Source organism: Somniosus microcephalus, chromosome 19 (assembly GCF_052327205.1).
Source record: "Somniosus microcephalus isolate GS21.2 chromosome 19, FLI_Smic_1.0, whole genome shotgun sequence".
In the NCBI taxonomy this organism is placed as follows: Eukaryota; Metazoa; Chordata; class Chondrichthyes; order Squaliformes; family Somniosidae; genus Somniosus; species Somniosus microcephalus.
Window position 1 is genome coordinate 66,243,972 of NC_141005.1, and position 72,089 is coordinate 66,316,060.

Below are 72,089 nucleotides of genomic sequence, written 5' to 3' on the forward strand. Positions count from 1 at the left end.
AGGCCCTCTTTCATGCAGTGCCATTGCAAGGATGACCTGATGTGATTCGGGTGCTTCCTGAAGTACTATCCAGAGTTAATCAGTTTGAATGGCTGGCCATTGACAAGCATCCGTGGCTATCAGCAAAGGCGGTTTTCATTCAATGTCGTTAGACAGCTATTCTAGCCTAATTGAACAATAAAAGACACTAATACAATAGCAAAATACTGCGGATGCTGGAAGTCTGAAATAACAACAGAAAATGCTATAAATACCCAGCAGGCCAGGCAGCATCCGTGGAGAGAGAAACAGAGTTAACATTTCAGGTCTGGGACCCTTCATCAGAACTGGAAAAAGCTGGAGATGTAACAGATATTAAGCAGGTGCAGAGACAGGGGGGGGGGCGGGGGTTTAGGAGGGGAGGAAGGAATTGAATGAACATCCTGTGCTTATGTAAGAGGCAGGAAAGATAAAATGTTGCAAATGGGAATGGCAAAAGAATACAGCATGAAAAATGGGGGCAGGGATTATTATCTGAAATTGTTGAACTCGATGTTGAGTCCGGCAGGCTGTAAAGTGCCTAATCGAAAGATGAGGTGCTGTTCCTCGAGCTTACATTGAACTTCATTGTAACATTGTAATAGGCCAAGGACAGAGAGATCAGAGTGGGAGTGAAGCGGAGAATTAAAGTGACAGGCGACCGGAAGCTCAGGGCCACCCTTACGGACTGAACGGAGGTGTTCCACAAAGCGGTTACCCAATCTGCGTTTGGTCTTCCCAATGTAGAGGAGACCGCATCATGAGCAGTGAATACAGTATACTAAATTGCAAGAAGTACAAGTAAATCGCTGTTTCACCTGGAAGGGGTGTTTGGGGCCCCGGACAGTGGGAAGGGAGGAGGTAAAAGGACATGTGTTGCATCTCCTGCACTTGCACGGGAAGGTGCCAGGCGAAGGAGGAGGGCTGTTAGGGGTGATTGAGGAGTGGACCAGGGTGTCACGGAGGGAGCGGTCCCGTCGGAATGCTGAAAGGGGAGGTGAGGGGAAGCTGTGTTTGGTGGTGGGATCACGCTGGAGGTGGTGGAAATGGCGGAGGATGATCCGTTGAATGTGGAGGCTGGTGAAGTGAATGAACTTATCTAGTTCAGGGCGAGAGCAGGAAACGGCACCGATACAGTCATCAATGTATCAGAAAAAGAGGTGAGGGAGGGGTCCTGAGTAGGACTGGAACAAAGAATGTTCCACATATCCCATGAACAGGCAGGCATAGCTAGGACCCATGCGGGTTCCCATTGCAACACCTTTAATTTGGAGGAAGTGAGTGGAGTCAGAGGAGAAGTTGTTCAATGTGAGAACAAGTTCAGCCAGGCGGAGGAGGGTGGTGGTGGATGGGGACTGGTTGGGCCTCTGTTCAAGGAAGAAACGGAGTGCCCTCAGGCCATCCTGGTGGCGGATGGAGGTGTAGAAGGATTGGACATCCATAGTGAAAAGGAGGCGGTTGGGGCCAGGAAACTGGAAACTGTTAAAGTGACGGAGGGTGTCGGAAGAGTCGCGGATGTAGGTGGGAAGAGACTGGACAAGGGGAGAAAAAATAGAGTCGAGATAGGAAGAGATAAGTTCCGTGGGGCAAGAACAGGCTGAAATGATGGGTCTACCAGGGCAGTCCTGTTTGTAGATCTTGGGAAGGAGGTAGAAGCGGGCTGTGCGGGGTTCAGGGACTATGAGGTTGGCAGCCATGGAGGAAAGATCTCCAGAGGAGATGAGGTCAGTGACAGTCTTGGAAACAATGGCTTGATGTTTGCTAATGGGGTCATGGTCCAGGCAGAGGTAGGAGGAGGTGTTGGAGAGTTGGCGTTCAGCTTCCGCACGGTAGAGGTCGGTTCGCCAAACCACCCTTATCAGCAGGTTTAATAAAAATGTTAGGTTTGGATCGGAGAGAACGGAGTGCTGCAAGTTCAGAGGGAGGTAGGTTGGAGTGAGAGAGGGGAGCAGAGAAATTGAGACGGCCGATGTCACGTCAGCAGTTAGCAATGAAAAGATCTAGAGAGGGTAAGAGGCCAGAGGGAGGGTTCCAAGTAGAACGAGAATTCTGAAAGCGGGAGAAAGGGTCAGCTGTGCGGGGGGAAGACTCCTGGCCAAAGAAGTGGGCATGGAGATGAAGGCGATGGAAAAAGAGCTCAGCATCGTGCCGAGCTTGAAATTCACTGAGATGGGGGCGTAAGGGGATGAAGCTCAGGCCTTTGCTGAGGACTGATCGTTCGGGGTCAGAGAGGGGAAGGTCAGAGGGGATAGTGAAAACACGGCAGGGGGTGAGGTTGGAAGAAGGGATGGGATCAGAGGAAAGTGACGGGGTAGAAGGTTCCGGAGGGGCGTTGGTGTCCAAGAGTTGATGAAGCTGAGGCCTCTTACCCTCGCTAGATCTTTTCATTGCTAACTGCTGACGTGACATCGGCCGTCTCAATTTCTCTGCTCCCCTCTTTCACTCCAACCTACCTCCCTCTGAACTTGCAGCACTCCGTTCTCTCTGATCCAATCCTAACATTGTCATTAAACCTGCTGACAAGGGTGGTGGCTGTTGTTGTTTGGCGAACAGCCCTTCTCCTTCGCCCGGCACCTTCCCGTGCAAGTGCAGGAGATGCAACACATGCCCTTTTACCTCCTCCCTTCCCACTGTCCAGGGCCCCAAACACCCCTTCCAGGTGAAACAGCAATTTACTTGTACTTCTTGCAATTTAATATACTGTATTCGCTGCTCACGATGCGGTCTCCTCTACATTGGGGAGACCAAATGCAGATTGGGCGACCACTTTGCGGAACACCTCCGTTCAGTCCGTAAGGTGACCCTGAGCTTCCAGTCGCCTGTCACTTTAATTCTCCACTTCACTCCCACTCTGATCTCTCTGTCCTCGGCCTATTACATTGTTCCAATGAAGCTCAACGTAAGCTCGAGGAACAGCACCTCATCTTTCGATTAGGCACTTTACAGCCTTCCGGACTCAATATCGAGTTCAACAATTTCAGACAATAACCCCTGCCCCCATTTTTCATGCTGTATGATTTTTGCCACTCCCATTTGCAACATTTTATCTTTCCTGCCTCTTACATAAGCACAGTATGTTCTTTCAATTCCTTCCTCCCCTCCTAAACGGCCCCCCACCACCCCCCTGTCTCTGTACCTGCTTAATATCTGTTACATCTCCAGCTTTTTCCAGTTCTGATGAAGGGTCCCAGACCTGAAACGTTAGCCCTGTTCCTCTCTCCACGGATGCTGCCTGGCCTGCTGAGTATTTCCAGCATTTTCTGTGGTTATTTTTAATAAAAGACACTAGTTTGCTCACTGCTCTAAGAGAGCCCTTGATGATTGACTGCTCAGTGGGCCAAACTCCCCACCCTCAAATACTTAAGGGAGGGGTCAGAAGACCCTATCTCACCACCCCCCCTCCCCCTCCAGCTGTCAGACACAAATAGGTGCATGAACCCAAACATGCTGTATTTGAAAGAAAAGGCTTGTTAGCTTGAAAATGGGCATTCGCTCAGAGCATCGGTAGAGATACGTCAATGGTATTTTTTTCATAGTATGAGGAGCTTAAGCAAGTGACGTATCTCACTGTTAAAACTATATTAATTCATGTATATTATGTGAAATAAACCAGCCTTTTGGTTTACACTTGTGTCTCGTCTTGACATGACAGGGGAATGCACAGAGCAGCATGTGTAATGTCACACTAGTCGGTATATGCAGCAAGGTTGCTATTGTTATGATCCCTGGGTCACACTATCATTTAATAGATATCGGACAGTGAAAGATGCATTCTGGACGCACAAGGTCCATTTAAGTGAGTGACCAGTCACACTAAATCAGAGACTATCTCATGAAAAACCTGAACATTTTTTACATTCATGAAAGACTAAATGGCAGCTGAAGAAAACAAAACTAAAATTAAAAAATTAGTGCAGAAATGGAGTCAAAGTTGTTTGCTTAATCTTCTTACTTTGCCCTTGAAGTAAATTTTGTCTGCAGGTGATTCCCTGGCAACGTTGGATGCCCATTACATACAGGCATGATTTGGAAGTGGTGTAGCAGCAATGTAAGGAACAGAAAAAGATGCAGGAGATGTTGTTGTTTGAATGTTTTAATGAGGCTCCTGTCCTGCTTTAGGCAGGAGTTTCCTGCACCTGCCTCCAAACCAGGCGAAAGTCATGCACAAAGAGGGCGGAGGCCTGGTATATGAGTCTCTACCTTTTGTTCCCCTTCTTGTACTGTTCTGTCTCTCAACCTTGGCTGCTTTAGTTCAATCTTGCTCTCTTACACTTTGAGCCTCAGTCAACATCTCAGTGCAAGTCCAGGTTATGGTCTCACGATGTAGCTCCTCTCGTGATGATTCTTAGTGAGTGCCTCACACAAGCTTTCACCTTGCACTTGACCCTTGTGTCCTGCTCTCCCTGGTTCATACTCCTGTTGCACTTGGTTTCTATTTCCCACTTACTGTTCCTCTATATTTCTTAGTCCATTAATTACTCCTTTCTTTGAACTCACTCCTGCACTTCCTTATTAGTTACTACTTTTCTTGCACTCTCTCGCTCTAGAGTTATACAGAATCTACAGCACAGACACAGGCCATTCAATCCAACTGATCTATGCCAGTGTTTATAATCCACACGAGCTTCCTCCCACTCTAATTACCTCTTCCCACCCTGCTCCTGTGTCCCTCTACTGGCTCATGTGCCAGCTGATATCTATCCAAAATGATTGTGCATTCTCGTGAAGCATTGGCATGATTAAAATGGAAACATGACAACACTGTCTTTGACAGTGGGCTTAAGTCTCTGCTTTTTGCAATAGTCACTGATGGTTGATGTGCCTTGTTCAAGTTGTCCTCAATATTGCTGCCATGAAAACATTCAGTAGCATAACTTAACCTGCAAAGCAGATTTGCCAAAAGAAAGCAGGCAACTGTAATCAGACACCCAATAAAACCCTGTTCAAAAGCCAGATATCTGCAACCTAACTCATCATACAGCCACAGTTACTAAATTCTACAAATGTCAAATACACAAGTCATCTCCACATGTAGCCCACATCAAGAAAACAAAAAAAAAATAACACCAGTGATTGCATCTTAACCCATGAATGCAACAGGCATTCTCGCTCGCCGTTTTATATTGGGTCATGCCAAATGAAGCCTCATGACACAATAATGTTTGAATTGTTTGAGGACAAAGTCAGACTCGGCTTCAGTATCCCTCCCAGTCTGCTGACATTCACTGTTTAGGTTTACATTTGAGTGAGGTGCCAGAGGACAGGTTGTATGGGATCCATTCCATATGTCATCATGAGGTAATGCCTCCAGCACAGGAAGGGAGAAGGAGAAAGTCAAAGGAGGAACCCCTATTGCACCGAAGAAAGAAGTACTCACACCTGACCATCGATCACTGTACATGTGAAAGAAAGAATGAATTGCATTTATATAGTGCCTTTTACAACCTCAGGACATCCCAAAGCACTTAGCAGCCAATGAAGTACTTTTGAAGTGTAGTCACTGTTATAATGTATGAGATGTGGCAGCCAATTTGCACACAGCAAGGTCCCACAAACAGCAATGTGCTGATGACCAGATAATCTGCTTTAGTGATGTTGTCTAAGGGATAAATATTGGCCAGGAGCACTCCCCTCCTCCTCTTTGAAATAGCGCCATAGACTCTTTTACATCCACCCAAGAGGGCAGGCAGAGCCTTGGTTTAACGTCTCATCCAAAAGGCGACACCTCCGACAGTACAGCACTCCCTCAGTACTGCAATGGAGTGTCAGCCTAGATTCTGTGCTCATGTCTTTGGAATGGGACTTGAACCCACAACCTTCACTGAGCCAAGGTTGCCATGTGTTTTCATGGCAGTAGTTTAATTTTGGTTACAAGCAAGTTAGAAACTGGAACTAAAGGGCATCCTAATCAGACTGACACCACAGTGTCACAGGCAAAATCCAATAAACTCTATGATTCTAATGATTAGAAAGACAGTGCTGAGAGCCTGTGAATTCATGATTTCACTTGCTCTACACTGTTACACATTGTGTTGATCCAGAGTCCAGGACAATCTCCCTCTCAGGGGATAAACAGTCTCCTGTGACGTTCCTTCCTTCTTAGTAAATTTAATTCTAAACGGCTTCTAACTGACATCTTTGTATCAAACTTGTATCCGTAGTAACAGGATAACATTCTGTGATACAACAATCTGTGTTCGAAAAATGTTCTAAACAGTAACTTGCCATTGAGACATTTAAGTCTTGAAATGTTTACGCGATCAAATGCTAATACCGCCAGTGAATCATAGATCCATCCGCTTATTTGTAAATTATGTCCTGATTGCAACGGACCATTCAGATTGTGATGGCCTTTTAATGATCGCATCTGTTTCTCTTGTGATTGGATAGTTTTGATTTCAAACATTACCAAAATTCGGCGGGTTAACAACGTTGTTGCTGCTGGAGCGCTGTGAATGAACACACCGCGGGGGCATGGACACAACGCATGATGCTACCGGCGATGTAGTGGACAATCCGAAAGACTGGATTGATGTGCTAGGTAGGTGTAATAAATGGTGCCGTTACTAGTAATGTAACAGGTACAGAGATCTTAGCTGAGATAAACTGATGCGAATAATTCACTGTTGCAGGCAATGGGCTGCTGAAGAAGAAGATTCTAAAGTGTGGCAATGCTAAGCTCGAGAGGCCGGGAAATGGGCAGAATGTGAAAATCTGGGTGAAGATAATGCATGAAAATGGAGATGTCATCCTGGGCCGGCAGAGGCTCTCGTTCACCATAAATGGAAGGGATGTCATTAAGGTGGGTGACAGAACACCACTGGCACAAACCAGCATGCCACCTCACAAAAGCAATAACCCCTTTAGCATTAGAAGTCACCGCTGTGTATGTCACACCTGTGCATAATACAGCTCTGTATAATTACACCCATCACCCGTGTCACATCTGGGTAGGATACATGCAGGTGTGTAATTTGCATCTGTGTAGAGTTAGCACTTAGGCAGAATTCAAATCTGTGAAGTTTAAACCTGTGTCGAATTCACATCTGTGTAAATTTTACATTGATACATAATTCAGATCTCTAGAGTTTAAACCTGTACGTATTTCACAGCCATATTTCATCGTCATCTATAATTCACACTTTGGCTATTCAAATGTCTGCAACTCACAACTATGCATATTACACAGTGCTTTATAATTCGTATCTGCCTTTAATTGTATCCTTACACTCTGCTACAATTCACGTGCATATCTACTGCCTTTCTATGATACTACCTGTGTATTCTTACACTCAGCTATAATTCACCTATACGTAACTCTGCCTGTCTATAATTGACTTCTATGTATAATCCAAATCTGTCTATATTGCATGATTCACACATATATATAATTTAAATATGTGACTAATTCGCAATTGTATATAATTCACCGCCGTCTGCAATTCACACCTATGTCAGTAATGCACACCTGTCTATAATGTATAACCTGTGTACAGTATTAAGTCATCCTCGGTTCCGAGGGACTGCCTAAGAAGAGACTGCCTAAGAAGAAGATTACGTAGAATTGCATAGATTCACAGGTGTGTATAGTTCACATCTTGTGTACATTTTCAGTATTCCCATCCAATTCATTTAGTGTTTTTCACCCACTTTGATAGTCAGTTTAACTCAATCCCATCAACTCAAATATTTTCATGTTGATGCCTGGTCTTTAATTAAGGTTTGACCATCACCGTTCACTGTAATTAGTTTTCTGTATCAGGGTGTGAAATTACAATGGTTTTTTCCATTATCTCTTCTGGCTCGTGCTTCCATTACACTGCTATTCTTGCTTCATCGCTTCTTTCCTGTTGCCTCTCCTGGTCTATACTTCCCTTCACATTCTGCATGTTATTGTACTGGTGGATCTCCTGCAGAATTGCTCATAATAAGTTGGAGGATATTATCATTTATAAAGACAGGAGCATTACAGCATGTAATATTATACACAGTACATATTATACGACTTGCTAAGGGTCAGCTGTGTGGAAGCCTGTGTGTCTTTTTAAATCCTTAAGATTTCATTGCTGTAACATTCCAAGATCAACTGGAGGCTAATTGTTCTTGGCGGGGGGTGGGGGGGATGGAATCCTGAGGTAAATTATAAGATATTTTCTGTTGCTGAGGAGTTTTCCTTGTAGATTGGCTTTCTGTCCTTTTATTAATACTATTTTGAAAGAGTAACGGAGCAATTTGCACATATCACACACAATAATATCAACATTCTTAAACATAAGGCCCCTGAATTTCCTTAGGTAAAGAGGGAATTGTCAGCATTCAGCTGGGAGTGCAGTGTAAATTCAGGCATGACCCGGATAGGCCAGGTCCTCTCCCAGGCAGATAATTCCCAATGAGGCCGTGGATGAGTGCAACCTCTGTCTGCCCCAAACGTGGCCCATCATAGAATGAAACAGTACAGAAGGAGGCCATTTGGCCCATCGTGTCACAGGCAGTGTGGCCAAGGGGAGGGATTTCCCACGCTGGGAATTTCCTCAGCCTGCCTTCAGCCAAAATCTTGAACGCTGGGATGAACCCGCTGTACAAATTGCTGAACAAGTGGGAGTGGGGCCCACCAGGGTCTCCAGGCCAGGGTCATGACCCGGTCGACCCTGGAAATCTTGATTGCCAGTGGTTGGATTGACTCCCTAAGCAGCCTTCCGACAAAGTATTTCCCAACCCCTGCAATGGGTGTCAAAGATGCGCCTATGTTGGCACGGGCACCTGCCAACTTTATTATAGTTATATGACCCCAGATACTCCAGCGGGGTTAGAAGTATAGGTAAGTGGGGCTCTTTTACTACACTTATGTCAGCGGAGCAATGACAAGGACTTTCAAGCCCATGGTCTTGATGTATAACATAATTTGATTACATAGGGACATAGGAATTGCCTGACAAAAAAAGACCAAAGTCTATCTACTTCTCCATTCTGGTAGCCACATGATGCCAATGGAGTTGTTAACTAACCATAACCATCAATCTCTATCAATATGTCTACAACAGATCCAGACATGACTCAAGGAAAACCCCAATGGTGGAGAGCTTTGGAAACCATAGGTCCAAAGTCACCTGTTCCTCCCAAGCACGCTGCACTTACTGTCTCAAATTACTCATGGCTTATACCCCAAAATTTTATTTTCTGAAAGAAATCTATCGAATTCGCATATAAATTAATCAATACTAACTGCTTCCATCGTCTCCCTCGGGAGCCTGTTCCATAAATTGACCACTTATAAATTATCTGAAATTACAAAAGTTATAAATGTATCAGAAAAATATTACATGATTTGTTTAACACAATCACACTTACAATTTTCCTCCCCTCTCCAAGGCCCTGGAAATCTGTGTGCCCCTCATGTACATACACGAAACAGCACTAATTCTCACCGACTCCAAATTCTGTTCCGGAAGAGCATCCAGGTAAGACTTTACATGGATTTCTTTTATTAATTAATCAACTAATAATTGTTACAGAATAAAAATGACTGGTAGATTCAGATGAAATCACAAGCAAGAAAGTGAAACTCGACTGGTTTCTGGATGTAGCCTGAACACGGAGATGAAATTCCTTTGTACCTTCGCACTACTGTCTATGATTAGATTGAATGCTAGTAGATCTCCTGTGGCATTGCTTGGGTTAGAGAGCATGGTTGTGATGTTGAGCTCCTAACCTGGCGAGTGTCTTTACGACCAGTTTCTTTACGACCACTGCTCTTGTTAGGCAAATCCCAGAATTAGAGCTACTTTTAAACTGCTGAGATCAGAGGGCAGTTGTAACTGCTTTTAAGTGTCAGGCTCCAGATTGACTTGCTTTCTCCTTTTTTAAGATTGTTTTGCACCTGTAACTGAGCAGCAAGCATGTGACAACTGATGTGTGATATCTGGAGTGTGACAGATGCAAGATTTTTAAATTAATTGATCTCTTATGGCATGGCTTAAAGACAGAAGAGGATATTGTGTGTCCGTGTTCCCTTTAATTTTTTTTGGCTGCGCTGCCCATTCAAATTTCCACGCATGCACAGTTGTTCCATTAAAAAGTTGGTGGGCTGACTGCACGGGACCTCCAGACCGTAGCTGCACAACTTAAAGGGAACATTGTTGTGTGTGTCTCCCTCTTTTGTAACTCTATCTTTGATTGCCTCACACTCTAATTCTCTTTGCCTTCCTTTCTCTATCTTTCTGTTTGTCTGTCTGACGTCCTCTTTTCTCAAGAGAAAGAACAGAGAAGGGCAATCAAAATGATATATGGTTCTTAGTTATCAGGATAGGCTGATAGAGTTGAGGCTAATTTCACTAGAAAAATGTAGGCTTAGAGGAGATAGGACTGAAGGTTTTTATAAGTACGAAAGGATTACATCTGTCCAGTTAGATACATTATTTAAGATGCAAAAACTAGAGAAATAGGTAGGTTAGATGTTTCTTTTCACAGAGAGTCATAACACTCTGGAAAAGGCTATATTTCAGCCAGCAACAACCACTAATTCATCATTCACAAATCTTTGTATTTCACACAAACACACTTACATTCAACAAGAATCAATGTGATTGTCCAAGCAACAAGCATCGACCAAACTTCAACTCAATCTTCAAACTAAAGGGCTTTTGTTTTGCTTTACGGGATGTTTTCTCCAGAGGAAGTTAAGTTCCTCCTGAGTTAATGCTTCAGTCTTTCAGACCTGGATATGCGCTTCAGATCCTGAGAAATAGTCACGTTTATGAACAGATAGCGTGGCCTCTTGTAAAAATCAGAATATATCCCTGTTGCGTTCCTGTGATTTGCCACTATGCGTTGATGTGTAGAATATGTGAAATATGTAATAATACTAACCCAAGTGTTTAAATGTCAGGTGACCAATTTGATTTACTTGGAATTACAAATTGTCACCTATCTGGAGTCAACGGTTAACGCTGTGAAATAAATATAAATGATCAGTATGAATTTATTTTAGAAAGCAGTTTTAAATTAATAGATTAAAAAGAAACAAAGTTCAATTTGACATAATCAACTATGCTTTTGCATACTAATTTATGACTAGGAAGCTTGTTTAAATGAATTGCTCAAAATATTTTATTGTAAGTTAGATTTGCGAGACTCACCTCCACATAATATTATTTTAAATTCCCAACACTTCTGGGTTATTTTAGCCCACTTTAGTTTTCTCTGAATATCCTGCTCTGCTCACCTGCTGACCTCACTCCTACACACTTTACTTCCTGTGCTTTCAGGCTGAGTATGGTAGTGTAGTGGTTATGACTAATAATCCAGATAATATGAAGTCACATCCCACCATGGCAGTCTGAACATTTGAATTCAGTTTAAACAAAATCTGGAACAAAAAAAGCTGGCATCAGTAAAAGTGAAACTGTCAGAATGTTGTAAAAAAAAACGAGTTCACTTAATGACCATTTGGGAAGGAAATCTGCCTTCCTTACCTTTGTCTACCCTATACATGACTCCAGTCCCACACTAGCGTGGTTGACTTTTAACTGAAAAGTAGCCTAGCAAGCCTAGCAAACCTCTCAGTTGTATCAAACTAGGGATGTTATTATCCAGTACAATAGCAAAATACTGCGGACACTGGAATCCAAAACAAAAACAGAAAATGCTGGAAACACTCAGCAGGCCAGGCAGCATCCGTGGAGAGGGAAACAGAGTTAACGTTTACCAAACGACACAGACCTGAAATGTTAACTCTGTTTCTCTCTCCACGGACGCTGCCTGGCCTGCTGTTTCCAACATTTTCTGTTTATGTTATTATCCAGGTCTCAATGAGAGCAACTGTACATGTTTTGTGACGGCAGTCCCCTGCCCCTTTGCAAACTCTTACTGACAACCCAAAACAGGAGAGGATCCTTTATTCCCCCTTGAATAAGCTATCTAGTTTAGTTTGAATTCAGATAGTTCTGTGCTTTTAAATGCAAAATTTGCACGAATTATTTTCTCTGTATCCACCTTGCTTGCAGAGCTCTAACACTGAAAAATTTAGAAAGACTGGGAAATGGTGCTCGGTCCATCTAGCTCAACAACTGGGAAGTCTATATTCTGTGTTGTAGCCTTTCATTTTCCAACCATGCATTTCCACCTCCGCTATCTCTAGATTACTTACTATTACTTTGTTTTATGCTGTAAAACTGAAGGTTTAGACATATTTTGTATTGAACTCTCTTGTTGTGGCTCTGCTCCTGTGTATTTGGTGGCAGTATTGGCCTTTTTATGGCCACAATATGCAAACACAAGGTAAAATTCAACAGCCCAAACCAGCAGGTTACATGTTCACCACAGGGAAGCCATTTCCAGTCATGTCCTTAATTACTTTGCAGTGAAGCATCAGAAGTGAAACCAGGATCCAGACTCCTCCTGGAGGTTCACCTCCTGTCAGTCAGTGGAACTCGTCTGGAGGTGAAGCCCAAGGCTGAGCAGCTGAAAATTATCAGGAGTGAGCGGGAAAAAGGCAACCGCTATTTCCAGAGTAAGAATTATAAGCTGGCGATCCTTTGCTACACTTGTGCTTTGACACTCATAGATGCAAACACCAAAGGTATTGAATCATTTTTCTTGGAATACAGTAATTATATTTCCTGTTAGAACTGTATTCCTGAGCTGCAATGTTACGGGAAACCTTTTAAATTACTTATGTTAATGGGGTTAGCATTACCATCCTGAGTCCATGAACACAATCTAAACACCGATTCAATTACTTATATCCTTTACCTCCACCTTTCAGTCTTGGCTCAGTGGTAGCACTTGCGCCAGAAGGTTGTGGATTCAAGTGCCACTCCACAGACTTGAGCACAAAAATCTAGGCTGACACCTCAGTGTATTACTGAGGGTGGGCTGTACTGTTGGAGGTGCTGTCTTTCAGATATAAAAGATCCTGTGGCACTATTTCGAAGCAGGAGAGTGCTTCCTGGTGACCTGGCCAATATTCATCCCTCAACCATCACCTAAAAACACATTACCTGGTCAATATCAAATTACTGTTTGTGGGACCTTGCTGTATGCAAACTTGGCTGTCGTGTTTCCTATATTACAACAGTGACGACATTTCGAAAGTACTTACTTGGCTGTAAAGTGCTTTGTGATGTCCTGAGGTCATGAAAGGTGCTATATAAATGCAAGTTCTTTCTTTCACCTGCAACCACCTACAGGCCTACAACCCGAAAACCTCCACCCACAGCCCCCGCCTACTCACATGCACAAATAACTTTAGATGTATTGAGGCATCACTGAGCGATAACTGGGCAATGTTCAAAATACCACAGTGCATTGCAGTTGCCATTTCCATCAGCAATACCCCTTATTTCTATATCTGCAACATTGCCACCTCAGCTCCTCTGCTGCTGAAATCCTTCTAATCGCCTTTGTCACTTCCAGACTCAATGACTCTAATGCTCTCCGTGCTGAACTCCCTTCCTCCACCGTCAATAAACTCCAACTTGTCCAAAGCTTTGTTGCACATATCCTGTCCTGCACAACATCTTGTGGCTATTATCACCATTTTCGCTCGCCTATACTGGCTCTTCATTCACCATCATGTCAAATTCAAAAATCTTTGTCCTCATCTATAAATGCCTCCATGGTATTGCCCCACCCTATCTCTGCAGTCTCCGCCATCCCTATAAACCCATCCAAATCCTCCCTTCCTCTTTCTCATGTATATCCCCAGCCCCTTTCTTCAACCCATGACTGGTGGCATAGCCTTCAGCCACCTCGATGTTACACCTTTGAACTCCCTCCCTAAACTTCTCCACCACTGTACCTCTCTCTCAACCTTTGAAAACCCATTCAGAACCCATTTCTTCAACTTAGCTTTTGGTCACCCTTCCTATTCTCTTTCTTCCTGGCTTGGTGTTAGTTTTCATTATGCCTACTTGTGAAGTGCCTTGACGGTTTTATTATGTTAAAGGTACTTTATACTTGTGAATCATCATTGTTATTGCTCTACAGTCCACTGAGATGGAGGAGCAATCCCTCAATGCCTTTGAAGCCCAAACCTTGATGTGAAGTCCAACAGTATCTGCACCGAGACCCGAGAAGCCCAACATGAAGGAAATGCAATATTTCCGCAATGAAGCAATGTAGCATCATTGGAGTAAAATGGAGTAAAAAGAAATGTTGTAGTGGTAGGGGATAGTATCATTAGGGGGATAGATAGGGTTCTTTGCAGCCGAGAGCGAGAGTCCCGAAGGCTGTGTTGCCTGCCCGGTGCCAGGGTTAAGGACATCTCCTCTGGGCTGGAGAGAAACTTGGAGTGGGAGGGGGAGGATCCAGTTGTCGTGGTCCATGTTGGTACCAATGACATAGATAGGACAAGGAAAGAGGTTCTGCTGAGGGAGTATGAGCAGCTAGGGGCCAAATTAAAAAACAGAACCACTAGGGTAATAATCTCTGGATTACTACCTGAGCCACGAGCAAATTTGGCTAGGGTAAATAAAATCAGAGAGTTAAATGCGTGGCTCAAAGACTGGTGTGGGAGAAATGGGTTTTGCTTCTTGGGACACTGGCATCAGTACTGGGACAGGAGAGAGCTGTTCCGTTGGGACGGACTTCACTTGGCCAGTGCTGGGACTAGAATCCTGGCGAATCGAATAACTAGGGCTGTAGAGAGGGCTTTAAACTAATTAGTGGGGGGGGGGAGGTTTCAAGAGAGCAAAAAATAAAAATGTCAGCGGAGAAGGCAATAGAGCAAGGTAGCAGTGGGGGAATGTGGTAAACCACTGTTTGTATTCCACTGTGTACATGCCTGGACATGCCTCGGCTGACTCCTCCCACAAGTCCTAGTATAAAGGTGACTGCTCCCCAGCCCTTTGTATTTCTGGACCGGTCGACCACTCGAGGCAGACCTTCATTCTTTTGTTAATAAAAGCCTTTAGTTACTCTCTTAACTCTCAGTCTTTTATGAGTAATTGATAGCGCATCAATTTTATTAACAAAATTTTTATAATGGAGAAGATCCTCATACCAGCATGCCTGGACTTAGATCATCGGGAGGCGGACTCATCCACCAAGTTTACTCACTGGCTTAAGTGTTTCGAAAAATTCCTGACCGCCTCCGCAGCAATCAAATCGGACGAGGACAAACTGGATGTCCTGACCTCCAAAGTGAACCACCGAGTGTACTCGGTCATCCAAGACGCGACCTCGTACGCGGACGCTATCAAGCTCCTCAAGGACCAGTACACGCGCCCAGTGAACGAAGTGTACGCCAGGCACCTTCTGGGGAGTCGTAAACAACAACCTGGGGAATCGACCGTGGAATACCTTCAGGCACTGTCTGTGCTTGGCCGGGCCTGTGGTTGTAAGGATGTAAAGGCCGCCGTGTACACAGAGGAACTTATCCGGGACGCTTTTGTAGCAGGCCACAGATCCAATTACACCCGACAGCGACTGTTGGAGCAGAGTGACCTCGACCTCAACAAGGCCTCTGAACTCGCACTATCATTGGATGCAGCCTACCGGGGCATGGATGCCTACTCCTCTGCACCGTGGACGCCGCGGGGAATGACAGCCTGGGACACGGTAGGACCGCCTCATAGCGCCGTGCCACCCCAGCCACACCCCAGCAACGGCCCAACTACCGCAGCAGTGTCCCAAGGCCAGACAGCAGTGCCCCAAGGCCAGAAATGCTACTTCTGTGGCCAGGCAAAACACCCCAGAGCGCGCTGCCCGGCGAAAAACGCGATCTGCTCGGGCTGCGGGAAGAAGGGACACTACGCTAACGTCTGCAGGGCCAAAGCCACCCCGAACCCCAGCAGCGCCGCGTGTGGGCCATGCGGGCCGCCATCTTGGGCCTCCCCGGCCATGTGCGAACCACCGGTACAGCAGCCATTTTGGACGCCTCCAGCCACATGGGGATCATAGACGCCGCCATCTTGGACGACAGCCGGAACGCAGCAGGCCCCCAACACCGCCTCATCTGATACCCGCAGCGACACACCGACCCCTACGCTGGCATCCGTTACACTGGACCAAGCGAGACCGCACCAGCTGGCCAGTTCCACAATGGACATTAAGGTAAATGGCCACGATACAATCTGCCTTTTTGACTCTGGGAGCACGGAGAGCTTCATCCACCCCGACACGGTGCGGCGTTGCTCTCTTCCAGTCCTGCCTGCGCACCAGCGGATTTCTATGGCCTCCGAGTCCCAGTCGGCGGACATCGGCAGCTACTGCGTAGTGACACTCGTAGTAGACGGGACCGTGTATGATCATTTTAAACTTCTGGTCCTGCCCGACCTCTGCGCTGCCGTCCTGCTGGGGTTAGATTTTTAGTGCCACCTTAAAAGTGTTACAATGGCGTACGGTGGACCCCTACCCCCACTCACAGTCCGCAGCCAGCAGCTCCCAAATTGCCCGCCGCGCACCAGGTGCAACCTCTCCACACTCAGAGTCACCCCCCCCCCCACTGTTTGCTAACCTCACCCCCGACTGTAAGCCCATTGCCACAAAGAGCAGGCGATACAGTGCCGGGGACAGGGTTTTCATTAAAACCGAAGTGGAGCGGCTCCTGAAGGAAGGGATTATTGAGGGCAGCACCAGCCCCTGGCGAGCCCAGGTTGTGGTCGTTAAGACCGGCGAGAAGCAGCACCTGGTCATCGACTACAGCCAGACAATAAATCGCTACACCCTGCTGGACGCCTACCCACTCCCCCGCATAGCTGATATGGTCAACCAGATCGCGCAGTACTGCGTCTTCTCGACCATTGACCTGAAATCAGCGTACCACCAGCTCCCTATCCGCCCTGAGGACCGCCAGTATACTGCCTTTGAGGCAAACGGCCGCCTCTACCACTTCCTTAGGGTTCCCTTTGGCGTCACCAACGGGGTCTCCGTCTTCCAAAGGGAGATGGACCGGATGGTAGATCAAAATGCGTTGCAGGCCACTTTCCCATATCTGGACAATGTGACCATCTGCGGCCGTGACTTGCAGGACCATGACGCAAACCTCGAAAAATTCCTCCGCACCGCCCAACTCCTGAACCTGACATATAACAAGGAGAAGTGCATATTCCGCACAAACCGCCTCGCCATCCTTGGCTGTGTTGTGGAACACGGAGTCATCGGCCCCGACCCCGACCGGATGCGTCCCCTTATGGAACTCCCACTGCCCCACTGCCTCAAGGCCCTGAAGAGGTGCCTAGGGTTTTTCTCCTATTATGCCCAGTGGGTCCCCTACTATGCGGACAAGGCCCATCCGCTGATCAAGTCCACCTCTTTTCCCTTGACGGCAGAGGCCCGCTTAGCCTTCCACCGTATCAAGGAAGACATTGCCAAAGCCACCATGCACGCAGTGGACGAATCCATCCCCTTCCAGGTGGAAAGCGACGCGTCTGACTTTGCCCTGGCCGCTACCCTCAATCAGGCGGGGAGACCCGTGGCCTTCTTTTCACGAACCCTCCAAGGCCCGGAGACCAGACACTCCACTGTTGAGAAGGAGGCCCAGGCGATTGTGGAGGCTGTGCGTCATTGGAGGCACTACCTGGCTGGAAAACGATTTACCCTGCTCACTGACCAACGTTCAGTTGCTTTCATGTTTAACAACAAGCAGAGGGGCAAAATCAAAAATGACAAGATCTTGAGGTGGAGAATCGAACTTTCCACCTACAATTACGAGATCTTGTACCGGCCCGGGAAGCTCAATGAACCCCCGGATGCGCTATCGCGTGGCACCTGCGCCAGCGCGCAGATCGATAGACTGCGGGCCCTCCACAATGACCTCTGCCACCCGGGGGTCACCAGGTTCTTCCACTTCATCAAGGCCCGCAACCTGCCTTACTCTATTGAGGAGGTCAGGACCATGACCAGGAACTGCCAAGTCTGCGCTGAGTGCAAACCGCACTTTTATAGGCCAGACAGGGCCCACCTGATAAAAGCCACTCGCCCCTTCGAGCGCCTGAGCGTTGATTTTAAAGGGCCTCTCCCCTCCTCCGACCGCAATGTGTACTTCCTCAATATTATTGATGAGTACTCCCGTTTCTCGTTCGCCATCCCCTGCCCGGACATGACCAGTGCCACGGTCATTAAATGTCTGAACGACCTCTTCACCCTGTTCGGTTTCCCCAGCTATATCCATAGCGACCGGGGCTCATCGTTTATGAGCGACGAACTCCGTCAGTACCTGCTAACTAGGGACAAGCAGGACCACCAGTTACAACCCCCGGGGGAATGGACAGGTGGAAAGAGAAAATGCGACAGTTTGGAAGGCCGCCCTGCTAGCCTTAAAGCCTAGGGGCCTTCCAACCTCCCGCTGGCAGGATGTGCTCCCCGATGCGCTCCACTCTATTCGGTCACTGCTCTGCACTGCCACTAATGCCACCCCTCATGAGAAAATGTTTGTCTTCCCAAGGAAGTCCACATCGGGGACATCGCTACCGCCATGGCTGACGTCCCCAGGGCCGGTCCTACTGAGAAGGCACGTGAGGACCCATAAAACGGACCCCCTGGTCGAGAGGGTCGACCTCCTCCACGCCAACCCCCAGTATGCTTACATTGCATACCCGGACGGGCGGGAGGACACAGTCTCCATAAGAGACCTTGCACCCTCGGGGGCCGTAGTAACCCACTACTCACTACCACCCCCCCCCACGATCCGATATCCAGCCCCAGCAGACGGCAGGCCTGGGCCCCGCGACCCGCTCGACATCTACGAGGACGACACGCCTGTGCCACAGCCCACGCAGGACTCGACGCCGGAAGCTCCACTACCCCTGCCGTCGCCACACCGATCACAGCGGCAGACAAGACCTCCGGAGAGACTCCAATACACTAACTTTTAATACACTTCACCCCGCCGGACTCAATTTTAAACAAGGGGTGAATGTGGTAAACCACTGTTTGTATTCCACTGTGTACATGCCTGGACATGCCTCGGCTGACTCCTCCCACAAGTCCTAGTATAAAGGTGACTGCTCCCCAGCCCTTTGTATTTCTGGACCGGTCGACCACTCGAGGCAGACCTTCATTCTTTTGTTAATAAAAGCCTTTAGTTACTCTCTTAACTCTCAGTCTTTTATGAGTAATTGATAGCGCATCAGGGAATTAAAAACCAGAGCATGTCAGGAAGGGACAGAATGTATAAAGATAAAGGTAAAGTAGTAAAGGGGGTAAAAGCAGGAATAAATTGTCACAAAATGTATTTAAAAGTTCTTTATCTGAATGCACGCAGCATTCGTAACAAAATAGACGAGTTGACAGTACAAATAACTACACATGGGTATGATCTGGTGGCCATTACAGAAACATGGCTGCAAGGTGACCATGACTTGGAACTAAACATCCAGGGGTATTTGACAATTAGGAAGGACAGACAGGAAGGAAAGGGCGGTGGGGTGGCTATGTTAATAAAGGATGGAATCACTGCAATAGTGAGAAATTATATTGGGTCAAAGGATCAGGATAGTGAAACAGTTTGGGTGGAGTTAAGGAATAATAAGGGGAAAAAGTCACTCGTGGGCGTAGTCTATAGGCCTCCTAACAGTTGCAACTCTGTTGGTCGGAGTATAAATCAGGAAATAGTTGGGGCTTGTAATAAGGGAACAGCTATAATCATGGGGGATTTTAAGTTTCATATTGACTGGACAAATCAAATTGGGCAGGGCAGCCTTGAGGAAGAGTTCATAGAGTGCATTAGGGACGGGTTCCTTGAGCAGTATGTTACTGAACCAACCAGGGGGCAGGCAATTTTAGATCTGGTCCTGTGTAATGAGACAGGATTAATAAAAAATGTCCTAGTAAAGGATCCCCTTGGAACGAGTGACCATAACACGGTTGAATTCCAAATTCAGTTGGAGGGTGAGAGAGTTGAATCTCAAACCAGTGTACTAAGCTTAAATAAAGGAGACTATGAAGGTATGAGAGCAGAGTTGACTAAAGTGGACTGGAAAAATAGATTAAAGTGTAAGACGGTACATGAGCAGTGGTGTACATTCAAGGAGATATTTCACAACTTTCAAGAAAAATATATTCCACTGAGGAAAAAGGTGCGTAAAAGAAAAGACAGCCATCCGTGGCTAAGTAAAGTAATAAAGGATAGTATCTGACTGAAAACAAGGGCATATAAAGTAGCCAAATCTAGTGGGAGGATAGAAGATTGGGAAGCATTTAAAAGCCAGCAAAGAATAACTAAAAGATTAATTAAGAAAGGGAAGATAGATTATGAAAGTAAACTAGCAAAAAATATAAAAACAGATAGCAAGAGTTTCAACAGTTATATAAAAAGAAAAAGGGTGGCTAAAGTTGGTCTCTTAGAGAACGAGACTGGGAAATTAGTGGTGGGGAACATGGAGATGGCAAAAACGCTGAACAAATATTTTGTATCAGTCTTTACAGTAGAGGACACTAAAAATATCCCAACACTGGACAAACAGGGGGCTATGGGGGGGGGGGAGGAGCTAAACACGATTAAAATCACTAAGGAGGTGGTACTCGGTAAGATAATGGGACTAAAGGCGGATAAATCCCCTGGACCTGATGGCTTACATCCTAGGGTCTTGAGAGAAGTAGCGGTAGGAATTGTGGATGCATTAGTGGTAATTTTCCAAAACTCCCTGGATTCAGGAAAGGTCCCAGCAGATTGGAAAACTGCTAATGTAACGCCCTTATTTAAAAAGGGAAGTAGACAAAAGGCTGGAAACTATAGACCAGTTGGCCTAACATCTGTGGTTGGTAAAATGTTGGAGTCCATTATTAAGGAAGCAGGAGCAGGACATTTGGATAAGCATAATTTAATTGGACAGAGTCAGCATGGTTTTATGAAGGGGAAGTCATGTTTGACAAATTCGCTTGAATTCTTTGAGGACGTAACAAACAGGGTGGATAAAGGGGAACCAGTGGATGTGGTGTATTTGGACTTCCAAAAGGCATTTAACAAGGTGCCACACAAAAGATTACTGCACAAGATAAAACATCACGGGATTGGGGGTAATATACTGGCATGGGTGAAAGATTGGCTATCTAACAGAAAACAGAGTGTTGGGATAAATGGTTCATTCTTGGGTTGGCAATCAGTGACTAGTGGTGTTCCGCAGGGGTCAGTGCTGGGACCCCAACTCTTTACAATCTATATTAACAATTTGGAGGAAGGGACCGAGTGCAACGTATCCAAGTTTGCTGACGATACAAAGATGGGAGGGAAAGCAGTGAGTGAGGAGGACATAATAAACCTGCAAAAGGACATAGACAGGCTAAGTGAGTGGGCAGAAATTTGGCAGATGGAATATAATGTTGGAAAGTGTGAGGTTATGCACTTTGGCAGAAAAAAATCAAAGAGCAAGCTATTATCTAAATGGAGAGAAACTGCAAAGTGCTACAGTACAAAGGGATCTGGGGGTCCTGGTGCATGAAACACAGAAGGTTAGTATGCAGGTACAGCAGGTGATCAGGAAGGCCAATGGAATCTTGGCTTTTATTGAAAGGGGGATGGAGTATAAAAGCAGGGAAGTCTTGCTTCAGTTATACAGGGTACTGGTGAGGCCACACCTGGAATACTGCGTACAGTTTTGGTTTCCATATTTAAGAAAAGATATACTTGCTCTCGAGGCAGTTCAGAGAAGGTTCACTCGGTTGATTCCGGAGATGAGGGTGTTGACTTATGAGGAAAGGTTGAGTAGGTTGGGCCTCTACTCATTGGAGTTCAGAAGAATGAGAGGCGATCTTATCGAAACATATAAGACTGTGAGGGGGCTTGATCGGGTGGATGCGGTGAGGATGTTTCCACTGATGGGTGAGACTAGAACTAGGGGGCATAGTCTTAGAATAAGGGGCTGCCCTTTCAAAACTGAGATGAGGAGAAACTTCTTCACTCAGAGGGTGGTAAATCTATGGAATTTGCTACCTCAGAGAGCTGTGGAAGCTGCGACATTAAATAAATTTAAAACGGAGATAGACAGTTTCCTAGCTGATAAGGGAATTAGGGGTTACGGGGAGCAGGCAGGGAAGTGGACGTGAGTCTAGGTTCGGATCAGCCATGATCCTATTGAATGGTGGAGCAGGCCCGAGGGGCCGTATGGCCTACTCCTGCTCCTACTTCTTATGTTCTTATGTAGCACCTGCCTGTGGTACTTGCAAGGATGTTCCATTACCTTTTGTAGCTGGCCGACATTGAGGACTTCCAAAGCTAAAGGAGCAGATGAATGATGTAATTTGAGTAGCTGCCCAATATTAGCCTGTGTTCTCCAACCTTCAGGCCATCACGGGCAAGAGCCAAGAGGTTCACAAAGATGTTTAGACGATTGCCAAAGGTCCACCCTTCAGTTCTGGTTAATATAAGAGTTTTCAATCCCAGCTTATGTCATGGGATTTAGTCCAGGTTGGTGTGATTGCTGGCTACGTCCCAGCATGCTGTGCTGTCACAGTCATTTATTGCTACATTATTTTTCCAGATGTCCTCAATCATGAAGATGAGAAAAGTCTTCTTGATGAGAAAGTGAAATGTTACAGTAATATCGCAGCCTGCCACCTGAATACGGGAAACTTAGAGGAGGCGTTTTCCTGCTGCGATATTGTCTTGCAGCTTCAGCCTCAGCACTGCAAGGCCTTGTTCAGGAAGGGCAAGGTAGGCCTGTACTTGATATTAAATTAGTTATACAAATCTGATTGCTCATTGATTAAAAGTTTCTGTCTTTGACTTCTAATAGCCATGGTTGAAATGTACTCTTTGCGAAAGTATATTAAGGGGTAAGGGTTACAAATTGGGTGTAGCTACTGTTTGGTGCTAATAAACTAACCATATGTACCATTGATTGCAACAGTGTGATCTGTTGGCGACATGTAGGGAGATGTTGGAGCTAAAGCAGGGGAACGTGGCTGACAACGTTCACACAGGCGTGGTGGTTAGTTAGGTAGGTAGTTTTAGTTGGCAGCTCCGTGGCCAATTCTTCACACAAAAGCATCTTATGCGCAACAGCCAAATTACAATTACTGCCATACACCTATAACCAGACGTTTATTTTATTTCCAGTTTACTCGTCTTGCTACTCCTGTGCTAAAGGCAATCGTCTCGACTTCCTGCAGGGGTTCTCCTGCAGAGAGATCGGGGAACCACTGGAGAAACAGCATAACCTGCTAAAACATCCTCTTAGGCTGTTTTTCCGGGGAATCTGCCGAGATTGGAAGAAACCCGTTGAAATTCGGGGCCAATGATCCATGCTGGCCAGTTCTGTGGGGACCAGCTATGCCCCAGTACCTCACTCAAGCAGCCATTTTTCATGAGAGAGCCAAGTGATTGAATAACCTTCCAGTTCAGGCAGTGAGTGTTGATGCTATTGTTCAATTGAGAGGGCATCAATAAACCACATCCACAGCTCCTCATCATGAAATCCCAATCTATACTTAACCTCATTACTTTCTTTGTGTAAAATGCTGCTGGTATAATAATTGTGTAGAAATGTGCAGATTCTAAATATCTTGTTCCAATTGTTTCAGGTGCTTGAACTGCAAGAGAAGTATTTCCTCTCAATCAAATTTCTTAGAAAAGCTTCACAAGTGGAGCCTGCAAATCAGGTGACTGATCTCAGTGCTGCTCTAACTCTGCCCGAATGAGTGTGCTCTTCATGCAGCTACCAGACGGTAATTGGACTGTCTATGAATCTGCTGCTCTTAATTGTGTTGTCTCTGATTATCCCTGCTTTCTTTGAGTCTGCTCCTGCTCAGTATGGTCTGCTCTTGGTGAATGTTCTCTGACATTCTGCTGCTCATGAGTGTGCTCTCTATGATTCTGTCCCTTGTGTGTATGTTATGATTTTTTTCCTAGTGACTGTACTCTCTATCATTCTGCCTGTTGTGAATGTACTGGTCTATGATTTTGCGCCCACTGAGGGTAGTCTCAGTCACTCTGCCCCTGGTGAATGTGTTCTCTACAGCCGCTTTTATACTGGCACTCTTTTAGTTCAAATTCTGACTCACTACCAGCCTTCAGCCAGCTCCCAGCATTTACACTATTAAATATGGTTCTCTTATCCCAGTGGCAGAAGGTAGACCCAGTTTTTTGTGGGTCTAGGAGACTGCCTCGGGGATAATTGCCTGGAGCTGGCAATGGATGCTAGTACTTAGAATCCGGTATGTAATTGGCCAGAACTGGCAATGGATTGTAGTCTCCCGGAATCACAGAGTAGAATCATAGAAACTTACAGCACAGAAGGAGGCCACTCACCCTGTCGTGCCTGTGCCGGCTCTTTGAAAGAGCAGTCGTGCTTAGTCCCACATCGCTGCCTTTTGTACGTAACCCTGTAAGTTCCTCATCCTCAAGTACTTGTCCAACTCCATTTTAAGATTAATTATGGAATCAGTTTCCACCACTTTTTCAGATAGAGCGTTCCCAATCCCGACAACTCTCCGAGTGAAAACATTTCTCCTCATCTCCCCTCTAGATCTTTTTCCAATGATTTTCAATCTATGACCTCTAGTTATTGACCCACTCACCAGAGGCAATATTTTTTACCTATTTATTCTATCAAAACCTCTCATCATCTTGAAAACCTCTATTAGGTCACCTCTTAACCTTCTCTGTTGCAAGAACTGCCTTAACTTTTCCAACCTCCCCTCATAACTGAAGTCCCTCATCTCTGGTAACATCCTGGTAAACCCCCTCTGTAGCCTTTCTAAGGCCTTCACATCTTTCCTGAAGTGTGGTGCCCAGAATTGTCCACAATACTTATAAAGTTCTAGCATGATCTCTTACTTTTATATTCTATTCCTCTATTTATAAACCTAAGTAACCTGTATGCTTTGTTATCAACTTGCCCAACCACCCTTTACGGATTTGTGTATATGAACACCATAATTGTCAGGAGCTGACAATGGATCATAGTCTCCCAGAATCTGAACTAAAACAGCACCAATATAAAAGTGGCTTATGATTCTGCACCTGATGAGCATGTGCTTGATTGGCCATAATTTCTCCGTTGGGCTAAGGTTAACTGAAATGTAGGTGTGATTAAAACCATTAGAAAGCGATAAGGAACCATTCTTCCATAGCTCTCAGTTTTGCTCCCATGCTGAAATATACCCAAAAAGTTTTTCTGTTAAAGTCTTGCTGAAGTCTAATCTGCAAAAAATCTTATAGGGTTCGTCAGCTCAGGTTAACATAGTAAGTTTAACCTGGAGTGGCCCAAGGTCAGAGAATGGGGCCTGGTGTAGCCCGAAGTTGCAGATTTTGGTGAAGGTCACAGGTCAGGGCTGGCATTTAGAAGGAGATTGGAATAATCAACATGAAAGGCACCATGAAGCAATGAGGTCAGTGGTCACATGATTAGCAGGGACCAGACTCCAGAAAATGAGACTATATCGGCAGCAACTGAATCAACCAGTTCTCAGAAATTAGGGCTCAGCAACAGATGGATGGACTTGTTTTTTTATTAATGATATACATACATAAATGGAACTGCTGAATGCTTTACTTGCTTAATTGTGGCTAACACCTGTCTCGGGACACTTTAGGTGTATTTTGCAACAACAAACTGCACACTGAAAGAATGACGGACTACACATATAGTCTAATGGCTGTAAATTTATTTAGTGAATGAGTTTGTGATGCTTGAGTGCATATCACATTACAGTGCATGTAATTTGAGATGTTTAGTGTGTTTTTCTATGGTGCTTTTTGTGCTTTGTGATATTGCTTTTTCATATGGCCTATGCCAACGTACTGAGGGACTCGCAATGGGGTTGTTGGCTTAGCCAATGGGCAATAGCCTGGAATTCAGAAGGCCCACTCCTGCATGTCTGGCTGACTGTGATGTATCTGCCACAGGGCCAGAGATGACCTGTGCTGCAGTCGCTAGAGGCTCAATGCTTTCTGAGGCAGTGCCTGTGGCCACTTGTTCAGGGCAGCGTGGTGGCACAGAGCTACTGCTGGCATGACTACCAGTCAACCACTCCTGTTCTATTTCACACATGTTACTGCTGGAGGCCATTGCTTCAAAAAGCCCAAAGATCTGTTGGGAACATAATCAGTGTAGCTCTGAAATTCACTGAGGGCTCTCCCAATCGCTTGCAGTAATTCCAGCTGGAGATCAGTAGAACCGACAGAGAAATGGAGTAAACCATTTGTCTCATTTGTCTGGGGGCTCTGCCGATCTCCCACTGAAGATCTAGCGGGAGTACGGAAGAACTTCTGCAGAATTTCCAGATAATGGGCCAGTAATTCCTGTCCCAACGCGTGAGTACGGACGGGGTACTCACGCGTGGGCCCGGAGGAATTGCCGGTTTTCAGCATGCACAGCGCATGCGGGGAAAACCGGCATTTCCTCTCCTCTGACCCAAGGGGTTAAGAGGCGGAACGCGTGCGAGGTTTCAGGTAGCGCGTGCGCGCTGAACTTCCCTTTTTTTTGAAGAGTTGCCCGTGGGGAAAAGACTCCGGTTTTTACGCGTGAAAAAAGCAGCCGTAAGTACTTACTTTTAACAGGTAAGTGGTCTATTAAGTAAAATTAGAAAATTTTTCCACAGGTTCATTATTTTTGAAGACTTTACAGTAAGGTAAGTGTATTTTTAGCCCCGATTTTTTATATAATAATTTTTTTCAAAATTTAAAATTATTGTTTAAAATAGTTTTTTACAGTTATTTATAGTTCATTTAAGTAGTGCGATGTTTTTTTAAATTTTCTTTCAAGTTTAAGTCGTGTTTTGGGGCCAGGAGTTTTCATGAGTTTGACAGTTCTTACTATCAAACTCATGAATGAACTTTTGCAACCTCCCATTGGTTGCCCAGTGCTCACGTGATCCCAGCCGGCTCATCGCACTAAGTACGCCGCTGGGTCACGCACGCACAGGACCTGAAGCGGGCCAGTGACAGGAAATGTAATGCGGGCCAGGATTGAAATGTCAGCGCGCCGGGTAAGTGCACATCGGGGGCTTGCACACGCGGCAAGCCCCCGAACCTAATTTCTGGGCCAATGTCTCTAAAAGGACTTTGAACCTCTCCCTGCTCATTATCTTTAAGCTTTGTTAAAGTAAGTCAAAGCCAGTCAAAGGAACATTGGAAATGCTAAATGAAAAAAGACCATGGTCCATCTAGTTTGCCTTCTACCATCCTGGTAGTCACATGATACAATGATAATGGAATTGTTGACCAATCATAGCAATCAATCTCTATCAATTAGTCTACAACAGACCCAGACATGATGCAAGGAAAACCGCAGCGATGGAGAGCTTTGGGAACCATAGATCCAAAGTAACCTGTTCCTCCCAAACATGCTACACTTAGTTCATATGTCTCAAATTACTCATATACTGTATCCCAAAATGTTATTTTCTGAAAGAAATTATCAAATTTGCATTTGAATAAATCAATAGTAATTACTTCCACTGTCTCCCGAGGGAGCATGTTTCATAGATTGATCACTCTGTGTTTGAAAGGGAGAAACGTGAAACAGCTACTGAGGTTCTAGATTTAGGTAAGGCTGACTTCAACGGGATAAGACATAGAGGGCTAGATTTTCAGGGAGCCATCAGGCGGGGTTTCAGGCTTGTTGGGGGGGGGGGGAAAACCAGACTTTGGGGGTCCCGACACCATCCCGCCCAAAACCCTGCCCCACGTAAGTTTCAGGGGCGGCGGGTACCTGCCCCGCACTGGGACCCGCCGAAACCAGGCGGGAAGGGATTAGTGCCAATCAACTGCCTGTTAACAGGTAGTTAACAGGCAGTTTTTAGCCTAATCCCCTTTTTGAGGGGTTTCGTGTGGGTTTCCTGATGGCTCCAAACCACGCCAGGTTAGAGCAGCGGACCGTCAGGTTGAATGAGTTGGAGGGGTCGCGATGTCAGCGCTCAGGTGAGTGATGGGTGCATGAGTGTAAAGGTAAGTGTGTTTGGTGTGTCTAAAGTGTGTAAAGAACTTTTACTTACCTTTACTTACCTTAACAGCCTTTCTTCCTGTAGCCGTCGGGAGTGCAGCACTCAGCCGGAACTGAAAGCTGAACGGCTGCGATCTGTCAAAAGTGACAGCCTTCAGCTTTTAGTGCTGCTGAGATTTCTAACTGAGTCTGCGCAAGTGTTTGACAGCTTCAAACAGCTGTAAAACACTGATATTTCATCTGTCAGAAATCTTGACGGATGAAATTTCAATCTGTGACGTCACCTGTTGCCGGGTGGCCCTTAATTGGCCTGCTGAGCCCGCTGGGCGGGCTCAACAAGGTCAATCAAGGGAAAATCACGCAGATTGGCCGGACGTCGAAGTAGGCGGGTCAGAAACCCGAAAGGGGAAGTCCCGCCTTCTTCCCGACAGGTTCGACAAAATCGACCCCAGACTGTCCACATTGAACTGGGCAAATCTGTTAATGGGTAAAATGACAGAAAATCAGCAGGAGATGTTCAAAAAAGAATTTAATGTGATACAGAACCAGTTTATACCCCTGAGGGGCAAGAACTCGACTTGCCAAAAAAAACAGCCAGGACGACTAAAGAGGTAAGGGACAGTATAAAACTAAAAAAAAGCGTACAAAAATGGAAAAAATAGCACAGATCCTAGTGAAGGGGAAAGATACAAAGAACAGCAAAGGGTCACAAAACAGATAGTAAGAGCTACAAAAAGGGAGTATGAAAAGAAACTTGCAAGGGATATCAAAACCAATACAAAGAGTTTTTACAATTATATTAGGAAAAAGATGGTGGTCAGGAGCAACGCTGGCCTCTTGAAAACTCAAAGCGGTGATATTGTCAATGATAATAAGGAAATTGCGGACATGTTGAACTTTGCATCAGTATTTACAATAGCGGAAGAGGATAGCATACTGGAAATCCCAAGGAGACTAATACTGAATCAGGGACAGGGACTCAATAAAATTAACGTAAGTAAAATAACAGTAATGAAGAAAATAATGGCACTAAAGAGTGACAAATCCCCAGGACCAGATGGTTTTCATCCCAGGATTTTAAAAGAAGTAGGTGAGCACATTGCAGATGCCCTAACTATAATCTTCCAAAATTCTCAGGAACCATTCCTTTAGATTGGAAAATTGTGCACGTCACTCCGCTATTTAAGAATGGTGAGAGAGCATCTGTTGTCGGATAGGGTGACTGAACACCTCAAAAATTTTCAGTTGATCAGAGAGAGCCAGCAAGGATTTGTGAAAGGTCGGTCAAGCCTGACAAACCTGATTGAATTTTTTGAAGAGGTGACTAAAGTAGTGGATAGGGAAATGTCTATAGATGTTGGCCCAGTAATTCCGGGCACAACGCGTGAGTAAGGACGAGGTACTCAGGCGTGTGCCCGGAGGAATTGCCGGTTTTCAGCATGCACAGCGCATGCGCTGAAAACCGGCATTTCCTGTCCTCTGACCCAAGGGGTTAAGAGGCTGAATGCGTGCGCGGTATCGGGCAGCGCGTGCGACTTGGATTTCCTCTATTTTTAGAGAGTTGCGCGTGTGTAAAGGCCTTCGGTATTTACGCATTGAAAAACCACACGTAAGTACTTAGTTTTACAGGTAAGTGGTCTATTAATACAATTGAGAATTTTTTTTCCACAGGTTTGTTACTTTTAAAGAATTTACAGTAAGGTAAGTTTAGTTTTAGCCCCGATTTTTTATATAATTTTTTTTTTCAAATTTTAAAATTATTGTTTAAAATAGTTTTTCAGAGTTCTTTATGGTTCATTTAAGTAGTGCAATGCTTTTTTAAATTTTCTTTCAGGTTTAAGTAGTGTTTTGGGGCCAGGAGTTTTCATGAGTTTGACAGCTCTTACTGTCAAACTCATGAATGAACTTTTGCAACCTTCCATTGGTTGCCCTGTGCTCACGTGATCCCAGCCGGCTCATCGCACTAAGTACGCCGCTGGGTCATGCACACACAGCGCGGCAGGACCTCAAGCGGGCCAGTGAGAGGAAATGCAATGTGGGCCAGAATTAAAATGTCAGCGCGCCGGGTAAGTGAACATCGGGGGCTTGCACGCGCGGCAAGCTCCCGATCCTAATTTCAGGGCCGTTATTTATATAGAGTTCCAGAAGGCATTTAATGAAGTCCCACATAAGAGACTGCTAACTAAGGTAGAAACATGGAATTGAAGGCAAGTTACTAACCTGGATAGGAAATTGGCTGAGCGGCTGGAGACAGAAAATAGGGATAATGGGTGGGTACTCTAATTGGCAGTAAGTGACTAGTGGTGTCACGCAGGGATCTGTGTTGGGGCCTCAACTATTAATAATATTTATTAATGACTTAGATGATGGTATAGAAAGTCACATATCCAAATTTGCCAATGACACAAAGATAGGCGGCATTGTAGGCAGTGTGGATGAAAGCATAAAATTACAAGGGGATATCGATAGATTAGGTGAATGGGCAAAACTGTGCCAAATGGATTTCTGATGCGCTATCAATTACTCATAAAAGACTGAGAGTTAAGAGAGTAACTAAAGGCTTTTATTAGCAAAGAACAGAGCATGCCTCTTGTGGTTGACTGGGTTCCAAGAAGGCAGGGGGCTGCAGGTCAATCACCTTTATACCTGGGCCTGTGTGGGTGGAGCCAGCCGAGACATGCTGAGGCATGCATAGGTACAACAGTGTGTAACAACAACAACAACAACAACAGTGGTTTACCACATTCACCCCTTGTTTAAAATTGAGTCCGGCGGGGTGAAGTGTACTAAAGGTTCGTGTAAGTAAGTCTATCAGGTGGCCTTGTATGCCGTCCTGATCGTCGTGGTGGCGGCGGTGATGGTGCAGCATCCAACGTTGAGTCTGGCGTCTCATTGAGTGGTTGGGTGGCCAATGACGGGTCCTGGGGCTGCGGCATGCCGTCTAGCGGGGTTGGGTTGTGGGTAGTGGTGGATGGCAATGGTAGTGTTTCAGGGGCACCCAAAGGTGCGAGATCTCGTGTGTACGCTACGTAAGTGTACTGGGGGTAGGCGTGGGTAGTGGTGGATGGCGAGGGGGGTGTTTCGGGAGCACCCGAAGGTGCGAGGTCTCGTATGGAGACTGTGTCCTCCCGCCCGTCCGGGTACACCACATAAGCATACTGAGGGTTGGCATGGAGGAGGCTCACCCTCTCGACCAGGGGGTCCGTCTTATGGGACCTCACGTGCTTCCGCAGTAGGACGGGTCCTGGAGAAGTCAGCCATGTCGGTAACGAGGTCCCCGATGTGGACTTCCTGGGGAAGGAGAACATTCTCTCGTGAGGGGTAGCATTGGTGGCTGTACAGAGCAGTGACCGAATGGAATGGAGCGCCGCAGGGAGGACTTCCTGCCAGCGAGAGGTCGGGAGGCCCTTAGATTTCAAGTTTAAAAGGACTGCCTTCCAGACCGTCGCATTCTCCCTTTCCACCTGGCCATTCCCCCGGGGGTTGTAGCTGGTGGTCCTGCTTGTAGCGATACCTCTCGAGAGCAGGTACTGCCGGAGTTCGTCGCTCATAAAGGATGAGCCCCTGTCGCTATGAATATAGCTAGGGAAACCGAACAAGGTGAAGAGGTCATTCAGACATTTAATGACCGTGGTACTGGTCATGTCTGAGCAAGGGATGGCAAACGGGAAACGGGAGTACTCATCAATTATGTTGAGGAAGTACACATTGCGGTCGGAGGAGGGGAGGGGCCCTTTAAAATCGACGCTCAGCCGTTCAAAGGGGCGCGTGGCTTTGATCAGGCTTGCTCTGTCTGGCCTATAAAAATGCGGTTTGCACTCGGCACAGATTTGGCAGTTCCTGGTCATGGTCCTGACCTCCTCGATGGAGTAGGGCAGGTTACGGGATTTGATGAAGTGAAAAAACCTTGGGACCCCCGGGTGGCAGAGGTCATTGTGGAGGGTCTTCAGTCTATCGACCTGCGCGTTGGCGCATGTACCACGTGATAGGGCATCTGGGGGCTCATTGAGTTTCCCGGGCCGGTACAAGATATCGTAATTGTAGGTGGAGAGTTCGATTCTCCACCTCAAGATCTTGTCATTCTTGATTTTGCCCCTCTGCTTATTATTAAACATAAAAGCTACTGAACGCTGGTCAGTGAGCAGGGTAAATCGTTTTCCGGCCAGGTAATGCCTCCAATGTCGCACAGCTTCCACAATGGCCTGGGCCTCCTTTTCGACAGAGGAGTGTCGAATCTCGGGGCCCTGGAGGGTCCTTGAGAAAAAGGCCACGGGTCTCCCCGCCTGGTTAAGGGTTGCAGCTAGGGCAAAGTCGGAAGCGTCGCTCTCCACTTGGAAAGGGATGGACTCATCCACTGCGTGCATTGTGGCCTTCGCAATATCTCCTTTTATGAGAGTGAAGGCTGCACAGGCCTCTGCTGTCAGGGGGAAGGAGGTGGACTTGATGAGGGGTCTGGCTTTGTCCGCATAGTACGAGAAAAATCCTAGGCATCTCTTCAGTGCTTTTTGGCAGTGGGGGAGGGGGAGCTCCATAAGGGGGCGCATCCTGTCGGGGTCGGGGCCGATGACTCCGTTCTCCACTACACAGCCAAGAATGGCAAGGCGCTTGGTACGAAACATACATTTGTCCTTGTTGTATGTTAGGTTCAGCCGCTGGGCCGTACGGAGGAATTTCTCTAGATTAACATCATGGTCCTGCTGGTCGCGGCCGCAGATGGTGACGTTGCCTAGATAGGGGAAAGTGGCCTGGAGCGCGTTCTGGTCGACCATCCGGTCCATCTCCCGTTAGAAGACTGAAACCCCATTGGTGACGCCGAAGGGAACGCTGAGGAAGTGGTAGAGACGACCGTCAGCTTCAAAAGCTGTGTACTGGCGGTCCTCAGTCCTGATGGGGAGCTGGTGGTATGCCGACTTCAGATCAATCGTCGAGAACACCCGGTATTGTGCTATCTGATTGACCATGTCAGATATGCGGGGGAGTGGGTATGCATCTAGCTGGGTGTAGCGATTGATCGTCTGGCTGTAGTCAATAACTAGGCGCTGTTTTTCGCCAGTCTTCACTACCACCACTTGTGCTCGCCATGGGCTGGTGCTACTTTCAATAATCCCTTCCTTCAGGAGTCTCGCTACCTTGGATTTAAGGAAGCTCCTATCCCCGGCACTGTAACGCCTGCTTTTGGTAGCGATGGGCTTACAGTCGCGGGTGAGGTTAGCGAACAAGGAGGGGGGGGGGGACTTTAAGGGTGGAGAGGCTGCAAATGGTGCGCGGCGGGCGATTTAAAAGCTGCTGGCTGCAGACTGTGAGTGGGGGGAGGGGTCCATCGTACGCTAATGTGACACTCTTAAGGTTGCACTGAAAATCCAGCCCCAGTAGAACGGCAGCGCAAAGATGGGGCAGGACCAGGAGTTTAAAATTTTTGTATTCTGTGCCCCTTACTGAAAGGGTCACTACACAGTAGCCACCGACGTCCGCTGACTGGGCTTTGGAAGCCAAAGAGATCCGATGTCGCGTCGGCAGGACCGGGAGAGAGTAACTCCGCACCGTGTCGGGGTGGATAAAGCTTTCCGTGCTCCCGCTGTCAAAAAGGCAGGTAGTGGCGCGGCCGTTTACCTTAATGTCCATCATGGACCTGGACAGTTGATGAGGGAGAGATTGGTCCAGCGTCACGGAGGCCAGCGTATGGTCGAGCGAGTCGATGTGGTCGTCAGATGAGGCGGTGGTTGAGTCCGGGTCCCCCGTGGTTGAAGTTGGAGACGTCCGAGATGGCGGACAAAATGGCGGCGCCCATGGTCCCGATCCCCACGCGGCTGGGGGAGCCCAAGATGGCTGCCCCCACGGTTCGCACGCGGCGCTGCTGGCGTTAGCGGTTTTACCTTTGCAGGCGCTGACATAGTGTCCTTTCTTCCCGCAGCCGGAGCAGGTAGCGTTTCTCGCCGGGCAGCGTGCTCTGGGGTGTTTTGCCTGGCCACAAAAATAACATTTCTGTGCCTTGGACATCGCAGCAGCAGTTGAAGGTGGCGGTCCCATGACCCAAGGTTGTGGCGTCCACGTTGCGGAGCGGTTAGGGGAGAAGGCATCCATATTCCTGTGGGCAGCGTCGAGCGAGAGCGCGAGGGACACTGCCTTTCTCAGGTCCATTTCTCCCTTTTCCAACAGTCTGCCGGGAGTAGTCGGACCTTAGACCCGCAACGAAAGCATCTCGGATCAGTCCCTCCGTGTGTGCTGCGGCTGATGCTTCTTTGCAGTCGCAGTCTCGGCCGAGTATCCATAGTGCCCGTAGGAAGGCCTCCACTGATTCCCCGGGCTGCTGTCTGCGGGATCTTAAGAGGTGCCGGGCATAGACCGTATTTACCGGGCGTGCGTATTGCCCTTTTAGCGGACCGATAGCCACCGCATAGGTCGTCGCGTCCTGGATTATTGTATAAACTTGGTGGCTCACCTTTGAGGCCAGGATTTCCAACTTGTTTTCGTCCAGGGTCACAGTTGAGGCTTGCAGGTAGGCCTCGAAGCAACGCAGCCAATGCGCGAATTTGGTAGCCGAACCCGCCTCTTGGGGGTCTAGGTCCAGGCATGTTGGTCTGAGGGCTCGCAGCAGCTCCTGTTGCTCAGCGTTTGGTGCAGCAGTCTGCTGTTCAGCGTTTGGTGCAGCAGTCTGCTGTTCAGCGTTTGGTGAAGCAGCCTGCTGTTCAGCGTTTGGTGCAGCAGCCTGCTGTTCAGCAAATGTCGACATTTTGTTTTTGCTAATAAAATTGATGCGCTATCAATTACTCATAAAAGACTGAGAGTTAAGAGAGTAACTAAAGGCTTTTATTAGCAAAGAACAGAGCATGCCTCTTGTGGTTGACTGGGTTCCAAGAAGGCAGGGGGCTGCAGGTCAATCACCTTTATACCTGGGCCTGTGTGGGTGGAGCCAGCCGAAACATGTTGAGGCATGCATAGGTACAACAGTGTGTAACAACAACAACAACAACAGTGGTTTACCACAATTTCAATGTAGGCAAATGTGAGGTCATCCACTTTGGACCTAAAAAGGATAGAACAGGGTAATTTCTAAATGGCGAAAAGCTAAAAACAGTGGCGGTCCAAAGAGACTTGGGGGGTCCCGGTACATAGATCATTAAAATGTCATGAACAGGTACAGAAAATAATCAAAAAGGCTAATGGGATGCTGACCTTTATATCTAGAGGACTAGAATACAAGGGGGTAGAAGTTATGCTGCAGCTATACAAAACCCTGGTTAGACCACACCTGAAGTACTGTGAGCAGTTCTGGGCACCACACCTTAGGAAGGATAGATTGGCCTTGGAGGGATTGCAGCGTGGGTTTACCAGAATGATACCCAGAGATCAAGGGTTAAATTACGAGGAGAGCTTACACAAATTAGGGTTGTATTCCTTAGAATTTAGAAGGTTAAGGGGTGATCTGATCGAAGTTTTCAAGATGACACCAAATTGGGGGAGATAGTCAATACTGAGGAGGACTGCAACAAGTTACAGGAGGACATTAATAAACTTGCAGAATGGGCATATAATTGGCAAATGGAGTTCAACACAGATAAATGTAAGGTATTACATTTTGGTAGGAAGAATAGGGAGGTCACATCACTTGGAGGGTGTGAGTCTAGGTAGGGTAGAGGAACAAAGGGATCTCGGAGTACAAACACACAAATCACTAAAAGTTGCAACACAGGTTAGCAAGGCCATTAAAAAAAAGCAAATCAAGCACTAGGGTTTATTTCTAGAGGGATAGAATTGAAAAGTAGGGAAGTTATGCTAAACATGTATCGAACCTTGGTTAGACCACACTTGGAGTAATGCGTACAGTTCTGGCCACCATATTATAGAAAGGATATAGAGGCACTGGAGAGGGTGCAGAGAAGATTTACAAGGATGATACCAGAAATGTGAGGGTATACATATCAGGAAAGGATGAAAAGGCTGGGTCTCTTTTCTCTTGAAAAAAGAAGGCTGAGGGGTGACCTAATAGATGTCTTTAAAATTATGACAAATTTTGATAGAGTGGATACAGAGAAAATGTTTCCACTTGTGGGGAAGAGCATAACTAGAGGCCATCAATATAAGATAGTCACCAAGAAATCCAATAGGGAATTCAGAAGAAATGCTTTTATCCAAAGAGTGGTGAGAATGTGGAACTCGCTACCACAGGGAGTGGTTGAAGCAAATAGTATGGTTGCATTTAAGGGGAGGCTAGACCAACATATGAGGGAGAAGGGAATAGAGGGTTATGCTGATAGATTTAGATGAGGAAAGACGAGAGAAGGCTCATGTGGAGCATAAATGCCGGCATGGACTGATTGGGCCGAATGGCCTGTTTCTCTGCCATACATCCTATGTAAACCCATGTAAGATATTAAGGGGAACAGATAGGGTAGATAGAGATAAACTATTCCCGCTGGTTGGGGAGTCTAGGACTAGGGGGCATAGTCTAAAAATTAGAGCCAGACTTTTCAGGCATGAAATTAGGAAACACTTCTACACACAAAGTGTGGTAGAAGTTTGGAACTCTCTTCCAAAAATGGCAATTGGTGCTAGATCAGTTGTTAATTTTAAATCTGAGATTGATAGATTTTTGTTAACCATAGGCATTAAGGGATATGGGGCAAAGGCGGGTATATGGAATTAGGTCGCAGATCAGCCATAATCTCATTGAATGGCGGAACAGGCTCGAGGGGCTCAATGGCCTACTCCTGTTCCTATGTTCCTATGGTCACTGAAACAGATTAGGTTTGAATTTACCCCCCTTAGAGCGCAGGCCGGGTCCTCTGGTTCTACTGTTCTGAAGAAAGTGAAATAGCTTGTCATGGTCTACATTATCTACTCCTGTCAGTATCCTATAGCAGTCTTGACTACTTCTTGGACCCTGGACCTCAAAGCATCCATACCTGCCAGTCTTAGCATTCATGAGAGATGGTTCTGATTTGTCTACGGCTTCCATTACTGACATCACCATTGTCGTTGCTAGTGGCGTTACTCCCTGCTCAAAGCAAAACTGCAGTGCAGAATCATGGACATCACACTAACTAGGGCCAGAACCACACTCAGCAGGGGCAGAATTTTAAACCCCACACTCACTAGAGAGCATATTCACTAGGGCCAGAATCAGAGAACTCACTCACTGCAACCAGAATCACAGAAACATACTCAGCAGAATCATAGACAGCATAGTTGTCAGGTGCAGAATCACGGATTGCACACTCACCAGAGGTAATATTACAGACACCACACTCACCTGGGGCACCTATGGTTAAAAGGCAACTTATTTGCTCAACAATTTTAAGAATAATATTATTACAAGTGGACCCTCCCTTCAGCCACAGCAATGGCAATAAAAATCGGGCGGTTTCCATAGCGGGCGGCTGTTCCACTCTGCCAGTTTTACGCCTGGGCGGCAAGTGGAAAATCCACCCCCATATGTTTACTTCAAGCTGTCTGCTCTTGTTAAGAAGAGTAAATAATTACAGTAGCACTGGACTTGCCCAATCCCACTAAGTACTGATCTGTACATAAACAGCATTCTGCCTCCAGTAAGTTCACTGACATTGACGTTGCATCTGTTTCACACTCTGATAATCAATTTGAAATCCTCGGTTGCCCTTGTATGGTAACACAATAGGGGTGATTTTCTGACTGAGCCCTACTGCCAGGCAGCCTTGCTCACCGGCAGTACATATCGGAAATTTAGGTGCACACTGCGCACAATTTACTAACCATTAATTTGTACACACCACATGCCCAAATTTCTGATACGTGCTGCCAGTGGGCGACTCTCCCTGCCAGGGGCTTGTAGTCGGAAAATGACCCCTAATATCTGTAAATTACAGCAATAAAAAGCATTGCTAAACTGTACATCACCAAGGGCAATATAACGTGTGCTATTGCTGTTTGCTCCTGCAGGAAATTGAGAGGGAAATGAAGCTTGTTTTTGACAAGTGGGCAGAAAAATCAGAAGGTACCAACAATGCTAAAACAGAGAATGCATGTCCACTGTTCTTGGTAGGTTCAAAGTTACTCACTGATGGTGTTTGCTTTGCTATATAATGTGAATGACATGAGCTAGTCACATACGGTACATCTTCTATCTGTTTTGATATTCTCATATCTATAGCAGGTCAACCAATCAACACACAACAGCAAACCTTACAACAACCTCAGACAACTTAAGTAATGATGTGTTACTTACAATAAGTAAATGACGCAAGGTACTTTGTTGGAACACCGTTACTCTGCAGCGCGCTGTGCTGTCACTGGCTTGGGAGTGTTTCAGGCTGAACTAGGTACCTGAAATGGCAAAGGGTTCAATTCCCCAGCACTTAACATCACTCCTCCTGCTCAGCACAACAAGGTTGAATATCCCATAAGACGAGGGGGGGTGGGGGGGAGGGGGGGTGGTAGTGTCTTCCGTCAATCATCCTCCGTAACTTTGCGTAAGCCGTTTCGCCCAGGTTTCTGTGGATCTTCTGCCAAAGTCATGGTGAACGATCAGGAGACCGCTACAGAAACTCAACCCCAAAAATTTACCAGAAACAGGCTTGCGTGTAGACCCTCGACTTGGATGATTTATTTAGTCACCATCTAATTTTCTCCTGATATCAGGAATCATAGAATCATAGTGAGTGAGGAGGACATAAAAAATCTGCAAGGGGACATAGACAGGCTAAGTAAGTGGGCAGAGATTTGGCAGATGGAATACAATACTGGAAAATGTGAGGTTATGCACTTTGGCAGGAAAAATCGTAGAGCAAGTTATTATCTTAATGGTAAGAAACTGGAAAGTACTGAAGTACAAAGGAATTTGGGGATCCTGGTGCACGAAACTCAAAAGGTTAGTATGCAGGTGCAGCAAGTGATTAAGAAGGCCAATGGAATGTTGGCTTTCATTGCTAGGGGGATAGAATATAAAAATAGGGAGGTATTGCTTCAGTTGTACAAGGTATTGGTGAGACCGCACCTGGAATACTGCATACAGTTTTGGTGTCCATACTTAAGAAAAGACATACTTGCTCTCGAGTCAGTACAAATAAGGTTCACTCGGTTAATCCCGGGGATGGACATATGAGGAGAGGTTGAGTAGATTGGGACTCTACTCATTGGAGTTCAGAAGAATGAGAGGCGATCTTATTGAAACATATAAGATTGTGAAGGGGCTGGATCGGGTGGATGCGGGGAGGATGTTCCCGATGATGGGTGAAACTAGAACTAGGGGGCATAGTCTTAGAATAAGGGGCTGCTCTTTCAAAACTGAGATGAGGAGGAACTACTTCACTCAGAGGGTGGTAGGTCCATGGAATATGCTGCCCCAAAAAGCTGTAGAAGCTACATCATTACATAAATTTAAAACAGAAATAGACAGTTTCCTAGAAGTAAAGGGAATAAAGGGTTATGGGGAGCAGGCAGGAATTTGGACATGAGTCTAGGTTCGGATCGGTCATGGCCCTGTGGGTAGCGGAGCGGGCCCAGGGGCCGTGTAGCCTGATCCTGCTCCTATTTCGTGTGTCTAATTCTGTTAGATTCAGGAGATGGTTCTGTGATAGTAGATTGGCAGTTAGGATCAGATCAGCCATGATCTTATTGAATGGTGGAGCAGGCTCGAGGGGCCGATTGGCCTACTCCTGCTCCTATTTCTTATGTTCTTAATGTTACAGCACAGAAACAGGCCATTTGTCGCATCAAGACCACATCAGTGTTTTTCTCCACACATGCCACCTAGTCTAATCTCTGCTCACTCCCCATACCTTTTATATTCTTCTTTTTCCAGTAACTAATTGCCCTGGTAGTTCTATAATCTCAATATCCATCTCCTCTGTGAAAAGTGAGGCAAAGTCATAGGCCCAGATTTTGCTGTATTAATAACGGCGAGGCTATCAGCGCGCGCTGTTATTACAGGGTAAATGTGACAGCAACTTCTGCCGTCCGCACATGGGCAGTTCAATGTGGAAATCATGACGTTGCTGTCAGACATACCCTGCTCCCCTACAGGGTGCGCTGTTGCAGTCCTCACCAATACACTTGGCACTAAAAATCACTGTAATGGCGTGAACTTAGGGTACTTACCCACTAATTCCGCACTAAAGTTGGCTTAAAAAGTTAGGGTTAGTGCAATCAACAACAACAACAACTTGTATTGATGTAGCACCTTTAACGTAGTAAAACATCCCAAGGCGCTGCACAGGAGTATTTTAAGACAAAAAATTTGACACCGAGCCACGTAAGGATAAATTAGGGCAGGTGACCAAAAACTTGGTCAAAGAGGTAGGTTTTAAGGAGCGTCTTAAAGGAGGAAAAAGAGGTAGCGAGGCGGACAGATTTAGGCAGGGAATTCCAGAGCTTAGGGCCTAGGCAACAGAAGGCATGGCCACCAAAGGTTGAGCGATTATAATCAGGGATCCTCAAGAGGGCAGAATTAGAGGAGCGCAGATATCTCGGCGGTGGGGGGGGGGGGAGCGGGGTCGGGGGGGTAGTTGTGGGGCTGAAGGAGATTACAGAGATAGGGAGGGGCGAGGCCATGGAGGGATTTGAAATCATGGATGAGAATTTTTAAATCGAGGCACTGCTTAACCGAGAACCAAACAAGGGGTGATGGGCGAACTGGACTTGGTGCGAGTTAGGACATGGGCAGCCGACTTTTGGATGACCTCAAGTTTACGTAGGGTGGAATGTGGGAGGCCAGCCAGGAGTGCATTGGAATAGTCAAGTCTAAAGGTAACAAAAGCATGGAGGAGGGTTTCAGCAGCAGATGAGCTGAGGCAAGGGTGGAGATGGGCGATGTTACGGAGGTGGAAATAGGCAGTCTTTGTTATGCTGCGGATATGTGGTCGGAAGCTCATTTCAGGGTCAAATATGACACCAAGGTTGCGAACAGTGTGGTTCAGCCTCAGACAGATGTTAGGGAGAGGGATGGAGTCAGTGGCTAGGGAACTAAGTTTGTGACGGGGACCGAAAACAATGGCTTCGGTCTTCCCAATATTTAATTGGAGAAAATCTTTGCTCATCCAGAACTGTATGTCTAAATTGTCAGACTGCTTGTCCGACAATCAGGAGTAAGTGAATTTTGAATGGTGTAATAAGTGATAATTACTGCTGAACAACCTCTCTGGCCCTGAAAAATTAATTTTATAAGCATGGAGTCTCATTCCCTCAGAAGAAAATTACTGTTGCAGAATTTTAAAAAATTAAATTAAAAATATATTTTTTAACTTTTTCTTTCTGTCTTTTACCACTCTCCCTTAATCCCATCTGTATTTCCCAATCATTATTTCACTTCCTGTATATGATTTAAATGTAATTCTTGTTTTTCACTTCCTGGTTTGCACTCTGCGTGTCTCAGTGAGGATACTTCAATCTGATTGGTTGAAGAGCTGAAGAGATAATTACTAGTCCTAGCCCCTTTCGGGCTACCCTGGATCAGGCGTATTCCCCAGACGTTCACCTTCAACTAAAGTTATAGATAGCCGAATCCTATAAGATGCTTAATTGGGTCTAAAGGTCCAGACTATCTCTCCCTAAAGGAAAGAAACAACTTGAAGATGTTACCGTCCTCCAGATAGCACTTTTAATAAGTTTAACTAGGCTGTAACCTTCCGGATATTATGAGGGTCCGGAATACTCCCCCAGAATTCTGAAACTCCTCACCACAGTGTGTACAGAGATTGAGTTCACGAGTTTGATACAGAAGTACTCTGTGAGACAATTAAAAAAAAAAAAAAGATTTATTAAAGAACCAACATGTAGTTAACAGCTGGTGAATTCAGTCACAACATTAACAGTTCCAAAAACAATTAGCTTACAATTCTTATTCTCAGAGATCCTTATTCTCAAATCTTAACTTCATTAGATTTTTACATTTCTACTTCTTTCTTAATCCAGGATAACCATCAAAATCAAATAAAAGTACCCTTTGATCCCCGAGACTCAAAGAGTTAAAAACTTACAGAGCCTGCCTCTGAAGAGTGAGAGAATCGCTTTGCCCCTTTCAGCGACTTCTGACTTTTTATTTGAAAGTTCTATTTTTTATACCCTTTTTGCAGTGGTATATCCTTTGAAGTTTTCTGCAGATATAAGCTAATTATCTCTAGTCATCTCTCTGTTGACTTCTTTTTATTCTTACTGTCAATTCAGCTGTTAGCTTGCAGAATTCTGTCTGCTATATAGGTGTTCAAAGCTTATCATAAAAAACGGTTATAACAGATGTATTTATTTGATGCCATTCTTACGAAGTGCTTCCATTCAATTCTTAGATCACCTAGCTGGTTGTAAGCAGATGTCGTGTCTCCTAGTTATTCCAAGTTCAATACAAAAACCATGTGATTGCTTGGTGCATCTATTGATATCATATCTACAAAGTCTTCTGTTTATACCTTTTACAACATGTAAATTAAAAACACTTCAACTAGGATGTTCTATGCATTTCTTAGCTACTTCAATTGGTTGTATTAAGAATTATGTCTCCTGTCTTTCATTTGATGTGATATTTATGAAGGCATATGGTTCTTTAATGTTCTGAGTTTCTGTTTGAAGTGTTAGTTTTTAACACTTTAAACTGGGTAATTGTATTGTTTCTCCCAAACTGCAGACTCCTTGGAAGCTGCAACTTGCTGCTTCAATAGGGCCATTGTTTTAGTTTTAACAACCAATTACCATTTCAAAAGCTTGTATGGTGTTTACAGCTTTGTGTTAACAACCCATCTTATCTCAAAAGCCTGTATTCTGTTTACAGCCTGTGTCATTGAGGCTTTTAGATTTTTAAACCCAGTTTTCATGTTTAATAAAGTCAGAATTCCATTCATAGGATGGTGTATCTCTTGGAATATGGCTATTTCCTTTATAGAGCCTCGCTGTTGCTTGCCCTGTTTATAGACACCACAGATCCCCTGGAGATAATGCTGCACTGAAACATATGCTGGATTAGTGGAAATTCCTGCTGACAAGCCCATGAAAAGTCTCCGGGCAACTGTATGCAAGATTAACGGCGAAAGTCATTCCTTCGCCGCTGAGAGCAAAATCTGGGCCATTATTTAATATCTCTCCCATTTCCTCATTGCCTGCTGCAGACTTGCTTCCTTCATCTCATAGTTGCTCTAACCCTACTTTGACTATCCTCTTATTACTAAAGTGTTTATAAAGAGCCTTTTATTGCTTTATATATTTTATATGCTATTTTTTTCCTCATACTATCTCTTAGCTTTTCTAATCACCATTTTTGTCTCTTTCCTACATTCTTCATATTTAGCTTGGCTTTCATTTTTACTATCTGCCCTGTAGGTGCTACTTTTAGACATCACACCAGTAGAAGTCGTGAATGTACGAAACTAGGGGAGATTTAATAGAGGTGTTCAAAATTATGAAGGGTTTTGATAGAGTAACTAACGAGAAACTGTTTCCACTGGCAGGAGGGTTGGTAACCAGAGGACACAGATTTAAGATAATTGACAAAAGAACTAGAGGGGAGATAAGGAGATTTTTTTTTACACAGCTTAGTGTTATGATCTGGAATGCACTGCCTGGAAGAGTAGTGAAAGCTGATTCAATAGTAACTTTCAAAAGGGAATTGGATATATACTTAAAAAGGAAAAAAAAATGCAGTGCTATGAGCAAAGTGCAGGGAAGTGGGGCTAATTGAACAGCTCTTTCAAAGAGCCGGCATAGGCACGATGGGCCGAATGACCTCCTTCTGTGCAGTATCATTCTATGATTGGCAAAATTCAATTCGCAAAATGGAATGCATAACACTGGTGTTTAAGCACCTCAGCGCATTTTTCTACATTAAAGGTGATAAATAAATGCAAGTTGTTGTTATCTCACATCTCACCCATGGAAATAAAGATTACATTACAGAAATCTGATATTGCAGTTGACACAGTGTACTTCCCATTTCCCATTCTGTATAGTCCTATGGGTGACGGCTGCCCTCTGCACCCTTATCCTTTCATTATGTGTGAGGATCGGCGGTGAGTGTGTTGGTAGGTTATTTGATCAAGAAAGGCATCGAAACAGAGTCCTATCCTGTTCGCATCTGACAATCCACATGTACACAATTTATGAAGCATATCACACATGCACTTTACAAATAGAATGTTTTATTGAGATCGCTACAGTTTGGTTACTTTATGCTCAGAAGGCTGATCATCTCAGTTACAACTCTGTTCTCATGAGTTGCTTGGTTACTTTAACTGGGGAAATTATAATCCTCATCACATAGACCGCCATACTTTATATATTAAATAGAGAAGCTCCACTTTGTGTGTTACATGCTGCAGCAAAATATCAAGATGCAGTGATGTGATAAACAAGTCAAATTTTACCCTAGTGGTTTTGATGTCATCAGGCTAGATTGTATTGTAGCCTGTAAGACACCTCAGACAGTTGGCCTATATATTTAGTAGGAGCACTCAATGAATAATTATCAAGAATGCCATACTCAACCTTTTTGTGGTGCGCAATATTTAAATCTTTTGGTTGGAGAAAAAAAAGTCAAACCACCAACACCAATATTCCAAAGGGACAGTATTGGAAACCTTCACTATAATCTTCCGTGGAGCCTTCTTCATGCTCAGACACTAGTTACTCAGAAATGAAAAGCCAGCCTTCCCTGATATCCAACCGGGTAAACAGTGTGATGAATTGCACTGAGCCTTGCTTATCAGAAAGTTCCAAGTTTGATTTTTGGCCTCTGCTGAATTAGCTGATCCCAGCCAGGGCAGTAGGTGGGGCACTACAACTGGCTGAGGTAACCTGAGCTACAGAGTGGGGGGTGGGGAAATTAGCTGATGTTCCTGCTCCTGATTGCTATCCCGGGAAAGTGTGTGTGTAAGTCAAGTGAGGACAAGATCGAGCTTGGCTGTAATACCATAAACAGTCAGTAGCTTGCCAATGCTCATTGTTTAAACGGGCACATGAAGAATGGGCACTTGGACAAGGTACTGAGGGGAGCATGGTATCAGTGGAACTGTACCCCAGTGAGAGTCATCACTCTCAAGAGACAGGTGAAAATTTCTAAGATATGGAAAGTCAAGCATCTACCTATCTGTCTCATGAACCACTAATGAACCAGTTTCCCATTATTGACTTGTTACATCTCCCAGAGGATTATAAGGTAACGCTCTTTAATGGCTTGCGAAAGGAAAGCATGTTGATGATGCGAAGCACACATCCAGTGAATCCATTTTGAACAATTGCATAGTGTTGGATTTTTCATGGTAACACAACAGAACTGTTCTATGTGCATGACAATGTCAGATTTCAGTAACTGTCGGTAGAATTAGGCGATCATGAATTAGTGCTTAACAGGGACTGACCTAAGAAGTTTGTTTCTCACTGCCATAGGCTGAAGATAGTAAGGTTAAAAATACGAAGAATCATTCAGAAATGCAGGAACAGCCAGAAGAATGCCAAAAGATTTAAAGAGCTGCTGAAGCTTTCAGAGACTGATTTAGGTATGTTTGATTGATTAATCTTTCAAATAGCAAATGCTGGGGTGATTGTTAGAGTGACCATAAAGGGCAAGTGCTGTTTGAATAATGGGTTCAATTTTGCAGGAATGTTTAATGTGTGTTCTCAGACCTGAGCCCCAGTTGAGATATAAAATTATAATTTGGGGACCCGAGCGCACATTAAGATAAGGATGATTAACTGGCAAGTTCTCAAGTCACAATTCCCACAGCTGATGACGGAAATGTATTGGACTTTCCTTTGACACGTCTAGAGTTTAATTCTAGGATGCCGGATTTGGCTTATTTGGGATGTCCTACATTAAACCAACATGAATAATAATATTAACTGAAATGATATTCCACCAACAGCTCAACAACACGCTGATTATAGTGTCATATTGGTCAAAAGTTATTTAACCTTTGACTGGCAGGACAAAGTTGCTCTCTAAGGGTGATTCCACCATCCCACACTCCCAGTAGGAGTTGTACTCAAAGGAGGCAGAGATAGGGCTACAGCACTATAGCCCCAATACCATAGGCATAAATTCAGAGCACACGGGTGATATCAGTTATGCCGCTATACAACTGCATAGCCCCAGTTCTCCAACCTGTGCTCCCATTATGCGTATCTCCCTGCTGGGAATTTGGAATCATCCTTTCTAGCTCTATTATTTGCCTAACTTTATAAATGTATGTAGTGTGGTTATCAGAGAAATCATCACAAACAGTAGAATCACAGGAGGGAATTTTTCGGGGGTCAGCGGGCACGTTTGGCGGCAGGTCGGGTGGATAATTTTTTTTTGACAGCGGGTAGGGAACCCGCTGTCAACTCACCTCCATGCTAGTTTCCCAGATGTAGGGTCTGTCATCGCTGAACAGACCCAACACCAAGTGGCAGGGGTGCCAATTTAGATTAGTAAGAGCTTATTAACAGGCACTTAAAAAGGATTTTAAGCTCACCTTTAGATTTTAAGAGTTCATCCACGGCTGCCCCGCTGCTCGGGGTTCACGTCAGGTAAGCAAGTCGGGAGTTGTGCCAACATGGGGTGATTTCTTAACTTGACAGCTACAAATGTTGTATAAAAGCTCCCATTTTATAGCTGTTCACTTTCCAAGGTCAGAAGCTGTTGCTCACTGCATTTGGAAGACAGATTGAGCTTTATGCAGGTTGCAAGTGTTTGGAGCAAACTCTGTATCCAGTGTCACCTCATTGGAACAACCTCTCTCAGCATTGACAGATCGCTTCTGTCATCTCAACTTCACCTACCATCTATTCCATCTGCATCGGAGCCCTTGAAACTATCTCTACTTGGTCCTCAGAATCCCACCACGATCAGCCCCAATACCAGCAGCACCAGGCACACCAGCAGCACCAACAACACCACCAACCTTCTCCGCAATCAACTGATGCTGCACAAGACAGAGGGCATCAGCACCCGACCACATTGCTGACCGGGACGCCAGGGATGGCCTCACCATGGCCAGATTTACTTCACTTGACGCTGTACACCCTGGCTGTCACATGATGCGCCAGGTTGGCACCACCCCACACCAACACCATAAAGCATCCCTACAATGCCTAAGCCATTCCTTTCACACTTATCGCCATTGCAGGGGGTACTGTTATGTCTCACTATTCACTGCAACTTATTAAGCCGCTTCCAAAGGTGCACACAAATCTGTCCAAGAATGCAAAGTGTTGAAAATAAAGATTTCAATGTTTGACAGCACATTAACAGAAATTTCACATGAACATTGGCTAAAACACCCAAGTGCCTACTCTTGTGTGCTGTTACTTGGTATGATTGGACTAGGATGAGGGTGAGGGTGAGTGTAAGGGTGGCTAGTGAGATGGGGAAGTGATAATGTAGATCGAGAGAGATGGGTGGAGGTGCGGTGAGGATGTTCCCAATGAAGGGTGAAACTAGAACTGGGGGGCATAATCTTACAATAAGGGGCTGCTCTTTCAAAACTGAGATGAGGAGAAACTTCTTCACTCAGAGGGTGGTAGGTTTGTGGAATGCTGCCCCAGAAAGCTGTGGAAGCTACATCATTAAATAAATTTAAAACAGAAATAGATAGTTTCCTAGAAGTAAAGGGAATTAAGGGTTACGGGGAGCGGGCAGGAAATTGGACATGAGTCTAGGTTCGGAATGGTCATGGCCCTGTGGATAGTGGAGTGGGCCCAGGGGCCGTGTAGCCTGGTTCTGCTCCTACTGTGTTCTAATTCTGTGTTAGATTTCAGGAGATGGTTTTATTCCTGTTCCTGGCTGGGGTGGAGATCGCCTTTACAGAAGGTAAGTACTGTAGAAAATATAGGGACAGAGTGATCTCCTGGAAGAATTTCGATCGCCTAGATGGGTCGGAGAGGAATTTCCCAGATTTTTTTCTCCCAAATTGGCCATTGGGTCTTTATCTGGTTTTTCGCCTCTCCCGGGAGATCACATGGGTTCGGGTGGATGCAGAGTGATAGAAGATTTGAGGTTAGGATCAGATCAGCCATGATCTTATTGAATGGTGGAGCAGGCTCGAGGGGCTGATTGGCCTACTCCTGCTCCTATTTCTTATGTTCTTCTGTAAGGTAAATTGGTGTGAGTAAGGATGTGCAGGAGTAGGATAGGGAAGGCAGAGTAATGGGGATGTGATGAGTGGCACAGCAGGATGAGGTTGAGTGTGGCTTTGCAGTAACGTTTCATGATCTACTGAGATCATTGAAAGCTTTGCGCCACTGCAGCCTGGTCCTCCTAACGACATCCCTGCTTGTGTCCTCCTGTGCATTGTGCAACCAGGCTGTGTTGATCTCCTGGGGAGGTCTCTTCTGCCCCATGGAAGGGAAGAGGACTTCCCTGTGTGATGTGCACCTCTGTGCAGTGCTTGTCAGTGTTTGCAGCACCTCAATGCTATAGAACACTGACAGCACAACTATCAAAATCAATTTGCGCATGATCCCTTTAAGGAAACCGTCTGATGACGTGTCAAGTGACGTCATCAGACCCGCTTCCTTCAACTGGCCGGGAAACGTGCTGGGCGGGCTTAACAAGCCCAATCAGCATACGATCACCTTGGACAGCGGGCTGGAGCCAGCAGTGGGTTCGCAACCCGCCACCGACCCCGACCGCACCGGACCCGGACTAGAGAGGAGGTCTATGAGTCTCTGACATCTATTCTCCATAGATAGCATGTGCTCATGTGAGTGGCACATCAGCTGCTCCATGCAGGTGGCCATCCTTTCCATGGAAGAGCCTACAGTTACCATCGCCTGCGACACGGTGGTGCTCATGTTGGAGATAGATTCCTCCATTCTCTGAACATTTGCAGACATCGCAGTCACAAAACTTGTCACAGCCTCCTGCACTTCTTCCTGCACCTTCTAGGATCACCCTCTTTCTGGATGGCCCCCGAGGCTCAGCGTCTGCATGCAGCTGAGCAGAGCTGGGAGCGTCCTGCGCCCTCCAGCGAGGAGTCTCCACCATCTGCTCTTGTGAGTTGTGAGACACCAGGTGACAACACTACTCTATCTCGCATTGGACCCACTGAGGTGTGCGAATCTGCGCTGGTGCTGTGTGTGCTTATGTCTGATGACGGTGCACTCTCAAAGGCTGGCGGCTCCACTGAGGACTTCTCTTCCTCTTTCTCCTGTACAGTTCGGGGGGTGGGGGCTCTTGTTGGACCTGTGGGAGAGTAAAGCGATGAGTTAGTTATGTCATATGAAGAATGGGTACAGATACCATTATGCACATGATGACCATTCAGTGCCTGATGACATCAGTCACCTGATGACATCAGTCCTCATTTGAGTGACTGTTTTACGCCATGTAGCTGTTTAATATGTAATTCTGTCACCAGGTTGCTGAGATGTCCCCCTCTCTCCGTCTCCCACCTTGAGCTGCTTGGTAACTTCCGATACTTCTAATGCAGCCTCCTCTGCTGTTGAGAGGGTGGCAAATGATGGCATTCCACCTCCAGTTCTCTCCTGTTCCCTCTTACTGTGGGCTCTCTTTTCCTGCAAGGAGGGAAAGAGAAGGTTGAGTGAGACTGATGGATTGATTGTAACGAATGGATGGGTTAGATCTTTAAAGGGAGACTGTGATGGAGTGGGGTGGCAATGCCAAATGGCCTCCTTGTGTGTTGTTAGTTGGTATGATTGTGTTAGGATGAGGGTGAGTGTGAGGGGTGGCTAGTGAGATGGGGATGTGATAATGTAGATAGAGAGAGAGGGATGGGTGGACGTGGAAGATATGTTCGTGTGAGTAATGATGCGCAGGAGTAGGAGGAGTAGGGTTGGGAAGGCAGAGTGATGGGGATGCGATGAGAAGCACAGCAGAATAAAGTTGAGTGTGGCTTTGTACTCATCTTTCCTGATCTAATGAGATCATTAAAATATTTCCGGCACTGCAGCCTGGTCCTGACCACATCCCTGCTGTTGACCTCCTCTGCAATTTGAAGCCAGGCTCTTTTTGTCTCCTGGGAAGGTCTCTTCTGCCCATCAGAAAGGAAGAGGACCTCCCTGCGTGCTCTGCCTCACTCCACAAGCATATGGAGGGAGTCATTGGAGAACCTGGGTGCAGCCCTCTGCCTCTGTGTATTCATGTTTCCAAGTGTTTGGAATCACTCAAAAGCTCCAGTGCAGTGACTGCACACTCCTAGATGAACCTTCAAATGCAATGTGGCCATGGTTCCTTTAAATTTACCGCTGAAAACGCGTCATGGATGACATCATCAGATCCGCACCATTTAATTGGGCTGGGTAACACGTTGGGCAGGCTTAATAGGCCCCATTAGTGCAAAGTCGATTTCTGGAGCGGGATGGAAGCAGAGACGGGATCGTGACCTGCCATGCTGACCGCCCGCACCCAACCCGCCTAGGTAAAGAAAATTCCGGCCTACATTTCAAAAGTAATTCTTGGCGTGAAGTGCTTTGGAACACCCTGCGATCATTGCCGGCTGTTTCCAGAGAGCCCGGCACTTCTCCTTGGTGCCGGGCTCATTTGCCGGCACTCGCGAGCGGGGATCGCGCTGTTGCAGGCACCTCCCCCTTAAGACTGAGAGGAAGGCCTGCAGTACCGCAGGCTGCCGTGCCGCAGCGGGTGGCGCTGCGGCACTTAACACGCCGATATTCAGTTTCAGCGCCCCAAGCGGGGCGCCGAAACCCTTGTTTAGCGGCCGGCTTCCACTTGGGGCGCTGAAAGTGAATTTCCCGCTGGCGCAAGTGGCTCCGCGCGCAGCGGTAATTCCGGCGCCCAGGCGAGCTGGGCGCCCCTGACTGAATTTTTAGCCCCTTATGCCTTCAGGATTTACTATCTCTGTATTGCATGAGTGTAAACATGAATACAGAGTCATTTTATGGCTTTCTTTACTATTTGTCTCTTTATTGCGCTGGCCTGCTTTGGCTTTCAGTAATTCAAAAACTGAAAGTCCTTTTTTTAAAGTAATTAACAAGTAAATAAAAAGAACATTTTAACTCCACCATATCTTGTTGGATTCACTCCAATTTTCCGACAGGTGCCATAATCCATGATCAATAGCAGGATGCAGTTCAATTGAAAATGAATCAATGAAATTATAAAACTGCAGTTGATACAGTTTACAATACTTTGAATCTGTCCACAGTTTAAATGTGATCTTATGAAGATTTAACAAATACAGTTTTTGGATGAAAGGAATAATTAGATGTATTTTTCTAGAGAGAAAGGATTAAGGGATAATGGGGTGAAGGTGGGTTTGATCAATCATCATTTAAACCTACTTTTAAAGTTACTCAAACTCATTCTTTCCCAAAATCTCAAAGCTAGAATTCATAGCCTCCACCATTCTTTCCTGCGTCCTACAATCTTTAGGCTTTTAAAACCCAACCTTAGCATTCCCTAATCATATGTCCCGATTTACATAAGCTTCTCTGATACACATGATTCTCTTCCTACTAAAGTGGATGGGCAGGAAATATTGGACTAGTGTCCACAGAAGTGGAAAATCCCAGCACTGTGTAACTGTTTAGTTCAGTCTATAACGTATACCTATACTGCCCCTGTCCAATCAATTTAGTAACTGTAGCAAAAAATAAAAACAGGAAATGCTGGAAATACTCAGCAGGTCAGGCAGCATCTGTGGAGAGAGTTAACATTCCAGGTCGATGACCCTTCGTCAGAACTGGAAAAAGCTGGAGATGGAACAGGTTTTCAAGCAAGTGCAGGGGCAGGGAAAGGGGGGAGGGGAGGAAAGAACAAAAGGGAAGGCCTGTGATAGGATGGAAGGCAGGAGAGATTAAGAGACATTAAGAGAGATTAAGAGATGGTGCAAGGCAAAAGGAGATGGTAATAGGACAAGTTAAGAAACAAAAGATGGCTCTAGATGAAGTGTAAATGGCACTGGCAGAATGAAAGACAGCTGCCATGTGGGAGAGAGAAAAAAATAAAAATAAATGGGGAAAAAAGGATAGGGCAGAGGCTATGGTCTGAAATTGTTGAACTCTGTGTTGAGTCCAGAAGGCTGTAAAGTGCCTAATCGAAAGATGAGGTGCTGTTCCTCGAGCTTACGTTGATCTTCATTGGAACAGTGTAAGAGGCCGAGGATGGTGAGGTCTGAGTGGGAGTGGAGCGGAGAGTTAAAGTGACAGGCGACCGGAAGCTCAGGGTCACCCTTACGGACTGAACGGAGATGTTCCGCAAAACGGTCACCCAATCTGCGTTTGGCCTCCCCAATGTAGAGGAGACTGCATCGTGAGCAGCGAATACAGTATACTAAATTGCAAGAAGTACAAGTAAATCGCTGTTTCACTTGGAAGGAGTGTTTGGGGCCCTGGACAGTGGGAAGGGTGGAGGTAAAAGGGCATGTGTTGCATCTCCTGCGCTTGCATGGGAAGGTGCCGGGCGAAGGGGAAGGGGCATTGGGGGTGATAGAGGAGTGGACCAGGGTGTCATGGACGGAGCGGTTCCTTCGGAATGCTGAAAGGGGAGGTGAGGGGAAATGTGTTTGGTGGTGGGATCACGCTGGAGGTGGCGGAAATGGTGGAGGATGATCCGTTGAATGTGGAGGCTGGTGGGGTGAAAGGTGAGGACAAGGGGAACCCTATCGTTGTTCCGGGAGGGAGGGGAAGGGGTGAGAGCAGAAGTGCGGGAGATAGAATGGAATCGGTCGAAGGCCATGTCAACCACAGTAGAGGGGAATCCTCGGTTGAGGAAAAAGGAAGACATGTCGGAAGCACTTGTATGGAAGGTGGCATTGTCAGAGCAGATGCGGCGGAGACGGAGAAACTGGGAGAATGGAATACAGTCCTTACAGAAAGCGGGGTGGGAGGAAGTGTAGTCCAGGTAGCTGTGGGAGTCAGTGGGCTTGTAGTGAATATTTGTCAATAGCCTATCCCCAGAGATGGAGATAGAGAAGTCAAGGAAGGGAAGGGAAGAGTTGGAGATGGACCATGTGAAGGTGAGGGAAGGGTGGAAATTGGAAGCAAAGTGAATGAAATTTTCTAGTTCAGGGCGAGAGCAGGAAACAGCACCAATACAGTCATCAATGTACTGGAAAAAGAGGTGAGGGAGGGGACCTGAGTAGGACTGGAACAAAGAATGTTCCACATATCCCACGAAAAGGCAGGCATAGCTGGGACCCATGCGGGTTCCCATAGCAACACCTTTAATTTGGAGGAAGTGAGTGGAGTCAAAGGAGAAGTTGTTCAATGTGAGAACAAGTTCAGCCAGGCGGAGGAGGGTGGTGGTGGGTGGGGACTGGTTGGGCCTCTGTTCAAGGAAGAAGTGGAGCGCCCTCAGGTCATCCTGGTGGTGGATGGAGGTGTAGAGGGATTGGATGTCCATAGTGAAAAGGGGACGGTTGGGGCCAGGAAACTGGAAACTGTTAAAGTGGCAGAGGGTGTCGGAAGAGTCGCAGATGTAGGTGGGAAGAGACTGGACAAAGGGAGAAAAAATAGAGTCGAGATAGGAAGAGTTACATTCCATGGGGCAAGAACAGGCTGAAACGATGGGTCTACCAGGGCAGTCCTGTTTGTGGATCTTGGGAAGGAGGTAGAAGAGAGCTGTGTGGGGTTAGGGAGCTATGAAGTTGGTGGCCATGGAGGGAAGATCTCCAGACGAGATGAGGTCAGTAACGGCCTTGGAAATGGTGGCTTGAAGTTCGGGTAGTGGGGTCATGGTCCAGGGGGAGGTAGGAGGAGATGTCAGAGAGTTGGTGTTCAGCCTCCGCTAGGCAGAGGTCAGTTCGCCAAACAAAAAGAGCACCAGCCTTGTCAGCAGGTTTAATGATAATGTTGGGGTTGGATCTGAGAGAATGGAGTGCTGCAAGTTCAGAGGGAGGTAGGTTGGAGTCAGTGAGGGGAGCTGAGAAATTGAGATGGCCGATGTCACGCCGGCAGTTTGCACAGTTGCACCTCTTTTTCCCAGCACATTTTGTAATGGTTAAACGTATGTTGTACCTGCCCAGTCCAGACAGTAACTGTAAATACATATTAGATATGTCTGGTTCAGTTCAGCCCCAAGTTTAACTGCTGACATTTGGTCCTATTCAGCCTGTGTCTGCTAAACCTATGTTGGTCCTCTCCTGTCCATACAGTAACTGCTAAACTATGTTGGACTTACCCTGTCTAGTCTCTACAAAGGAATAGATAGAATCAAAATGATGCACTTGAGTAATTTATGTTTAAAAGTTATTCTTTAAAAGAAGTTAGATTGTGATTTATCATGTTGACATTGTATGTGACTTGATGCCACAGACTGACTCCAGACTGCATAACTGGGGTAGCTAATGCTGCAGGCACGATACTCAAACTCTCTCCCTTGACATCTACAAGTTTGAGGTATTGCTCTGGTGTTACCAATAATGTCTCATTCTGTATTTAATAGGAACTGAGGGATTTCGAGCCAGATCAGACCTGTGTGGACACAAATTAGGTGTTATTTATATCAGTGTCTGCACAGAAAATCATATATCTTTAAAACAGAGTGCATTTGGAAAAGAATGACTTTGAAGTGTGTTCGCTGTCATTGACACATACTGTAGAAACAGTTTGTAGGGGCCAAGGGGCTAAAAATTCGGTATCGCCGCGCCAGGTCTTTAGTGCCCGAAATTTTGCGCTCGCCCGGATTCCCGTAGCGCCCGCCTGAAATTCAGTTGCGCCGCCCCAAGACGGAGGCGGGCGCTATTGCAGGGTTTGGCCGCCTCGTTTGGGGCGATGAAAGTCAGTTTCAGGCGTCCAGCTGCCGCTGCGGCACCCGATGCGGTGCGGAAGGCTGGGGTACTGCAGGCCTCCTCCTTCTCTTAAGGAGGAGCTGCCTGCAGCCGTGAGATCGCCGCTGGATTCCCCCGGCAAATGAGCCCGGCACCACGGAGAAGTGCCGGGCTCGCGGGAGTCAGACACCAATGCCGCGGGGGGGTGGTGCAGGAGTCCGGGGAGGGAGGTGCGGCCAGGCGGCCGCCGGGAAAGCGGCCGGCCGCCCCTCCACCTTTATGCACCGGCCTCTCAGAGCTGCAAGGCACCGTTTTTCAAACGCTGTTTGCGGCCGCTACGGGCGAGGCGGCCGCAACTGAATTTGGCCATCGGCACGGAATAGCATTGGAACCGGGGCACTGCGCACACTGATGATGTCATCGGTGCTGGCGCAGCGCTACCGGCTAACGCCGATGTTAGGGACCAACTGAATTTCGGGCGCTAAAAAACTTCCGGCGCAAACCACTCTATAGCCAATAAGTGGGCGCAAACGCGACTGAATTTCTAGGCCAATATATCTTGTGAACTGTATTTTTCTTTTTCTGATTAATCATTGCGCAACTTTTTTTCTCAGATTCTCAGAGTATTTTCTGGATGCACGCATTAGGAGATACATCTATTACCTTCAAAGGTATTACTGTGTCCAGACGGTTTGAGAAAATATCTATGGCTAGAAATTCCTGTTGCCACTATTAGTGGATGAATGCTTAACATGTTTGTGTGATATGCCTCTGTCCACTCTATCAATTCGATTTTAACTTGTTTAAAATAAACGGGTTAATGCCCCGATTAAAACAATGGACAAAGGAATGTCATGCGAATGCCCAGTTTTTCCGCTAGCATGGCCATCAGCAATATCTAGTCCATAATCTACAAAGAAGAGCAATGATTAAGCTATTATGTAAATCCACTGACCTGACTACCTGGAGTTAGTTGCTAGACTAAACAACTATACCTGTACCTGGATTTGAACATCTTATCTTGTGGACCAGACACCCTGCTTCTGCACTGAATACCTTATCGAAGGAGAGAGACAAAGAGAGAAGCAGCACAGGCCAGAATGAAAATTCATGTTTGTACTGAGCAGATTATCAATTCAATGAAGTGGAAATTTATCTATTCCTGGTTAGAGTTTATCTGCAGCAGCACAGCTGGTTCAGCTATGCAGCATTCTCTATGTAATGTCTTCCCATCCACTATTCTCGATGTAACTCCATGTAATTTATTCAGTCACCCCTATGTAACTCCCTGTAAGTTATCCAGTCACCTCTATGTAACTGTGCCAGGTATCCAGTATTCTCTGTGCAGCATTTAGGCAGAATCCTTGAACAGAGGTTGGGCTGATGTTTTAAAAAGTAAGTGCTTCTCTTTTTTCCTGAGGTCCATCCCCACACCAATCTTTTTTTTAGAAACATTTTATGTTTGTCTGCCCAACAGACATATCTTACCAAAGCCATGATTTATTTTATACATTAATTAGGTTCATTGAATGATCCTTAGGACACTATCAACGTGTGCATTTTACTTTAAAATGATGCAGTTCCTTTCTGTAAAGACCGTCTCCATGACTAGTGTAAATATTTAAATATACCACAATGTTGAATTCAATAAAATATTTTTGGAGCGTTAATCTTTAGGGATTTCTCTAAAAAATTATCTCAACATATGTTTAAGGGTATCTGTGAATAAGGAATTACCATCGCCGAATTCCCCCACCATCTACATCCTGGGGGTCACCATTGACCAGAACCTTAACTAGACCAGCCACATAAATACTGTGGCTGTAAGTGTAGGTCAGAGGCTGGGTATTCTGAGGCGAGTGACTTACCTCCTGACTCCCCAAAGCCTTTCCACCATCTACAAGGCACAAGTAAGGAGTGTGATGGAATACTCTCCACTTGCCTGGATGAGTGCAGCTCCAACAACACTCAAGAAGCTCGACACCATCCCGGACAAAGCAGCTCGCTTGATTGGCACCCCATCCGCCACCTTAAACATTCACTCCCTCCACCTTCAGCGCACCATGGCTGCAGTGTGTTCTATCTACAAGATGCACTGCAGCAACTTGCCAAGACTTCTTCAACAGCACTTCCCAAACCCGCTACCTCTACCATCTAGAAGACAAGAGCAGCAGGTGCATGGGAACACCGCCACCTCCAAGTTCCCCTCCAAGTCACACACCATCCTGGCTTGGAAAGATATCACCGTCCCTCATCGTCGCTGGGTCAAAATCCTGGAACTCCTTCCCTAATAGCACTGTGGGAGTACCTTCACCACACAGACTGCAGCGGTTCAAGAAGGTGGCTCACCTTTTCAAGAGCAATTTGGGATGGGCAATAAATCAGCGCTGCCCACATCCCATGAATGAATAAAAAAAATTGCATGATGTTAGTCCAGAGCTGCCTGAATAGGGAAATGCTTTGCATCATCTCCATGATACACTGCAGCTACTCACCAAGCTTACTTAGATAGTACCTCCGAGCCCTGCGACCTCCACCACTGAGAAGACAAAAGCAACAATGTCATGGGAATACCAACTCTGCCATCTTCCCCTCTTGGGTTTTATAATTAGGAGCATAAAGTACAAGAGCAAAAATGGTAGATGCGTACAAGACAATGATTAGGTCACAGATGGAGTGCGATGTGTGCTCCATTATAAAAAGGACATTAATGCCATACACAGTGTGCAGGAAAGATTTATGAGAAGTTCCCCTCCAAATCACACAGAATCCTGACTTAACCATATGTGGCATTCCTTCATTATCGCGGGGTCAAAATCCTGGTATTTCCGACTGAACACCATTGTGGAAGCACCACTAGCACAAGAACTGCAAGGAGAAGGCCCACTAGCACCTTCTCAGGGCAACAAGGGATGAGCGTTAAATGCAGCCTTGCTAGTGTCAGCAGCATCCTGAGAACAAATTAAAATAAGATCCGAATTCCTGCATGGAGAAATGCAGGCTGCTGGTGCTGTGCTCTCTATACAAGGAAAACTACAGGTGTGTTTACACTGTAGCTCAGTGCAGTCCAGGTCTCGGAAAGGCAATAACAAAATGACCTTGTGTCACACTCTCCTGTTCACATTTGAGCTCTGCTGCCAGTCTCCAGCAGACCGGCTGGATCCACAGAGCAAGTCATGCTGAAGGCAGATCCAGGTACCCACAAAGAGTGAGGGGGTGAAATTCAACTTCGGCAGGCCAACAAAATGGGCAGTACACCTTTCCATTGACTTCAAATCAGGCGGGGTGTATAACGGGCGGCCGAGCCGCTACTGCCCACTTTGCACGCCCCTGCCAAAGCTGAACTTCACCCCTTATGTGTCTACTCCTGCTGATGAAAGGTAGGCTGGGTGGTTTACACTGGGGAGTCCTGCTGACAGCGCAAGAACACACAGTATCATTTGTAGGGGTTCGCAAAAAATCCCCTCAGCCCCAAAGATACTGGAGGTATTAATCTACATCGTGGACGGAGACTGTGCATGACTTTAAATTGCCTCTGGGTTGGACAATGTTTTAAAACATGCCCAGAACCACAAAAGGCTGCGTTGCGGCGCATGGACAACACCGGAATCGAGGAACTTCATGGAAAAATTCGCACACTTTAAGACAGTACATTTTATTAATAAAATTGTTCCCTGGAGTTTGGTAATTTCAAAGGGGTTTAAAAATGGCCGTCAGAAAAGCATGGCCAGGACAATGGGGCTTGGAAAAGCAGCTCGCAGCTCGTGGATGTCTGTGAAAAGTGGGAGGGTCAAGCAGTGGCAGCCAGATTCTGTCAATCAAAAACGGGAGTTTCCCTTCCCTGCTGACAATCGATGTTTATTTACTGAGACTGCAGGATGTTGACATAAGGGATTAAACCACTTGAGACTGACCACAGGACAAAAGGCTTCTGTTTACCTAGTAATCCAACCCATTCAAAGCCCCTTACATACAATGAGACACACCGAAACTACGGAAAGGACTTTGATAGGGAACAGTTTAGAATGAATGGTTTTTTGAATCACCCATTACTCCCTTTTGTTAGCCCAGAAACTCCGGATGTGGGCGGGAACATTTCGGCCCCAGAACGAAGACACATTAAAACCACTCCAAGCCCATTTGAGTCAGCCAATCATGACCTTTCTCTTGTGTATTCAAACTTTTCGGCGTGAATTTGCACACAGACCCTTTCAGCGCCAAACAGTAGGAGCTCGCAGGATATAAAGATAGCTCCTGAGAAGCTATCTCTCTCTTATTTTCCTTGGACCACAGGTGAGCAGGTTTCTGACTCCTCAGCAAGGCAATCTAGTAAGGAGTTAAAGGGGGGTGGTAATTTAAGGGAAATTGCTAAGATTGTTTAATTAACATTGTAGCCATTTATCCCTCATTTTGCCATCTGTCTTCCCCCCATTTAAGCAATTGTACAGTGATTACTAAAAATCGTGTGGTGTAGTTTTCTTTAGTTTAGTAAAAGTTGATTTTCTCACATCCAGACCAGTTGTCCATTTTAATATATCATTAATTATAAGTCCTCCAGTTAGAACTGGAAGGGTGGGTTTAGCGATTCGAAACTGCTGTTTAGGATTGGTCAGAGTGTAGTAGCAAAAGGCTGCCTGACCAGGTGAATTACCGTAAACCAGGTAAAGGAAGGTAAATTATCGCAAACCCCGAAAAAGATGCCCCTCTGCAAATTGGCGACCGTGGCTGGACTGGAGGCAGTTCTTGATATGATGAGTGGTCTGGATCTGGAGAAAGCATCGGCTCTTGTTTCTCTTATGTTCAGTCTGTGGGTAGCCCTGCAGATGTTAGTGGCAGCGTGTAAGCTGACCTATTATAGCATAGGCGGCTGGGTTAAGAAGGGTGAGATGAGGAAGCAGGAGCAGGTGACAGAGGCCAAGAATCGGGAGTCAGAGTTGGAAAAATGCCAGGCAGAGATAGAGCGCCTTGTGCAGGAAGCCACTGAGGCCAGAGATAGCGAGATGAGACTGCGGGAAGAGAATGTCCGCCTCATCTCAGAAGTTACAGCAGCTTATAAGCTGGCCTGTGACCAAAGGTTTAGTGAAGCAGATCATGGCCCCTGTAGGGCAGAGATAGAAAGCCTTAACATGGCTTTAAAAGGAGCAAGGGGGATGATTTGTCTGATCGGCCCGAAGGCAGGTCAGCCGGATTTTACCAGCAGCCCAAATCAAACTGCCCCACAGGCAACACCCAGGGAAAGGCTGGCTAGGGGATTAGAGATCCCAAGACAGCAGCCCACAGCTCTGGGTTTTGAGGAGCTCTGGCAGAAAGAAGGGGTGGACAATGGGGTGGTAGGAGAATGCCAGCAGGTCCCGCTAGGCAGGCGGGGACCAGGACCAGTGTACCCCCTCCGACAACGGAGGTATGGTCCGCCCGTGAGCGATAATAACCCAGGGGCTGTTCAGCATACCTATCTGGTACCCTATGATACCCAACAGCTCAGAGGCCTGGTGAAACATATTCCCATGCTCTCTGAAAAGGGAGACCCCTCAATGCAATAATACAATACAATACAAATCGCTTTATTGGCATGATAAGGTACATCTTATGTTGCCAAAGCATCAAAATACATTTATGGTTGAACACATAAACGCGGTTCCATTCATACAGTGTATAAACAGGTATATCCCTGAGTTTATAAATATACATTCGCCTTGTTTATATATACTCTTGTCTTAGTTTACTGGTTGTCCCAATGCACTTCCAACAAGTAGAACAGGCAGCCGGTGTTAACGGCTGTGATGATGAAGAGAAAGCCAAAATGTTGCTTTTCTCTGTGGATAGCAAGCTCTATCAGACCCTTTCAGATGAGGCTAAGAGAGGGCAGAAGGGTTTTGAGGACCTGAAGGAGGAAATACTGGAAGCCATGGGTGCGAACGACAGCAATCCATTCAATCGTGTAGGGAAAACCCTGCAGAAGGAAGGGGAGACCCCACAGGCATTTGCAGACAGGCTGTGGCCAGTCTACAACAGTGCGTGTACGGGGGGCCAAAATAGGGCACACCTGAACGAGAGGCAGCGGACCCAATGGCTTCGTTGCCTGGTGTCCAATTGCCTACCCCAGATAAAAGTAAAAGCTGATACTTGGTTTGACCACCGAGACCCCCTAGTAACCGAAGAGACTGTAATCCGGCAGCTCACGGTAGCATATAGGAACGGGAGGGATAGTGAGACCCCCCAGCAAAAGGGTAAAGTCCACGAGGTTAAACCTGGGGCTCAATATAAGAAAGAGTGGCGCCAGGAGGGGAGCCATCCCTCCCAGAACAAGGTCACTTGTTACAAGTGCGGGGAGGATGGCCACTGGCACAGGGATTGTAAAAAGCCTGGGAGAGACGATAAAGCCAGGACCCTCGCAGCCCCAACTCAGAAGGCAGAGACAGAAACTCCTCCCGATACAGTCGAGTCTATCCTGGAGTCGATAAAATCTTTCCTCAGGGCCAATCAGGGAAAGGTAGCAGCCATCAGTGGTGCTGCAGCCCCCTCGCCCACCTCTGCCTCCCCACAATGACTGGCCGATAGGCTGGCCAAGGAGGGTGCATGTGCAGACACTTTCTGGGACCCATATGGGTCCGGGCCAGTGGCAGCGATTACAGGCAGGGATGGGACACAGGGAAAATCAGGAAAATTGTATAAATCTGACCACACAAGTTCAAGTTCACAGCCTGTAAAGACAGGCGCTGTGGCTTGTTTCCAGGGAAAAGTTGTCCAGCCCACAAATTGGGACACTTCCCTGCCCCAGTGGGACCTAAGTTTTGGTCAAAGTTTAAATTTGAACAACTTATGTGGCTCAGAAACAGAGGAACAGCAACCTGAGATTAGAAATCAGCAGGCTGCTGCATGTCCATTCACAGAGACTGCTCACACAGGCGCAACCGCGCCCATACCCCCAGTGGCTCCTTTTCAGTTTTCCCGCGCAGGCGCAGTCGCGCGCCTGAGGGGAGAGGTTTCCCAACACCGGGTTCGCGCAGGCGCAGTCATGAATTTGGAACCCCCAGCAGCTTCTGTTCACTGTGAGGCCACGCGCACAGGCACAGTTGGCCGTTTAAAGGCCCTCACTTCCCAATCTATACGCGCAGGTGCAGTAGCCTGCTTGGAAGACCCAGCGGTTCTTCCTATCTTTTTCAAGGAAACCGAACGCGCAGGCACGGTTGCCTGTGCTAATGTAACGGTTCCCCAGCCCTGTGAAGAGATTGTTCATGCAGGCGCAGTTGCCTGCGGGACCACAGCGGCTCTTTCTCAGTTTTCTCACGCAGGCGCAGCCGCCTGTTTGGATACAGAGGTTTCACAGCCTCTGCCGCGGGACTCCGAGGAGGAGGTTTGCGCAGGTGCAGCCGCCTGTTTGAAGACAGAGGCTTCACAACCTCTGCCGGGGGACTCCGGGGAGGAGATTCGCGCAGGCGCAGTCGCCTGTTTAAAGGAACAAGCTTCCCAGCCCGCTTCTAGAGTGCTCCCCCCCATGATGTGGGACCCTGGGGAGGCAGGGATAGCAATCCCTCTTGCAGGGGACATAGGGAAGGAGCTGGCACCAGGTTTTGGACTTGGAGAGGAAGATTTTCAGCCATCAGCAGCGGGTGGTGAGGGAATACCTGCCCCCAGTACAGGAGTGGGTAGGGAAAAGGAGACAAACCCGGAGTACTGGCAGGCTGCCAGGTATATTAAACAGTCCGGGCTGTTTGCATCAGGGGGAGAAGGGTCCCAGCCAGCTAGGGCTGTGACCCAAGCTCAGGGTCCGCCAGCCAAAGTTTCCCCCACAGAGACGCCCCTCAGAAGGTCTCAGCGGCTCCACAAGCCCAAGAAAAGATTGCCACCAGAGTACCTGCCACAGAGAACAATCTCCTGAGCCCAGGAGGAAACAGAACACAGGGGTCCCCAATCAGCAGCCATAAGCTGCAAGGGGCCAGAAGCAGGAGTCAGTCCAGCTTCGCTGCAGGCAGCAGTAATCTGCGACATTGCCAGAGATTAGCCTGGCCATCCGGAGACGGGCGGCATTTGTATTATAGCTTTGGTTTGATTATCATTTTGATTATAGCGTGCTTTTAAGGTGAATTTTAAGTTTAGAATTAACATTTTGTAGTTTAAAGTTTAAGTTTACAAGTGTGCCAAATGCCTGTGTTTTGGTCCAAGGTCGAGGGACCCGACCATGTCTCCACCTAAGGCAGCAGGTCAGTGAGAGACCTGGCTGCATGTCCTTTAAAATTTTTGCAGGAGAGTGGACGAAGAAGCAGCCCTGGTCGCCCAGCCCGAGCTGGGCATCGAATGAAGATATGGTGATACAGAAGGTTGGGGATCATCTCGCCACTGGACAAATCCAAGAGGAGACCCCGCAGTGACCTTCGGGAGAAATCGGACAGTGTCCGGAGGAACTTGCCTACTCCTTCTACATGGAAGAGATGGCCCCAGCTGGGTGGGGCACGGCCCCCAACCCAGCACTATCCTGACCGAATTACACTTGCGGGAGACCTCACTATTGAGGAGTCATGGTGGGGAAGCGCGGGCGCCTTGTCAGATAGGGACGCGTTCCCCAGGAGTGGGTGGTGATGGCCCAGGAAAGATTGTAAAGGGGAGGGGGAGACCCAAGAGTCATGTGGGTGTGCTCAGGGAAGGGAGGAACTCACCCGGGGCCCACGGGAAAAGTTAGAGTGTAAGTGTGGCTGGGGAGGATGAGTGGGTGGCCGGATCTGGGATCCAAGTTTGAGTGTGGGGCCAGTGAGAGCTGCCACACAGGCACCCATCATTTTCTCCAGCCAGTCGAGGGAAGACGGGATGGGGAGGGGCTGGGAGTCGCGATCCCATACTCTCCGGTCTCGGTCTGTGAAACATGAGGGGTACCCCACCTCCACAAAGGGACAAGGGAACGGCTCGGGGCTGGTGGAGCAGACTGTTCTGTAAAATCCATTCTTCTGTTTTTAAAAGGTTTAAGACCATTCAAGGGGGGTGGAAGGAACATTTACTGCCCGGGTGGGAGGAGCAATTACCCACTCGAATTTCGTGACCCATCATTGGCACGTGATGGTCAGGGTTTATTTAAGCATGTTGTTAAACCAGTTTTTTTGTATTTTGTTACAGCTCCAAGCTGAGCAGAGGCGTAGGACCCTCTCCGTGCTTGGGATCATTTTGTGACAACTACAAGCTGAGCAGAGGCGTAGGACCCTCTCCGTGCTTGGGATCATTGTGATTACATTGTATAACCAAGATTGCAACATTTTGTAATATATGATAATGTAACGAGTGATGCAGGGGTATGAGACCCCTTATTATAAATTGATGTATCTGTAGATGCCTACTGTACCACGATTTTTTCTCAAATTTGAGGGGAATAGACGGGTTGGGGGATCAGTGGTAGGTAGCTATTAGGTAAATACAGGGGGTGGTTGTTTGTCGGGGTCAGAAAATTTTGCTCACTTCTTCGAGTGGATACTACAAGCAAGTTGGAAGTATCCAAAGGGAGGAATGTAGGGGTTCGCAAAAAATCCCCTCAGCCCCGAAGATACTGGAGGTATTAATCTACATTGTGGATGGTGACTGTGCGTGACTTTAAATTGCCTCTGGTGTTAAGCTGGATGAATCCTATACTGCCTTACCAATGATTCGCAAAGCATGATGGACTACTTGACATGCAGTGAATAGTTTAAATGTAAAAAACTGATGCAAGACTGTGGGAATGCAGTACACATAGATAAGAAAGGACAGGAACAGAATGTTTAGATAACTGTTGGAGACAGTCTCATGGTCAAATTTTGTTGAAAGCAAAAGTGAATTTTAAACAGAACTCTGTAAAAAGAAACAAATGACTTGTGCAGCGTGTGATCGCCTAGTTTTCTGTATTCTCATGATGACTTGCAATTTATGAAAATGTATAAATATTGTAGCCCCGTGAGTCTAAGGGCGCACTCTTTGGGAGGCATACTTGTGTGCAAACACAATTGGGTTTCTCAGAGTGAAGTCCAGGTACCTTAATAAAACTTTACTTATTTTACAGTTTCTGACTTTGTGTATTACTGAGAAAGTGATAGACTGACCGGCGTGTTTAGTCTCCTAAAGCAGCGAACACTGACCCCCAAATTAGGGGTAGATCCTCCTCACAGAAGCGAGGGGTTAACAATTCTGGCAACGAGGATGGGATTCCAAAGCACTTCAGTCCAAATCACAGTGGTCTAGGCTGACGAGTCGCTTTTGGACGACTGAGCAACTAAGTGGCCACAGGTAATATTTTTACCTTTTTGCTCTGTCTGTTACGAAGTGACTTGCCGCATTCACTGTGATCCTGGCCTTGTGCCGACGGAATCCTTTAGGTAAGAATTCGAGTGATCACACTTTCTCAAAGTCAGAAGTCCTTTGGGTTCGAGTCCCATAAAGTGTTAGGTTCAAGTCCTTTGGGTTCGAGTCCCATAAATAGGTTCAAGTCCTTTGGGTTCGAGTCCCATAAATAGGTTCAAGTCCTTTGGGTTCGAGTCCCATAAATAGGTTCAAGTCCTTTGGGTTTGAGTCCCATAAAGTGTTAGGTTCAAGTCCTTTGGGTTCGAGTCCCATAAAGTGTGTAAAGGGTTAAGCGCATTAAACCGGTTCGCAAGTACGTACACAAATTGGAAAAAATCAAGTACGTACTAAGAGTGGGAAAATGGGGGTAGGAAAATATAAGAGTGGGGAAAATGGGGGCAGGAAATATAATAATTGAACAAAATAAGAAAAAAAAGGGGAAAAAAGATAAACTTAAAGTTTTACCGACATGGAAGTTATTAACATCTGTGCCGAGACAAATAAAACACAAGATTTGCTGAGTGAAAGGATCCTTAAAAAAAATGCTGGAATTTCAGTTTGTGTGAAAGTGTGTGTTAAAGTATGACTGTTTTTCTGACTATGAATGTTTAAGAAGTTACAGTATTTCTTTTGTCTGAAAAGTCTGTCTTTAAAAGAAAGATTCTGTTATGTGTGTTTTAGTTCCACCCACTCCTCTGTGTCAAAAGCATTTTGATTTGATTTTGGAAGTTTTAAGAATGTGCGAATAAGATGGTGCCCCAAGAATTAAAAAAAAATCTTTGAACTACAAATTTAAATTGGGTTGGTGTGTGAAAACTGAGAGGAACAACAAAAGTTTGTTTTTCAAAAGATTAAGTTTCAGTCTAAGATTTAACCTTGGAGTCGCAGCTGCTATGGTGAAATCTTCTGAAGCAGTTTGATTTGATTTGTTTAAATGTGAAAGACTAATTTTCTCCAGTTATACTCAATGTTTTTACAGTATTTTGGAAAGACATCTGAAGAAAGGACAATAAGAAAATTAATATGACGTAATTTACTGTTTTCTGCAAGAGTGTGCTATTTTGTTTTGTTTGTCTGTTCATAGTTTTACAAAAGATGGGCTTCTGCCTTAAAGTTACAGTTGCCAATGTGCTTGGAAGAAAATTAATTTGAATGTTTACAAGATCTGGAATAAATTGGAGTTTTGAGGTTAATTAACCTATTAAGACCAGACTTTCATTGTGGCCACGGTGAAATTCTGGTTGGTGTGAATTTGTGTAGACCGCATTGAATAATACTTAGCTTGTGAATTTTGCTCAATCCCGTCTTTGTCCATATTACCTCCGTGTTCATGTTTGGTTAAAGTGTAAAAACACAATTGTCTTTTTCGATCGGGAAAGTTTTTTAAAGTTTACGTGAAGTAACATAATGACGTGCATTTGATAATGTTTTGCTCCACCTTCTTAGAATCCTGCAAAGGAGTTAACCCAACTTTAGTATGAAGTTTAAAGATATTGGACGTTAAATAATTTAAGTTTCTTAATTTTAAGTTAATATTTCCCCAGTGACAGAAGGAATTTATGATTTGATAACTTAACCTTGGGCTCTAAGCAGAGTCACAATGGAGTCTCTTCTTTCTTTTGTTATATGGAAGTTACCTTGTAAACTAATTGCAGCACTTCTGTCACTAATGTTAAAACACTGTGTAAGCTACCTAGCCTGAGAATTACTTGTTTCTGAAATTGGAAATGGAGGATAAATTGATAGAAATGAAATTGAACATTGACAAAACCTGCCGGTACAATAATACTGCTGTTTGGATTTTGGGATAATTTTGAAATGACGAAATGGACTCAGGCACTATATATTGGGTTACTTTTGGGAAAATAAAATATCCTCTATAATAATGATAAATAAAAAAGTGTTAATAACTTGGATCAAATGAGAACGTTTGATCAATGTTTTCTATCTTAAATATTGTACTGGACAGTAAAGTTTCTCCAGGACTCATGAATGAGATATGAATGGTAATTAAAGGAAAGTGATTGAGAGTGTAAGATGTAGTTAAGAATAATAAAAAAAACCTGCCGAGTGTGTGCTCATTCATCTTCAGTGTGCTGTCCCTTTAAAAGCCTGTGTTTCCCTCTTCGAGGTCACAGGCTGCGCGCTCTCTCTCTCTCTCTCTCTCTCTCTTTCTCTCTCGCGATCATGACTGCGGCTAGAAGTTGTGATTGAAGTTGCATGGTGCGTGTGTGTGTCAACTAATGTGCAATGTGCAATGAATTACGAAATGAGAATGTACCCGATGGCTGAGAAATCGGCTAAAGACGCGAAGGCAGCTGCGGATAAAGTAGAGCAGGATATGTTAATTACGAAACAAGCTTTTGAACAATTGCCATACGATGAAGCATCAGAGGATGATGAAATTATCACTCAAACGTTGGTGAGATTGGGGGGATTATTGGCTTCAGCTCAGTCCCGGCAACAGCGATGGATTGTCAAATAGATACAAAATTCATTTTGAACCATTTGTCAAGGGAAGGGTATGTAGTATCAAAAGCAAAGATTCAATTTTGCAAAAAGCATGTAACATACTTAGGGCACATTCTGACACCAGATGAAAAAGTCCTGCTCTCAGAAAGGACCCAAACAATATCCCAACATCCGGAACCTACCACTAAAAGAGGAATATGAGCATTTTTAGGATTAATACATTTCTGCAGGACAGATGGATACCAGAAATCACTAAACATACGAGGCCCCTAACTATACTAACAGGATCACAGGTTAGAGAACCGTTCGTTCTATCAGAAGCACAAAGAGATGCGTTCAATTCTTTAAAACAAGCCTTAAGAGAGGCCCCGCCCTTAGGAAGACTAATGTATGATAGACTATTTAGGTTGTATGTGACTACTACCGATTACTGAACAAATTATCCACACAGCACATGACGTCGGCAAGGATAAGTAGATATGAGATTAACCCACAGAACATGTAGGTGAACCAATACATGACTGTGCAACAAAAATTGAGACCCAAACAATAATCAGACCTGATTTAAAGGACGTGCCTTTGAATACCCCAGACCATGAGTACTTTGTGGATGGATCAGCCTCTAGATCAGATACAGGTGAAGGACAGATAGGATACGCAATTATAGAATCACCAAATGTGATAGAATCAGGTAAACTTCCAAATCATTGGTCAGCACAGAAAGCAGAATTACACGCACTAGCAAGAGCATACGAATTATCAGAAGGGATGAAAGTAAATATTTATACGGACTCGAGATATGCCTTTGGAGTAACACATGATTTCGGAATAATATGGAAAAGGAGGGGTTTTCTGACCACATCTGGAACTCCCATATCGAACCAAGTACAGGTAGAAAGATTGACGCAGGCAGTATTACTACCCAGGGAATTAGCCATAGTAAAATGCCAGGCACACACACGGTTACATACACAGGTTGCCGAGGGGAATAGATTGGCAGATGAAGCAGCAAAATATGCCGCTATGTATGAGGACCAAAAACAAATGCCCCAGTTGGAACAAAAGGAGGGAGGGAAGTATCCCTCTTGTGCACCATCATTGGAAGATGTTCAAAAGCACCAGGAGGACGCTCCTGAAATTGAAAAACAAAAGTGGATAAAAGAAAATTGTAAAAAGGATCCTTTGACACAACTATATGCCGACCCAAAGGGAAGGATAGTTGCTCCAAATTGGAAAATTCTTGGTACAACCCAAATTGGGAAAAAGTGGCACAGCAGACAATTGATCACTGTCTGATATGTCAGCAACACAACCCAGGAAAAGCCATACCAACAGTAACAGCAACAACTCCTATCCCAGACGGTCCCTTTTCAAATATTACAGTTAGATTTTGTACAATTAGAATCAGCTTATGGATATAAATATGTACTAGTTATCATTGATGTATTTAGTAAATGGATAGAAGCCTTCCCAACAAGGAACAATACCGCAAAGACTGTGTGCAAAATAATACTGAAAGATATTGTGCCAAGGTTCGGAGTGCCAATACAATTGAGTTCTGACAACGGACCACATTTTGTTGATGAAATTAATGCTGAACTTTGCAATGTTCTCAATATTAGACAGCATTTACATTGCCCGCTCCATCCACAATCAGCAGGACTGGTGGAAAGGGCTAATGGAGCCTTAAAACTAAAATTGGCCAAACTTTGTGTAGAAACCAAATTAAAATGGCCAGAAGTATTACCAATGAAAGACAGGATTATCACCAGCAGAAATTATCTTCGGAAAACCTTTAAGAACCCCGTTCTCGGCTCCCATCCAAGACGACAGACAAATAGATATTCATGTAATGGACAATCAGATGATGTCTTATTGTATGTCACTAACCTCTGCTTTAAAGTTGTCTCATCAACAGGTAACAGCTGTGATGCGCCATCAATTACTCAAAAGACTGAGGTTGAGCGAGTAACAATCAGGCTTTTATTAACTAAAGAATGAAGGTCTTGTCTCGAGTGGTCGACCCGTCCAGAATACTAAGGGACTGGGAGGTAGTCACTTATATACCTGGAATAGTGGGAGGAGTCAGCCGAGGCATGTCCAGACCTGTACCTAGTGGAATACACATACCTCTACAGACAGGTATAACAGTGGTTTACCACATTCACCCCTTGTTTAAAAATGAGTCCGGCGGGGTGAAGTGTATTTAAAAGTTCGTGTATTGGAGTCTCTCCGGAGGTCTTGTCTGCCGCTGTGATCGACGTGGTGACGGCAGGGGTGGTGGAGCTTCCGGCGTTGCGTCCCGTGTAGGCTGGGGCCCTGGAGTGTAGTCCCCGTGGGTGACGATCCAAGGCGAGCCGGCTGCTGGGGTTGGATATCGGGTCGTGGGGGGGGGGTGGTAATGGGTAGTGGGTTACAGCGGTCCCCGAGGGTGCGAGGTCCCATATGGAGACTGTGTCCTCCCGCCCTACAGCGGTTCCCGAGGGTGCGAGGTCTCGTATGGAGACTGTGTCCTCCCGCCCGTCCGGGTACGCAATGTAAGCGTACTGGGGGTTGGCGTGGAGGAGGTCGACCCTCTCGACCAGGGGGTCCATTTTATTGGCCCTCACGTGTCTTCTCAGTAGTACCGGCCCTGGGGACGTCAGCCATGGTGGTAACGATGTCCCCGATGTGGACTTCCTTGGGAAGACAAACATTTTCTCGTGAGGGGTGGCATTGGTGGCAGTGCAGAGCAGTGACCGAATCGAGTGGAGCGCATCGGGGAGCACCTCCTGCCAGCGGGAGGTCGGAAGGCCCCTAGACTTTAAGGCTAGTAGGGCGGCCTTCCAAACTGTCGCATTCTCTCTTTCCACCTGTCCGTTCCCCCGGGGGTTGTAACTGGTGGTCCTGCTTGTGGCTATACCCCTAGCGAGCAGGTACTGGTGGAGTTCGTCACTCATAAACGATGAGCCCCGGTCACTATGGATATAGCTGGGGAAACCGAACAGGGTGAAGAGGCTGTTCAGAGATTTAATGACCGTGGCACTGGTCATGTCCGAGCAGGGGATAGCAAACGGGAAACGGGAGTACTCGTCAATGATGTTGAGGAAGTACACATTGCGGTCGGAGGAGGGGAGAGGCCCTTTAAAATCGACGCTCAGGCGTTCGAAAGGGCGAGTGGCTTTTATCAGGTGGGCTCTGTCTGGTCTATAAAAGTGCGGTTTGCACTCAGCGCAGACTTGGCAGTTCTTGGTCATGGCCCTGACCTCCTCGATGGAGTAAGGCAGGTTGCGGGCCTTGATGAAGTGGAAGAACCTGGTGACCCCCGGGTGGCAGAGGTCATTGTGGAGGGCCCTCAGCCTATCGATCTGCGTGCTGGTGCAGGTGCCACGCGATAGGGCATCTGGGGGTTCATTGAGCTTCCCAGGCCGGTACAAGATCTCGTAGTTGTAGGTGGAAAGTTCGATTCTCCACCTCAAGATCTTGTCATTTTTGATTTTGCCCCTCTGCTTGTTGTTGAACATAAAAGCAACTGAACGCTGGTCAGTGAGCAGGGTAAATCGTTTTCCGGCCAGGTAGTGCCTCCAATGACGCACAGCCTCCACAATATCCTGGGCCTCCTTCTCGACCGCGGAGTGCCTGGTCTCCGGGCCCTGGAGGGTTCGTGAGAAGAATGCCACAGGTCTCCCCGCCTGATTAAGGGTGGCGGCCAGAGCGAAGTCGGACGCATCGCTTTCCACCTGGAAGGGGATGGATTCGTCCACTGCGTGCATGGTGGCTTTGGCAATGTCCTCCTTGATGCGGTGGAAGGCCGAGCGGGCCTCTGCCATCAGGGGAAAAGAGGTGGATTTGATCAGCGGACGGGCTTTGTCTGCATAGTAGGGGACCCACTGAGCGTAGTAGGAAAAAAACCCTAGGCACCTCTTCAGGGCTTTTAGGCAGTGGGGCAGTGGGAGTTCCATAAGGGGACGCATCCGGTCCGGGTCGGGACCGATGACCCCGTGTTCCACAACACAGCCAAGGATGGCGAGGCGGTCTGTGCGGAATATGCACTTCTCCTTGTTATATGTCAGGTTCAGGAGTTGGGCGGTGCAGAGGAATTTCTCGAGGTTTGCGTCATGGTCCTGCAAGTCCTGGCCGCAGATGGTCACATTGTCTAGGTAAGGGAAAATGGCCTGCAGCGCGTTTTGATCGACCATCCGGTCCATCTCCCTTTGGAAGACGGAGACCCCGTTGGTGACGCCAAAGGGAACCCTAAGGAAGTGATAGAGGCGGCCATTTGCCTCAAAAGCAGTATACTGGCGGTCTTCAGGGCGGATGGGGAGCTGGTGGTATGCTGATTTCAGGTCAATGGTCGAAAAGACGCGGTACTGCGCGATCTGGTTGACCATGTCAGCTATGCGGGGGAGTGGGTAGGCGTCCAGCAGGGTGTAGCGGTTTATTGTTTGGCTGTAGTCGATGACCAGGCGTTGTTTCTCGCCGGTCTTAACGACCACAACCTGGGCTCGCCAGGGGCTGGAGCTGCCCTCAATAATCCCCTCCTTCAGGAGTCGCTCCACTTCGGTTTTGATGAAAACCCTGTCCCCGGCACTGTATCGCCTGCTCTTTGTGGCGATGGGCTTACAGTCGGGGGTGAGGTTAGCAAACAGTGGGGGGGGTGGGACTCTGAGTGTGGAGAGGTTGCATCTGGTGCGCGGCGGGCAATTTGGAGGCTGCTGGCTGCGGACTGTGAGTGGGGGGAGGGGGCCACCGTACGCCATCGTAACGCTTTTGAGGTGGCACTGGAAATCCAACCCCAGTAGGACGGCAGCGCAGAGGTCGGGCAGGACCAGGAGTTTAAAATTATTGAATACAGTCCCGTCTACTACTAGTGTCACCA

At 46.3% G+C, this 72,089-nt stretch overlaps 1 protein-coding gene across 4 annotated transcripts; it reads left to right on the top strand.

Moving 5' to 3' along the window:
* Positions 1-6,142: 6,142 nt before the first annotated feature.
* On the top strand, positions 6,143-56,139 carry LOC147104564 (peptidyl-prolyl cis-trans isomerase FKBP8-like). 4 transcript variants are annotated; one of them, XM_085961959.1, is made up of 9 exons: positions 6,143-6,559; positions 6,651-6,820; positions 9,388-9,476; positions 12,378-12,595; positions 22,437-22,609; positions 23,479-23,556; positions 37,758-37,856; positions 45,183-45,292; positions 55,078-56,139. In XM_085961959.1, the coding sequence occupies exons 1-8, from the start codon at positions 6,493-6,495 to the stop codon at positions 45,258-45,260; spliced, it is 972 nt and encodes a 323-aa protein (XP_085818085.1). In that variant the 5' UTR covers positions 6,143-6,492; the 3' UTR covers positions 45,261-45,292; positions 55,078-56,139. The 4 variants fall into 4 exon arrangements, with proteins under 4 accessions (XP_085818085.1, XP_085818086.1, XP_085818088.1 ...); XM_085961960.1 differs by lacking the exons at positions 45,183-45,292; positions 55,078-56,139 and adding an exon at positions 42,098-42,645 and having other exon boundaries at positions 6,144-6,559; XM_085961961.1 differs by lacking the exon at positions 37,758-37,856 and having other exon boundaries at positions 6,145-6,559.
* Positions 56,140-72,089: the final 15,950 nt, after the last annotated feature.

Bases quoted from the DNA above. Each gene is read 5' to 3' on its own strand.
- LOC147104564 (XM_085961959.1), top strand. From the start codon at position 6,493: ATGGACACAACGCATGATGCTACCGGCGATGTAGTGGACAATCCGAAA. The intron at 12,596-22,436 runs GTATTGAATCAT...TTATTTTTCCAG, and splicing joins CATAGATGCAAACACCAAAG to ATGTCCTCAATCATGAAGAT. The intron at 23,557-37,757 runs GTGACTGATCTC...TTGCTCCTGCAG, and splicing joins AAGTGGAGCCTGCAAATCAG to GAAATTGAGAGGGAAATGAA.